The 52,805-nt window shown below is 33.8% G+C and overlaps 2 protein-coding genes across 4 annotated transcripts; both read right to left on the bottom strand.

Annotated features, from left to right (window-relative positions):
• Window positions 1-7,747: 7,747 nt before the first annotated feature.
• Window positions 7,748-26,148, bottom strand: LOC128675857 (organic cation transporter protein-like). 2 transcript variants are annotated; one of them, XR_010370082.1, is made up of 7 exons: window positions 25,968-26,118; window positions 19,298-19,521; window positions 18,277-18,493; window positions 16,860-17,115; window positions 15,121-15,741; window positions 11,166-11,361; window positions 7,748-9,734 (listed from the first exon to the last, which is right to left on the bottom strand). XR_010370082.1 is itself a non-coding variant. In XM_053755567.2 (7 exons), the coding sequence occupies exons 2-7, from the start codon at window positions 19,459-19,461 to the stop codon at window positions 9,561-9,563; spliced, it is 1,611 nt and encodes a 536-aa protein (XP_053611542.1). In that variant the 5' UTR covers window positions 19,462-19,521; window positions 25,968-26,148; the 3' UTR covers window positions 7,748-9,560. The 2 variants fall into 2 exon arrangements, 1 of the variants encoding a protein (XP_053611542.1); XM_053755567.2 differs by having other exon boundaries at window positions 11,166-11,344; window positions 25,968-26,148.
• A 7,216-nt stretch (window positions 26,149-33,364) lies between these two features.
• Window positions 33,365-50,052, bottom strand: LOC128675960 (organic cation transporter protein-like). Of its 2 annotated transcripts, none has more exons than XM_053755814.1 (6): window positions 49,638-50,052; window positions 43,705-43,930; window positions 37,975-38,230; window positions 36,746-37,408; window positions 35,124-35,315; window positions 33,365-34,739 (listed from the first exon to the last, which is right to left on the bottom strand). In XM_053755814.1, exons 1-6 carry the CDS (start codon window positions 49,799-49,801, stop codon window positions 34,552-34,554), a joined length of 1,689 nt encoding a protein of 562 aa, XP_053611789.1. In that variant the 5' UTR covers window positions 49,802-50,052; the 3' UTR covers window positions 33,365-34,551. The 2 variants fall into 2 exon arrangements, with proteins under 2 accessions (XP_053611789.1, XP_053611790.1); XM_053755815.2 differs by having other exon boundaries at window positions 35,140-35,315; window positions 49,638-50,051.
• Between the last annotated feature and the right edge of the window lie 2,753 nt (window positions 50,053-52,805).

Genomic DNA, 52,805 nt, shown 5'->3' with positions numbered 1-52,805 from the left:
ATGCGAAAGTTTGTTTGAGGATAAATGTGTTTGTTACTGTTTTCACAAATCTACTGGACGGGGCGCTGCTAGTGTAGATATAAATAACAATAATATTATTTAAATAACATGTTTGGTGTTTTTGCAAATAATTTTCATCTTTTTCTTTATTTCTAATGCATACACTGTAGGACTAGACTTAACGCTTGGAGATAACACTCGCTCAATGTGAAAAGTCTGACTCTGGTACATAAAAGAGTATCGACTTGGTAGGAAGGGCAAACCGGATTTATATATGAACATAAGAGATTCTATATCGAATCTTTCTTTGTTTTTTTAAATAAAGGTCATTTACATTGTAAAATACATCGATACGGATAAATATGAATTTGGGGGTGTGGTCAATCTATTCCCTTGGGAATTCGAGTTAACTTAAAGGCTTTATGAATTTCTGACTGCCTACGAATTATTATTTTACATTCAACAGTTTAAATATTTTTATTTTATTCGTATTTGAAGGGCAGACCCTACCGGTGAAACGGATTCACCTCATCATCAGCCTACCCTTATCCCCCTTTATGTGGGGTCGGTACAGCATGTCAGTCTCCTCCACTTCTCCCTGTCCCTCCCTCCCTGTATCACCACTTTCTAATATAATATCTTATTGTAATATGCAAGATAAATCTGCCTGATTAGATTGGCCGCTATCTGTATGTTATATGTCGATATGTTACATATGTCAGATACTTTATCAGGAAGCTGTGTGAACAGATCGTTAATCTGTAAAGACTTGAATCTTTAAATTTTAATTAGTTAACGACACTTATAAATATGACATGAATCTAAATTACTATATATAATTAAAAATAAGTTATTTAAAAATGTTGTGGTGAATGAAATGAATAGAATATATACTGCTATTTTTATTTTTGAAAGTTGAATTTTGTTATAAAGTTTGAAAAAATTCCATTCTCATAAATGCGAAAGTCTGTCACGCATTTAAATCGATTTTCATATAAAATTTGGAATAGATATAGGTTCGGGCAACAGTTTTAATAGTTTCATCGACTTAGTCACATCCCTACACGATTTAGAGAAATGCGATATTTTGGAGCTCTCCCGACATGACACTAACACAAAAGATTCAGAAGTGTAGTCGGGTTGTATTGTTGATGAACAAGTCAATGACAATAAAAACTGAACAAGCGAACAGACATGCGACCTACCTGATGGGAAGCGGTCACCGCAGCCTGTTGACTCCTGTGATCTCAGTAAAACGCGCGTTGCCTGTGTCTGAAAAAAACTTTTAATAGATTAACAATGGTGTTCAAGAACAAAAGATTTTACAGTTAAAATATTAGGCCGCATGCTTGAGCAAGCATGCGGCCTAATATTTTAACTGTATTTCAACTGAGCAGTTGATTTAAAAAAAAACATTTTGTTCAGCTGCAACGTCATTGTCGCTATAAAATACCTAGTCTAAGTGGGTACCGGGCTCCGACGCGACACGTTACGGCTGAGGAAGAAACTGCGAAAACAGATGACAGAGAACATTAGTAGTCTCACCATAACATAGATTTATATTGTTAGAAGTTGTAGGTTGGTTGTTCTCACATAGGTACTAGTAATATTGAGAAGTCAAAACATTTTTTTTTACTTTAAAATCCATTAATCATTCCGTATTTAACTCACCTTGATTTAAGACCACCTAACATCCTAATACAGGTATAAATCTGCGTATAAAACACAACTAAACAAAACAAAACCAAACGAAGAGGTATTTTTGTTATAAATACTAACACGTGAACGAACACTTGGGTTTTTTATTAAATCAATATGTGATTGACTTTTGAGGTTTTCCTCCGACTTTTTGCACGATATTAGGTTGTATATATGTACTTATACAAAACATGTGACTTGTTTTTAGATAAAGTTTAAGAATATTTTTTAGAATTAATTATTTTAAATCTGGTTTATCAATAAATTCTTGTAGTGGCACAATGCGTGTGGCGATTAAATTCGATGACCGGGTTGGACTCCTTTATACATCGAAATAGTGAATCGTTAATGTCCTTATCGAACAAAGACAAAGATTATTATTTGCAAAAACATGAGTTTACATTTTTTGACAATGTGGTGTTAAATGAAAAACTTAATCCTACATGTTTCACCGTCCACGGGTGTGCGCATTAAATATAAATATATATTAGGACAAATCACACAGATTGAGCTAGCCCCAAAGTAAGTTCGAGACTTGTGTTATGGGATACTAACTCAACGATACTATATTTTATAACAAATACATATATAAATAAACATCCAAGACCTGGGCCAATTGGCTAAGTGGCAAGAACCTTACCACTGCGCCGCCGAGGTCGTCAATTTACAGCTAAGAGGAAAAGGTGGCCAGGCCAGACCTAAAACCAAAGCTGAATGTTAATGTTACTTTTTTAAAGACGCGAAGATGTAAAATATTTACCTGTAATTCATGAAAAAGTTAGCAAGCATAATTTATGCGTTCGCCGTTGTTTATTTTTAAGAATAACAGAGTATGTTTGTAACGCGATAACTTTCGAACTGTTGGTCAGATTTTGATGAAATTTCAAAGGTATGTAGGATCTGTTAATAGATTAAGTTCGTGGGGGCAACGAAATCGGTTAAGTCATCTTTGCAATATTCGCAACTTGGTAAAAACTCATCAAACATTGTGTTCGTGAGGTCTAAGTTCGCGGCGAACAGCTAGTAGTAATACTAAATTATCATGAAGGGTAGACAATTTCGGAACCTTCGCGTGACCAGATAAGATAACTATTCTTTAAAAAAAAAACAATAATCAATAGTTTTAGTGATTTATTGTCCTTAATAATTATAATTTATTGGCGTAAAAGCATCGGATGTTACCGTTATTAACTTAAATTAATTTTGTGACTTGTCTCTGGTATTTTGCAGTGATTTATATAATTGTCCCTGTTTTTTAGACAAGTTTCCTCAAGATATAATTAGGAGGTAATATTACATTGAGTATTTCCAAGGTAATTTATTCTTTATAACAACCAAAGTCTTATGTCACCATCTGTCGTGTTTAAAGTCCCCACTGTTGGAGCGCTGACCTTCTTTATGGACGGATAAAGAGGATGGGTCTTAACCCGATGTGTCTTTTTTTTACTAGCCTGTAGTGTCCCACTGCTGGGCAAAGGCCTCCTATCTACTTCGCCATCCATCCCTGTCCGTTGCGTAACTCCTCCAGTTCTTATCCGTCACACGTTACGCCTAAGACAAGTCGTTACGGATAAGATACGTACGTCATCATAAATGTGTCGTAAAGGACAAAATTGTACATAGTTACTTTATTAGCTAAGAAATAAAAGTCACATCCGAAATTGAATCGTATCAAATTTGAAAGAGAGCGAGAGAGAAGATGTTTGTAGGGTAGTAAGTAATATTTGTGTATGAGAAAATAATGTTTTCTTAAATTACTACTAAATATAATGTATTGTTCAAATAATACTTACTCTTATCTTAGTTAACAGTGAGATTTAATGAACAAATCTAAAAAAAGAAATAAAACAAAACACCCACCGCAAATGGTAGTTTTCCAGAATCCATTCCTCAAACAATTCCGTAACACGTTGACAGTCCCCATAGCAAAAGTAAGTACTTTTCTTACAAGTTCAGTTTTCCGAGAGCGAGGGAACACTTTGCGTTGCGCCAACTTCTGTGGCCAATATCGGGGGTTTGCTTGAGATTTCTCTAGGCGGAGAAATTCTTTAAACTATGATTCCACAGCAGCGACTATAATGGCATTCTGCGTGTATTAATTAACAGATGGGCCACTAACAAAATATGTGCGAAATAAAGATTTATAATTATTATAACCTGGCTAGCATTATTGTACAATGTAATTAAAAATGTAAGAAACCGACGATCGACTCGTCGGAGTCGGTCGTCGGTTGCTGGCATTCTCTCATCCGCTAAAACAGAGCTATCGGTTGCCTATATGTGTAATCTTACGACCTCCGTGGTCACCACGACCGCATCCTATCTGGAGGCCCTGGGTTCGATTCCCAGCGCGGTACTATGTATATTGCATCTGTGATCATAAATATTTGTCTGCGGTTCCGGGTGTATTGTGCCCGTTTCTGTTTATGTCTATTGGACCCGCGATATTACATTAGTGCTTAGTGTAGGTCGTTGAGTGTTATCTATTTATTTATTATAGCGCGATCTTGTGTTGTCTAAGGCTCCGACCCAATTGCTTCGTCGTGCTCTGTTGCGTCGACGTATCAACGCAGATCAAAGCAAAAATTGTGTGGAGTTTAGATGTTTACCTACGTCGACGAACATCAATGATAAAGTAAACAGGAAACAACGGAGCAGCAACGTGCTATATCGACGCAACGGAGCAATTGATCCTGGGCCATAAGCTTTTTTTTTACAAGTATGGATAGGGTGGCAAACGAGAACCCAATTACCAGATGGTAATTGGTCACCACTGTATAAGAACAACCGTAATACCAGGGACATCAATGGAGTGTTGCCTTTCTTCCTTAAAGGTCGTCGACTAGTTTCCTAATGGTTGCAGTGTCGTATCGGATTTGGGTATTAAAAATAAATAAAAATAATTTATTTCAAGTAATAAAAAAAAAAAATCACAGATTTAGTAAAACTCTTAGAAGCCATGTTAGTTATATAATTAGTTACAAAAACAACACATGAAATCAATTGCCATGTCACATCCGCGAATACCTGCTAGATTCTCCTATTGTATGAAGGATACCATTTGGCCGTGCACCTTTAGTATTTTTCAGCAACTGTGGATTGCTCCCTTAAAAGTTGTTTGCAAGTTGGACTTCGTTTTTTGAGATAAATAGAATACGCGGTATTTTATTCGAGAAAAGTTATGTACTCTATTTATGGCCTCGGCTGTCGGCTTCGTTTGCTGTGTTGTTGGGTTTCTTGAGATTTCAAATTTGATACACTTAATGTAGAACTTAAGTAATAAGGTAAAGTAATATGGAAATGCTGGCCCTTATAAGTAGGTATATCCGAAGATTACACGCTTTAAGCTCTTGTCTAGATCCTAATTCTAACTAATATTATAAATGCGAAAATAGTTAGTTCGTTACCTCTTCACGCTCTATCTAGGTACTCAACCAACCTTCTTGAAATTTTGCATATTTTAGTTTGAAGTATGGAGGAGGACATAGGGGTATCTTTTATCCCGGAAAAATAACTGTCTCCGTGGGAAATTTACGCGGGCGAAGCCGCGGACGAAAGCTAGTACAACATAAAATCTCAAAATGTGGTTAAATATTTTGACTGATGATCAGTGAATGTGTGAATAAACGCTATACGAATAAATATAACGAAAATGCTGCAATACAAATGTTCAGAAAAACAAGTTGATATTCTAAAAATGAATATGACGTGACTTTTCCCATAGACGTTAAAATTATCGTTAAATATATAAAGTGCTACTTTTGTCTTAAAATTGCGTTGCTCTAAAACCTGTTTCTGAAATTTTACCAGACAAAGAAAAGTAGACATTGGGAGATTTTGATTCGAACTTTCTAATTTTCAAAGACAGTATAATATATTACACTTTAATTTTTAAAGGTTATTAAAGGTATATTCAAATGTTATTTGACAAAATACAATTTGTAAAAGCATTATCAACTTTTGGGTGACCCAAAAGATGATAATGCTTTTATTCTATAAGTAAATAGTATAAAGCATAGTCGCTTCCCACTGTCCGTATATTTATTAATCTTTAAAACTACTGAACAGATTTTGATGAGGTTTTTAGCAGTTAGTGTGATTCTTGGGTTTAAGTGTATATTTTTAATGGTTTTATTTGAACGAAGTCGGGAAGGATCACTAACAGACATACACCTATCTAAACATCGGGTTGTTATCTAAATGCATCTTAACGTAAGTGTTATCTTGGTAACAGGGCGCCGCACCTGACCAACTTACGTTTAGCTAAATATTTAAGCACTTCTAAGTAATTACTTGCAAGTTGGCTTTAGCTTTATAGTTCAGTTTAGCGGGATCATTGTTATTTATTACGAGAGTTGCTATATAAACAGTTTAAACCAAACTATCCCATACATATTTTATCCTATTTCCTGTTGTAATGATAAATAGCGTGTGTATGAGGCGAGTAAGGGACACTAACTGGTGGCTATAGGTAAGGTCTGGTTGTAAGTGGAATGAAATAAATGTTAAACCATAAAATTAAACGGGCCTTGAATGAAATGAAATTCGTTTAGTAGTTTTAGTACTTTGCGATATCAAAACTCTCATCGGAGCGTTTTCCAGATTTCTTCTTAGAGTATTTATCTTATATGTACCCACTGTTTCAAGTATAAAGCGCACGGTAGCCAATTCTTACTTCTCTAGATAGGTTTTATAGTTTTGGGTGTTAGGATTCGTTACCACTTGATGTGAGTATAAAATGGTTTTCTTTTTATTTTTATAACTTTAAGTTTATGTATTTCACATTAATTTGTAACACTTCTGCTTAGTGTCATTGCTGATATTATATATTTTTCTACATATGAAGATTTGTTATTGGCATTTATAGATTTCTGTAACGCTGTTAATCTTTTAATAAAATAATAATTTATTTATTATATTTTAGTACTTCATTGTAACAACATTTTCTCAATCCGTACTGCAACTAAAAATGTTTCGTTTGAATAGAATGTGAGAAATTTCTAATTAAAGCAAGCATAGAAGAGAGAAGACTAGAAAGCTGTCTTAATAAGCGCGCTCGTTGCAAAGGCAGGCATCTCTATCCGTCTTCGGGGAACTTGATGAATTCTAAAATTTACTACAATCCACTTAGATAACTGAGGCGGTGGTGGTCCATTGGTTAATACGACGTCCCAGGTTCGAATCCTATTCGTGCCTTACAAGTTTGTATACCAATCTGACTCTTGTATAGTAGTTTTCATCGACCACCACATGCTTGAAGGAAAACATCGTGAGGAAACCTCTGGTTGATTTGTGTGAAATGGAGAAGGCAATGGAAAATAGAAAGTCTTTGTGTGTATTTCATTTAATGATCACGACCCTCAGTCATAGTAAAGTAAAAGTAAAAACGTGTTTATCTCAATAAGGCGCAAACAATAGTTAGTACAAGAAATTCAAATTGGTTGAGACATGGCTTTTGTAGAAAGCTAAGCCTGTGCAACAGTAAGCCAGCACTCGCACAACTGAATGTACTCGTAGTAAGAAGCAACACGATATGAATGTTTGCTATAAGGAATGAGAATATAGAGAATGGCTATTGAAGTGAATTTGAAAACATATTAAATACTATGCTGGGTACTGAGGCATCACTACTTAGATACAGTTTACTCTTGCCGCAATTTTTGGTTTTTAACCCCTGACGCAAAAAGAGGGGGTTATAAGTTTAACGTGTCTGTCTGTGTCATCGTAGCCCCCAAACGGATGAACCGATTTTCGTTTAGTTTTTTTTTTATGTTGTAGATAATTTTATCCTGAGTGTTCTTAGCTATGTTTCATGAAAATCGGTTCAGTATTTCAATTAATACATTAATATTGAAAGTCGGGGTTTTTTTTTGTTTGAAAAATAAACTTGAATTCTACGAATATAATTTATTTGGTACTTTTTGCGATATTGGAAACTCTCTCGTGAGCGTTTTGCAGATTTCTTTAGCTCCTAAGCGGCAGAGCCCATGGTCATCGGACCATGATATAAAATAGGCTTAAATAATTAAGGAGAATTGAAAGTCTTATAATTTTAATAATACTTTATTTCCAAATAACGTATTCAAGTGTTTGTACTAAAACAAATGTTATAATAGATAACATAAAATGCATGTAAAAATCTTTATGACATTAGGTATAAACGAGTGTCGTAAGGGCTAACCTTAAATTCGGAATTTTAAATAACAAAATTGAACGTTTCGATAGTCATTCGTAAAAATGCTTTTTAAAATGTTTCCATATTTCCTTCAAAAGGTTCAAGTAAATACGCTCTTTTGTTTGAGATTGTTTTAGAAAAGTTATTTTTCTTTTTAAAGAGCATTCTCTTTCTTTTTCTTAAATAATACGATTCAAATATTGAAAAAGAAATGCAATTTTTTCCTGTTTTTTTTCTCTTCTAGTTTCACGACACTTTGTTCTGTCTGCCCCGTAAAAGATAGAAATGTGATGATATATCTAAATAATTTATAAAACCTCCGGCGGAACGAAGTTCGAATTTGTTTGTGTGTATGTACGTACAGTCAGCCGCAAATTAACCATGAAATTGCTAGTGTCAATTGGCTATATTCTTGCTCAGACCTTCAGAAAAAAAAATGCACACTATAAATGCAATTTTTTGCACACACAGAAAACATATTTTTATCTTTACAACACCGCCGTAGATATATAAGTCGGATTAATATTGTATTGATATCATTATGTGGTCGTACAGAAAAACAATTGTATTTTAATCCTAAAATCAAAACAAAATGATTGCAGATATTTTTTTTGTTAAATTACAAAAAGTATTTTCAAATCAGATTATCTTAAACGCAATTTTTTATTTTATTCATCATTAGTTATCAATTTAAATACCTAAGTACATAGCATTTTGGTTCACACTTTCAAAATTTTATTGGTCCCATTTTGGCGTTAAGCACAATAGATAAACATTATCACTTTAATATAAAATACTGCTTATATAATGATACCTATTATAGGTATGTAGTCAATTATATAATTTGCTTATATAAAAAATGTAAGAAGGAAAATAATATTATTAAATAAAAAGTTGTAAAAATTGTAATATACTTAAGTATATAAGTACCTAACGGGTTAAGTGTCATATAAAAAACTTGAAAATAATGTAAATTGACATCTAATAAATATATTATGTTGAGAAACAATACTGTTCTACTTAATTAACATATTCATTTTCTTAGAATTACAATTAATTTTAGGTTGCGCACAGCGCTCCTAATGGACATTTTGTATAATATTGTAAATTTATCAGACCTAAATAATTCGCAGCACTTTATAGGTAAAAAAATCCCCATAAGCAAGAATCCATTCAAAACGTTAGTGCACTAAGAATAATAATAATTTATTTATTTTGAAAAAAAGCTTATAAATATGTAACGTGTATAAAAGTTAAGTCTAAGATGTCTTTTGGAATAGTTCTATAAATATAGGTATTAATTGAATATCAGATCCAAATGGTTCATCAAGTATTATATATACAAATATTTTTGATTGACATGCAACTAATAATGCGTTGAAGTTGATGGTCAAATTGTTTATTCGATTTTTTGTTTGACATAAAATAGTCAGTGATTACGAACCACCTTTAAAAAAAAAAAACAAAAAATGGTGCGATATTTTTAGTGTAAGTTATAAAGTATGTCCAGAAAAATATTACTTCAGAATCATAGATGTTTTACATCCAGTATTTATTCAGTTTATTCCACACTAATAATTGGAAAAAAATATGAGAAAATACAGGGCGTAAACTCGGATCTAATTCCCCTTAGTTACTACGAAATATGCAAAGAAAAGGCGCATGGCAAAACATCGGCAAATATAAATCACGACACGTCCTCTGTTCGTTTCACTTTGCTTTTCCCGCACAACTGCTCTGCTTCCTCGATGGTGTCTGGAAGTCTCATGTTCCTGGTCTCAGGGAGGAAGAACACCAGGATGCAGGACAATGCGGCCATCACGCTGAAAATCACCGTTGGCATGGATCTGTGGTACTGGGACTGGAAAGAGAAAAAAATAATAACTTGAATTTGCCTTACAATGTGCTAGCAGACTGGGTACACTTTTGCGTGACATTTTTTATTCATAGTTTTTATTATAACCTCAATTTTATTCTACAATATCTCGATTTCCATACTCATTGCAAATTTTCAACAAGTTTTCACTAAAGAATTGATAGTATGTGTTTAAATTATTAAAACAACATTTATTTATGTAATACTCCGGCCAATGGATGTGTGATGAAAATATGTTTTTTGTATAAGTTACATTGTAATTAGGGTTATAGGATTAACTTAGATTTATTACTTATTTCGTGGCCTTTGCCTGGTCGAGGCTGGCATTAAGACACATAAACGGGCTTTAAAAAAAGTAGTAGAAATATGTACATAAATTTACGTAAATAAATTATGAAGTGTAATTGTTGATGCCGATATTGTTTCATCGTAAGAAACCTGAAGGAAGCCCAAGCGTTATTCAGAACCAAAGAACACAAATGGATGGATTTTGTAAACAAGTATTCGGAGTAAATTCTACGTTCGTTGTAGAATAGAGTGGCCAAGTAAGTACACTGTCTCTAATAGTCTTATTATTTGTTATGAACAGTGTTGTTATTATTGCTAAATAACAATTCTAATATGTCACTATAATTAAGACTGGAACGAACTAAGCTAAAAACAGGTGCATTTTGTCTGTCATACAATATCCTCACATTATCATATTACAGTATCCAATAGGAAAAACGTAAAACAAATATAATTGATAATTGATTAAAATTAAAAAAAGACAATAATTATACATCGTAACTTGATTTATTAGTCACTTAGATGACTTTCAAACGACACAAATGTTTTTACACTTATGCACCGGAAAGTCGTGACTTTAGTTTTAAAATTACTTTTTGTTTGCAGTTGTAGACTGTTACCAACAGAACATAAATTATATTTCTATTAATTTAAATTATTTCTTAAGATTTTAATGCTAATTAGAAAATAACTGAAGTATCCCAAAAAGATTATTTTTCACTTTGCTCTGACCGGCGATCGAACCTTTCATATCTAATCATATATATCTTTATCAGAGATTATAGAACAGAACAAATAATAAAAACGCACAGATGTTTTAATTGCCCGGAAACAGGTGTTGTTGTTGAAACTCTGGTACTACCTGAGCCTCGTCGTCATTGTTGCTTATGATTGGTTACGAGAGCTGCTTTTTTAAATTGAAAGAGAGTAAAAGAAATGGTAACCGACTTAGAAGCCAAAGACGGATTTTATAGTTGTAATCCTTCCGGCAGTAGTACAGATGCTAATAAGGGTCTGCCTGATGTTAATCGGGAAAATCTAGATATAGATGGAGCTGTAGACCAGGGCTATAATTTTAAAGAACTTGAAAAATGAAAAAGGTGTTGTAAAAAGAATCATAGGTCTTACCAACAATGGCGTCACAGGCGCAAGTAGCGATCCAATCCTTCCAGCAGTAGAACAGACGCTGATGAGGGTCTGCCTCATGTTAGTCGGGAAGACCTCAGATACGTAGATGTAGACGGAGCTGTAGGCCAGGGTCACGCTCCACTTGCCGATGAGGTACAGAGGCAGCGACCAGAGATCCGCTGAGACCAAACGGAATCTGTTTGAGAAATGGCTGAATTGTACGCCAGATCGGCAGTAACACAAAAAGGTTGGGATATTTTTGGTTATTTTATATACCTTAGATGTAGACTATATATATATATATATTTATTTGGAATATTGGAAATACATATCTTATTAAAAAGAAAGGAATTTTTAAAACATATATCATATAAAATACTTATATTAAAGCCGAAAGATATGCGATTGCGCATGTATGCGCTTTAGGAAGTCTCAAAAGGTAATCTCAGCAAGTTTTTATTAACGGGGTGCATGAGTAAAACACTGATTTTCAGACAGACGTTCTATAGGGGTATATGCAAAAAACTTAAAAGATTTGGTACCTATGGTAGTAGACGAGTGGGCAGTAACATGAAAAGATGAAGGAACTTTTCGTATTATCTGTTCTTTTCAGATGCATTGCATTATATCTAACAAATTGTATAGCATGCCACAAGGAAGTTTATAGTCTTAAATCCAATAATAATTAATTTGTACCAATAGATGTAATAAAGTTAACTGATTGATGAATATTCTAGAGTAACGAAATCCTCAATATTCTTTTCTAAGTATCGATGGAATAAGTGAAGTGAATGAAAATTTTAGGGGATTTTAAAATCAGTTTCATCAAAACCACATGACAATTCAGTGATATTTTTGTACTTTGATCATTTGCTTGTACATTTCTAATTTTGGGATTAACTACATCAATTACGCTTTAGATTTGGGATCATAAACAATTAAGATTAAAATGATATATATACAGATTATAAAGCAGATAAGCTGCATTGTTTACTCTATGATCGCAATAAAATTTATTACGTGGGATAATGACATGCATCATATGCCATTATGTGAGAATCGTAAAAAACACACATCTGAATAATTATAGTTAATCTATTCATTTGTGTTCAACCATCAACTTTTATTATAAGCAAAGTAATAACAAAGCAAAGCCATTTTTGTATGGAGCTAGAAATAAAGCTATTAATGTCAATGGTCTGATAACTAGGGACGCCGAAGACCGTGCGACTGGGCGCATACGCTCAACGGCTGAGGAAGAAACTGGGAAAACGCTCAGGTGAGAGACTGAGAGAAATAAAGCTAGTATAATTTTTGACCTCTTCGTGAAATCTACAAGTACACATGACGCCTAAGAATTTTTTTGTGTAGAAATTAAATCACGTTTATTAATAAAATTAGCATTGTTAAAAATGCTAGATAATCTTTATTAGAGAATCGTTAAAAATACATATTTGAATAATTATAGTTCATCTATTAATTTGTGTTCAACCATCAACTTTTATTACAAGCAAAGTAATAATCGGTACCTAATTGTAGTAATATTTGGTTGAAAAGCAAAATCATTTTTTAATGGTGCTAGGAATAAAGCTATTACTACACAGGTATAGCTACGACAGTAATAGCTATATTACAACAATTACCGATTATTACTTTGCTTATAATAAAAGTTGATGGTTGAACACAAATGAATAGATTAACTATAATTATTCAAATATGTATTTTTGATGCCGACGACCGTACAAAGTGGACACGAAAATATAGGAAAGTGGACCCTGGACTCCGACGCTCAACGGCTGAGGAAGAAACTGGGAAAACGCTCATATGAGAGAAAGAGAGAGAAAGAGAAATAAAGCTACTACAATTTTTGTCGTTTTCGTGACAGTTACAAGTACAAATGACGCCTAAGATTTTTTTTTTGTGTAGAAATTAAGTCACGTTTATTATTAAAATGAGCATGGTTAAAAATGCTAGATAATCTTGTTTGTAAAGTTTGTTTCGCTTGCATTTACACATAAGCAATCTATGATATTGACTTCAATGTTTAAATGCATAATGAAGATACTTTTGAAATACTTTGTTTTACGACAGAGATTTTGTAGGCCAAGGTGGAACATAACGTCACTCTACAAACTACCAGACTAACATACATTCAAGCAGAAACTACGCTTTAATTTATGTATTATAATAGATTTTTCACCTATATCTATAAATTTGTATTGTCATTTGTTAGGAATGTCACGGCATTTTATTCTTTTAAATTTAACAAAAGTGGCATAAAAGGCGAACTTACGAGTAAATCTTTTTCTACCAGTCAGCCAACAGGTGATGTAAATAATAATAAAATAAATAAATATATTGGGACAAATCACACAGATTGAGTTGGCCCCAAAGTAAGTTTAAAATACTAATTCAACGATACTATATTATATTCTATAATATATACATATATATATATAGGTAAACATCCAAGACCCAGGTCAATCTGAAAATTGAATGAAAATGATCATTTTTAAATCTTGACCTGACTGGGGATCGAACCCTGGCCTTCCAGTGTAGCAGTCTGGCATGATGGCCATGATGATGGATGATTTTATTCAGTCATGTGTGTTTGTTTCTACAGTATCGTTTAGAATCTTGTTAACCGTGAAAACGTAGCAAAACTAATCGCAGTCGTATTTTTTAACTATGATATTGTCGTAAATGCCAGTTTAATCAGATTAATCAAATCAGTCAAGTCGATATGTCGCGAGTTGGCCGATTTAATTTTTAAAGTAAATTTTTAACGTCAACGTACTCATAATGTCTTTCATCCTAAGTTGAAAACAGATTTAAAACCACTTTTAAGCTTGCAATTTCTTGAATATTCTATTTGAAATAATAATTTAATAATTTACTTAAGGTTGGAAACTCTCCTTCATTGTATTAAAATGGCAAACCCACACGGGCAATCGTTGAAAATAACTTCAAGCGGAAATCTATTGTGGTTCAGTAAAATTACCGAGTTCTATGCAATTGTCACCATTATTCGTTCGTCATATTTATTATATGCGAGAATTACTGTAATAACACAAGCTTACGGAACTATGCTGTCTGATTATCTTTTGTGAGATAACTCAGTAATTCTGCTTCACGTTTCATGATTTTACTATACATAGTAAACTTTTACAAGCTTTTATATGACTATTTGCTTGGTGTCTGTCTGTAATTGCATAATTGTAAGATTGGTGTAGTGTTAAAATACTTATTTACTTAAATATGGTGATAATGAAGTAATGCCAAGAATTTTATTGACCTATCTTCACATCGGCGTGAAGGCCGGGAAATATATCTCATCTTAACACTGGTGTTAAGGCTCAATGTGAATGTGGGTAAGATGAAAAATTATGCATAAAAATAGCCTTCAGGATTAACATAAGCTACCTACTATACAATATGGACCAACGAGCGGCGGCTAGTCAATCACTATAGAAGTCGGTAACTTTTTAAAAGAAATAGTAATGATTGATTTGGCGCAACAAATTACAATTTCTTTGGGCGAAACTTGTCATGTACTTTCCTCTAGAATTTATAAACTGGTGAACAAAATGGTTGACTATTCTAACCCACAGGCATCACGATATCAATAGCCATATATTAATAAGAATAATAGGTAATAAGAATAAAAAGAATAATAGGTTAGGCTGGTTCGGGCATATTTTAAGAAGAGATGAAAATCACGTCACTCAAAGAGCATTAAAGATGGAAGTAAAGGGTTCCAGGAATAGAGGAAGACCTAAGAAGAAATGGATGGAGTGTGTCAAGGATAGTATGAACAGGAAAGGAGTATCAATGGATATGGCAAATGACAGAACAAAATGGAAGGAACTTACATACTGTGCCGACCCCACATGAGTGGGATAAGGTCAAGAAGAAGAAGATATTAATAAGAATAATAAATTAAAGTCATACTTACATCTCGGCAAGAACGCGAACAGGAAACTGGTCACAGAGCATATGATAAATGTAGTAATTAATGTCTTTTTCCTCCCGTACTTGTCCAGCACGATCACCACAACCACATAAGCTGGTATTTCTACCAACACCACTAGCATAAAGCTCAAATACCTATTACTACTCAACGACACTGAGTTTATTGATAATCCGTAATACACTAAAGAACAAGTCAGCCACATGAACGAACAAATTAGTAGCCTCTTCCATATAATCGCCGATCTTATTGCTTTATACATTTGTGACTTTTTGTCATCAGTCTGATTCTGTGGTTGCAGCAGAGGATTTGCTAGACTGTCTAATTCTAATTTTCTAGGATCTAATCGGTTAATTTTGGCCGCTCGTTTCAAAACTTTGATAGCTTCGTCTCTTTTGCCTTTGCTGAGAAGCCATCTGGCACTCTCGTTGGTGAACCACATGTAGATGATGACGGGAATGGCCGGGCTGTAAAGGATGATGACGTAGGTCCTCCAGTCGTCGACGACCCATGCGAGGAGGGCAATAAGGACCACTCCTATGACGAAGACCATGTTGCACATAGCGGAAACTATGACACGTTGTTTCTTTCCAACCAATTCAATTACTGAAAGGGAAATGTAAAATAAATTAAATGTTTTTATAGCAGTACAAAACAAGTCTAACTTGATTCGATAGGCGTTAAGTTTAAATAAAATATAACCGTCTCAAAAATCACATGCCACATTTCTTGATCTACATAGATGTTATAATATACACATATTAGGTGTAACTAAAAACGTGAAAAAATGGTAACCAAAAGTATTACAGTCAATGACATGTTTCGTTGTCCAGTCTGCACTTTTATGCAGTGGTGATAGATGCTAATTTGCATCGGACGCATTACGTAGACCCGAAACGCGACTGACAGTAACTGATATGATAGAAATGACATACTTTAGATATGAACGGAAGCCAGAATGCTAATCAAGCTTTGACTAAACATCCTAGCACGTGTCTGAATTCTTGTCACGTATGTACTATACTGTAGTAGGTGAACTACTTTATAATGAATTGACCTCAAAACAATAAGAAAATGACGTAATGATCTTTTTTTTCAAAAGAAGTATGATCGTCGTTTGTCAACATCACTGACACACATACCACAATACCAATTGGTCCAATTTTGCGGATATGAACAGAATAATAAATCAAGAATGCTGTTATATGCAAAATGAATCGTAAACTACTCTAAATGCAGTCTCGTCCGCGAGCCGTGACCATGAAAGCATTGTTTAATTCAGAATCGCGCAGCACGTGTAAAGTTCGACGCAGAACGCCATTATAATGTTACCCATAAAAAGGATGGAGTATCTAAAATTCTCACTGATGGAGATTATATGCATTCGTGTGTAAGTTAATATATCTAAAAAATATATAATAACGATTAAAATATTGTTGCGCTAAGCTCTTCAAGTCATCCAATTTGAAAATGTAAGAGCCTCTTATATAACTATTAAGAATCTGTGGAAAACTATTATATATCAGATTCATATTGATAACAATCGAGAACAGTTTCCAACATGTTTGCCAGAACTTTGTTCGTATAAGACAATATAATAATGAGAATTGCCGAGTCACTAACAAAATATCAGGCATAATACACGATCATACGTGATAGGTTGGCTTGAACAAAACATAATATTTGTAATTTTAAATTATTTCAAATCTCATCTAAATACTCACTGAAAACATAAGCTGAGGCATACAATCCGCCTCCCGTGCTGGCTTCCAAGAAATGCATGATCACGAACATGATATAGCTCGGCGTGAAGGCTCTGGACAGACCAAAGATCAGGCTTCCTAGGGAGGCAAAGCCAACAGCCACTCGTCTTCCAAATCTGTCCGAAATAGCGCCAGTAAACAGCATTGACATGAACATGCCTGAGTTATGGATGGTTCCGACCAGTGCACGCTTCCACTCTTGACATCCTAAATTAAACTGAAACATGGGAGAAGAAGGATTTTATTAAATATATAAAGTATTTTAAAAAATATGAACAAATGATATAACGTGGACGAGAATACAAAAAGAGATGCTTGTGCTAGCTCTGACGCGAAGTTTAACGCTGATGAAGATAAAACCTGTTGCACGAGACAATTTCATTTGTCATACGCATATGCGCTGTTTATAGCAAAGTGATATTAATTATAGAAAATATTTTGATGAGCGACTTCTAATCATGATACTGAACAAGTTTTCCAAATAACATTATTATAGTTAAACTGATTATTTACAGTTTTTATTTGTGTTTCTGTAAGTATGTACTTTAGGGAAAAATGGAATACTTTGTATAAAATGGCGAGGTAACTAGCAATGTTACGAAAGTCATGAAATTTAATTATAATTAGACATTATTTAATGGTTCTTTAATAGGCGACCTCTTACTTGTTAATATCAAGAGGAAAACTCTATCAATGTTATAGAAATTAATGAGTACAAGATATAGAAGTTATTATAATATTCAGTGCTAATTGTATATTAAATCATTTTTAAGAATTTAATTTAATTAATTAGGATCATTCTCATAACACCGTGGGTACTAGAAGTTGTTGTGAAGGAAGAGATGGTGCGATGGTCTTGATGTCTTCCAGCAAAATCGATCCATTGTCGCTTTGGAAATTTATAAATGTATGTAATGAGAGAGAATTTTGCCCTACAGTGGGAAAGAACGCACCCTTTACAGGGTATCATACGTAGCCATACGAAACTTGATGGCCACGTCTAAGTAAATAGCCTGGCGTGTAGGTGGCATTGAGAATTTGAATAAGTCGCAATTTGTCATCTGAAGGATGATATACTCATATCATCCTATGAGTATTGGCACTCGCCAATGGTCTATCAACTAAGGATACCGAAGAACGTGCGAAGTCTCGGAGAAAAAGTAGATAAGAAGATGTCGATGCATTATGGTAAAGAAGAAACTGAGAAAACGCTCAGATGAGAGAAAAATAGTTCTTCTATGTCAGATTTTAAATCTTTTTTACATTTGATTAAGATTTATAATCTATACGGGGGAGGAAGCTACTATGTCTTAATTACGTTGCTAGATAAGTATATAAAGCAAGAACAGTATACGAGTAGCTTAAATAAAAAAGAAACCTCTTTAACAAACGAGTGTCCATCTTCGTAGACGAAGCTCTCGCACGGCACGGTGTTGTTGGTGAACTCTTCCTTGAGACACTGGAGATCAGTGTCGTTGGATAGTGGTTGGTATCTGAGACACTTCTCCGGCTTCAAGGTCTCTGGGTGAATTGGGATCGTGTAGTTGAACCAGGAGGTGTCGTTGAATCGCTCCTCACAGCCCTTGACTTCGCATCTGGTGAGACAATAATTGATATTAGTGTGAGAGGTGCCCTAATTCGATTTATTCCTAGAAGATATCTAATTTGAAAAAAACTTAAAACGTTATTATATGATAAGAAAAAAATAAATCGTTTTCAGCTTTTCAGCATTAGATAAAATTTAAACTTAAAAGATGCTTTTATTTTGCAATATATACACAGGTCGCTTGATCATCGTTTCAACCCTGTTTTTTGGGGACCTGTAGCACTATTTTTATAAAGGCTTGTTCTAGCGCAGAGATATTAGAACATATTTTGACTATTCTATTACTATGTACAGTAAAGTATTTTTATGGTACCTAGTGTTAATCATCTCGTTCTCATATAGGTCTTTAAAAAACATGTGTCTATCAGCCTGTCCGTGATAATCGCTTTAAACAGAGATGACATTGCAGCATTATATCAGATAATAGATTGTAAAACAGCTAATATCACTTATCTGACTAACGATAGAAAGTTGTGGCAATAAAAACGCACATACACATAGATAAGTATTTGCTGATAATTTCTTTATATCAGAACTAAATTTATTTTTACTTTCAAGGACACCTTCGTTCTTCGGTTAAACAGTCACCAGGATCAACAGCTTTAAAGATTTCTTAGACATTTTGATTTTTGAAATATATTTTGTGTAAAGCTTGGAAGGAGTCTTTTACCCAATCGATTTTTTTTAACCTTAATTGTCCCATTGCTGGGCTAAGCATTCCTCTATTACTTTGTTGGGTAACTACTGCGTTTTATAAATCTATAATTAAATAACAATGTCAAAAACGACTCACCTATAATACTGCTCCTGGGCTTCAAATATAAAGCCGCACTCAAAGAAGCTGCTCAGAAGGACCGGGTATAATAGAAGCACGAAATTCAACAAATTGTATCTTCCATAAGGCCCAAGACTGTCCAATATGGAATCTAAATTGATTTCTTTCACCCCCTCTTCCATGGCTCTTCTGGGTAAATCGAATTTGTAACTGAGAAATTTAAATTTGCTATGTAACGGCTTCTGAAAAAAAAAATTAGAAAATTTGTAATTTTAGTCGACGTTACACACGTTGATTGAACATTATTTATAATCGAAAATTAAAATAAATGATTACGTTTTCGTATCAAAGTTTTAGTTACATTATATAACATTCAAATTAGTAATGAGATGAAAAAAATCTACAATCGAGCGGGTATCGAACCCACGCCCCTCTATCCGTGCTAATGCTCTTCAATCCCTGGTCTATTCCAATTTTTTTTCATCTTAATCTTATTTTCAAAATTAATTTAAAAGCACGTGTGACACGTATAACAAATCCATTTAAATATACATATATATTCGTTATTTTTGTTTTTAGCCTTTGACGACTTAAAATGCCATGAAGTATTTATTCATGAGCTGATCGAGCTGACCGCAGAGTGCAAAAGTAATGAAGGATAAAGTACAATTGAGTTTGCTGGAGGAGGCTTCTTTTGAATAAAATTTGTTTTTATCATTATTTTTATTTATTTTAAACATTATAATGAAAATTGAACTAAAGCTATCGTTTTCCGGTACAACTATGTGATAATCATGTTATTACGAGCACTATGTGTGTGAGGGAGGACCCGTTGGTCATAATATATTCTGATCACTGAGAAATCTCTAAAGAACACAGAGCACTGTAGGTAGTAGATAAAACTTAGTATACACTATACATAATATTAAACAATTTCGCACAAAAATGGAAATAGTTGAATTTCTAACACGACTAATGAGCTTGGAGCTAAATCAAATAAATATTGACAGACAGATATAAGATTTATTTTATGAATTGTTCTCAAAATTTCAAATATTATCTGTATTCTCTAATGATAAAACGGAGCACTCTTCTACTGGACCAAGTTAAATTTAACCTACAACTGCGTTTAGCGTCAGTCAATAACTTAACTTTGAAAGCGATTAAAAAAGGTGCATTGTATGGAGTACCTACACGTTACACGTCTCGACCTTTTTTATTTCGTGTTGTAGGAAAATGACTGTCTGTACAGGGTTTTATAATGTTTTACAAACGGAGCACGATTGACATATGAAATAGATGCGTGGGCGCCGAAGCTTTGTTTATTAGTTAATTGTATACCTATAATTGTCCCCTTTATTAGATACTAACTGTGCTCTAGAAACAGTTTTCTCCTGCCATATTTTTACCGCATTTATGTATTATAGTGTTCTTCTTCTTCTTTTTCGTGTCGTCTCACTCCAACAATATCCGTGTTATAAAATTTACTATTTATAATAAAATTATTACACCAGTCAGTTGGGTTTCTATAGAGTTACTACAAATATTAGTATTGCACATATTTTTCTTTGTGTCACTATTATCTACAATTTTCTTACACTATATATGCATCGCAGCACAATATTAACGTTGATTTATTCTTTACAAATCGTACAATACAATGTTATCAGTTTTTACGCGTATTAAAATAACCATAGTAGAATACAAATGAACAAATAAGCTTAGGCAGCATGCCCATTCTGTCCTGGAAAATCTTTAATTTATCATCTGTGACAGATGAAGACAGCAGAGGGTGAAGTGCGGCTTTGTATTTTCACTTTTCACCATCGAAATGATTCGATGTGTGACGCAGTGAACCAATGCCATTGCAGTGTGGTTGTCGTTGCGTCACAATGGCGCAATGTGATTGGTTCGCTGTGTCTCATTTCGAATCGATTCGATGGTGAGACGTGAAATGCTAAATGCTCTGGGCTTGCACCAACTCGTACTATACTTGTGACGTCATTTCGCACCACTTAAACTGACAACTATTATTTATTTATATTATTATATTATAGTGTGAGGTTTTGCGAGACAGAATAAAAAAATGGATCTATTAATTGTCCATAAATACCATAATTGTTGATACGATTGCCTTTTCGCAAACATTAGTGCTAGGTCCTCTGTATATATGGGATACAGCGATTTCCCTTCAGCAATTACACATTCTATTAAGTGAATTACACCAGTTAATCCTTAATTGACTTCTCGACCTTATGATTAGAGCAATTTATTACAATTCTTGACCGCAGCGCTTGATCAATTTTAACTGGGAATAGTATTTGATCATCGTTTCCCGTCAATGCTTTCAGGTTATTTAATGATTTATAATCTGATTCGTTATTGCATAATATATAAAACATAATAATTGGGTTGGACTATTTATTATTTGTTACAGATTGCATTAGGATTATTCTGTCAAAAACAATACAAAATATGAAACACTTAGATAATAAGTTATTGAAAGTTATGAAGCTAGTTTTAATTTTATAACGTTTCTGATGAGTGAGATATTAAGACAGAGAACTCAATAGAGTAATTGTTCTTTTTATTTTGACCATGTGTTAAAAGGTTAGCTTGGGCTGATCTTGACCTTGACTCGCTGGAAGTCACGTTGCAAGTTCGTGGCCAACCTATTATGATACATGTGTAAGACAATTAAAAAAATTTAGTTATATCGTATGTTTAGTTATCCTCTCATGTCTTCGGGGTAGATTTCAAAGAGGCCAACAATGAGATAGAAAACTAAATACAATGATCGATATGCATTGTGAAACTAAGCACACGATGTGGGATAAAAGGTATTAGTAATCTATTCCATTCCTTTTCTTTTATTTCTAATACGTTTCTTTTTATGAGCGAAATGAATTACGCATTTTAAAAGCTGCCTAGCCTATGTGTCCCTTAGATAGAAAAATGTATATTTTCTATGTCCACTGCGGCCAAAATATGTTCTTCTGCATAGTGTGTCGACTCGGCAAAACTTATGATGACAGATACAGCATTCTCTGTGGCGTCATACAGGTTTTACAGTGTGCAGGTGATAGGGCGCGCAGTGCAGAATATGAGAATAGGAAGTGTGCCATTGATTTGGGATATAAGCACTATATTGAGTCAAGTCACTCAGTAGTCTCCCACAGCAGGCCAGTGGGCCTCTTCAGCTGCTTATATCTAGAAATAGTGTCTGCCGTTTCATCCTTTATCTGCTTCTACTACTACAGATGTTAGTTATGTTTCTGAATAGTATACTTCAGATGTTAGTTATGTTTCTGAATAGTATACTTATCCGAAATTTCGAAGGCCTAATATTTAAGGATTTATATTACCGCGCCATGAAAGAAGTCCATCAAACACGGTGCTGCAGTCATTGCCAACCACAAAGTAGTCGATTGTTCCATTGCTTTCATGCACGCTTTTGCGTCAAAATAGACACAATTGTACGACTATATATGTATACATATTTTGTACAACACACCTTTACTGTCGCACAAATGAGCCTCGCTTCCTCCATCTGTTGTGGTCTAATCGAAGGTCGTATCGAATGACGGCCGCAATCGTACAATTGTTCATTATATGTACAGATATATGAGTCCCGCTGATTTATAAGTCTTGATCTCGACAAAAAACTTATGCAAATACCTTTGAAAAAAATCTGGTAAGGTTTGAGTCGTCTACGTTTCTGGTTTTAGGTGATTCTTTGTTACCAGATCCATGATTATAATTTTCGTAGTTTCCATCATTTTTCGATGACGACACAAATCGCGATATTGACAAACGGTTTTGATGGATAAATGAAACAGCGGGGTGAACACGGAACACAGAAAACAATTGTTTTCTGTATTTCGTGAGGGCGAAGCAATGCAAAAAATAAACGCGATCCAGCCAGGTATATTAGGATTCAAAAAATAACAATACAAATTACAATACTAGCACAAAATAAAAGAGAAAAAAGTTAGTCCCAGTGATTCTAACAATACTTTTCGGGCTCCCAATTTCTCGCACGCTGTACCCAATTTTTGTCTAACAAAAGACTCGTATTGTGACTGTACAAAGTAAACGCTCGTGAGAAAGGTCGCAGAACAATGGCGATGCGATGTGACATGCCAATTATTATTTGTTGTGTGAATTCAAGGAATCGTGTGACGAAACGTGTTGCTACCTAGGTATGATTTGAATCAAACAATGAATTCATTAGACCCAGGTCCGGGTGAGTCTGAAACACATTTAAAAAAAGAATCATGTTACCAATTTGTAGTTGGTACAACAAACTTATTAAATTTGTGAGCGTCGCTGCTGTCGAATAAATTTGATAAGAAAGAGACAATTCAAAATAGTTCCAAAAAAAAAAGATATCTGTGGTTTAAAAAGGATAGACCACCTCTTATTTCCACACTCAACCTAAACATGCAAACTAATTGAGGATGATCAGCCAGTGGGAGAATTGGCGAAGGCGGATGTCAAAACGCCAAATCAAAGTGGTTGCGTGTTTCATCGCATGTAACGAAACGACACCTACAAGAGCTCTTACTATGTTTCATTTTGTACATTACTTAATATCAAAAAATGTTAATTTAAAAAATTCCCATAATAAATTAACGTTCGCAGGTAGGCATTCGACACAATCGAAATAGAAATCTTTCGATTGTGTCATTGATGGACATGTGAACTTCTGAACAGATTTACATTTTTAATTTTAGATAATTAAGTATGTATAACTAGTGGCCAGTCATGGCTTCGCGTGGGTAACAACAATGAATTATACACTTAAATTTTTCTTAGGAATCACACTATCTATCGGTGAAAACTGCATGAATATCTGTGCTGTAGTTTTTGAGTTTGTCGTGAATAGACAGAGGCGGCAGAGGACATTGTTTTATAATATGTAAGGAAGGATGTAAACAGTTGCTATTATTATTATTCTGCAAAGACACAGATAAATTTAGTAAATGGCCCGCCACTAAGTATGGAAGTGGCTAAAATGGTCTCAGATTGAATGGACTCATCACTCATCGAATGCTTGGCATCATCAAGGAGAAAATAATCAGACTTAACAATATAATTAAGTTGGTGTTCAGGATAATTTAATGTCAGAAAAATAATCTTGGCCGTGCGACATCGTGGCGAATACGATACAATTAGAAGTCATTGGTCTTACTTTGGATACATTAACAAGAATGTGGTTACCGTTACAAATATACCTACTTCACCCTACAGTGCGGAAGCTTTTTTTAAAGAGGTTGGAGTCATCGAACCAGTAATAACCAGCTGTCTACTCAGTATTTAATTTTGTTGGAGATTAGGGAAAGCCGAAAGGGATTTCCTAGAATTAAGTAGTATTAGTATGATTTATTTAGGAAAACTTAAATTTAACGACAACGTGTAATATATGAAACAAGAACAGCGCATATCGTATATGTACGCAATAAAATTAATTTTCCATATAAATTTCGATAATTTCTTTACGTTCTCGCAAAAACAAGAAGTCTCAAGACTCCTCAAGAATCACACTATCTATTGGTGAAAACTGTACAAAAATCCGTTCGGTAGTTTTTGAGTTCATACAGACAGACGCGACAGGGGACTTCTTTTTGTAGTATGTAAGGATTTAACGTTCACGTCCTCGACTCATGATTTTTTGTGGGACGTTTTTGTATCACCGTGGGAACCTGCCACATTCCTTACCTCCAGGATGGTATTGTTCAGAATAACAATATTGATTCATTTTTAATTAACTGCTGAGCCAATCTTAATCTTGTGAGAAATTAGGAATATTGATTATTCAATGTTTATCGTATGTGAATATTTATACATCGATAAATCGGCACAATATTTTTTTTACTTTGTATAATAAATTTATTACAATACCTGTGATTTGACGAAAATGAAAGACATTTAACAATAATAAGAGTTATCATGCCGCTAACATTTTTGATTGTAATCGAAAAGACAGATTTAGCTAACGTAGCGTTATGAGTTTTGTAGCATAAGCAAAAATCGCGATGTTTGAAAGAGTCTGTTTTGTTATATATATATATATATATATATATATATTAAAATAATAGGTAATGTAAAAACTGCTTGGCTGTCTGTAAATTTTATTTCGGAATAAGAAAATATCTCTTGTGTTAGTAAAGATCGACTCAATACGTGTAAATTTACCAAATTTCATACATTCAATTTTGTTAGATTTTGCGTGAAATAGCAAAGACAAACTAGTATCGATACTCACATGCTGAAGCATTAGTTTTACATATATGCAAAAAATAAGTACTGCTATTGATAAAATTTCATAAATTTACACAAATGTGTCATTCATGAATTGTAACGGATGTTTCTATTGTGATTCTTGCAGGTAAAAGGTAAAATCTTCAAGGTATTATTAGATTCAACAGTTCAACAGCCGTAAAAGATTAAAAATATCTAACTAAGCTAATTATAAAACCGATTCATGCAACTCATTGAACACAAAAAATAAATTGTGCTCTTCCAATCATTCTTGTCTGTAATCTAATTAAATTCACGCATGCGTATTGATCTTAACAGCACTGTAAAAAATAATAACACAAATATTTCTCAAAAGTATTGTCGTATCTACTAAATGTTAATAAGGTTAGAATCAATAAGTATAAATAAATTGCGGAATACTTACATTATTATTCACCGAATTACTACACGAATATCACTCATATAACCTCAAACTTCACGTGTCCACAATTATCCGAGTATGCTTTGGAATTTTGATTTTTTAATTTAAATTTCGCTTGAGTCGTGTTACCGGTTCAGATGCAAGCCGAAGTCTCGCCGGCTACGTTGCACGACGGTCGACAACTGGCGTGTAGACGTCATTTTTATCGCACGACTCGGCACGACGCATACGCTGCTTTCCAAACAAAATGAGGTTACCAATAACACCATCTACACTCCTCCTTCTACACCCAATCGGATCTCGTCACGCCATACTTACGCGGCAATGGAATATCTGACGTTTAATTTATTTATACATAGATGACATGGTAGTATGTATTATGAATGTCGTTTGCATTTTGTTTGATCTAACTTGACGGATAGGAGTGTTAAAAATATAATGTCTCCCAAGCAAAGCCAATGACCGAAGTGATGAGTTAAGTGATGAATTAATTGTAATATTTATTGATGTCGATGATGACTCGATTTAATGAAGTCATTGACGGCAAGTTATCTGTTTTACGATTTTCGATAAAAGATTGCATGTAATTTGCCTTAGAAACGGATGTTTATATAATAATTTAAAATCAAATACCTCAAAGATATGATTGTACAAATAAATAACTATTTTACTAGGTGGTGGTGTCCGTGCGTAATTCTGTTTTTGTTGCTTTTTATTTTTAGTGGGTTTGACCTCAATCTAGACTGAAAGAAAATATGAGAACTAGGAAGTTACACGCAAGTTCGAACAATGCATATTTGTTCTTGCCTTGAAGATCCTTAAATTGTAGAATTCGGGAAATATCGACACGATTATGGAAATCATCTTTCAAATTTTTTGACTTCATATATTATACTCACTTGTTTTGCCTTGCCTTTCCTCAAATACATAACTCGTCATTATTTCCGGATATTTTTTGTATAGTTTTTGCAAAAACTACTGCGCGAGTTTTGAGATGAAATATTCTCGGTTAGAATAAAACCTAAATTTTCATATAGTATAGGTACATTTCATCCCGAAATTTCCGAGGATGAACACACTTTTTGCTGCTAGTTGCAATTATGTAGTAATTAATGATTTTGTTTGAGCTAAATTATCTACAGTTGCAGTCTCAAATAATATTATCGCTAAGGGTTACTGCAGTTGCAAACGATAACAAAAAATATGTAAAAATACGATAGAGAGTGTTTTATTTGTATAACACTAGACTTTGCCCGCGGTATCGCCGTATTTTCTTTAGTTCAATTTTCTGTTTCCCGCTGCGTGTCTCGTCCCGCAAACTAGTCCAAACCCGCTTCCTGCTATGTAATGTAAAGTAGATATCCCGTACCGTTTCCTACATAATGTGCCATCATGTTTTTTGCAATATGTCCCGTCTTGTTTCCCACTTCGTGTCTCCTTCCCATTTCCCGCTCCTAGTCCCACTACCGCTTTCTGCAACGCGTGCCGTCCCATTTTCCATGACGTTTTACGTCCCGGTTTTTTATTAACCACAAACGTAAATTAAACATTATTTTGTATTTACTATTACTATTATTTACTACAAAAAGTAAGTAATTTAGCTTTTTATCTTGAAAATTGTATTAAGTCCCATACAATCTTTCACCCCCCTTTTAAAGGGTTAATTTTCAGAAAAATCTGAAATACGTATTCATAACTTTGTTGTAAACAACCAAAATCCAAATTTTCAAGTAACTAACTTCAATATAGAACTTTCATATTTACAGATTTTTACCCCTTTGGAGTAGAATTTCCAAAAATCCTCTTTTAGTGCTCACCTACACTCACCTACATGCCAAATTTCAGCTTCCCGCCCAGCAGTTTCGGGTGTACGTTGTCTGTCAATCAGTCAGTCACTCAGTAACGGAAGAGTTATAGATACATACTGCGCCCATTATATCTATATCAGACTTTAATCGATAAAAATAATTTGTTTATATTCTGTTTATACCTTTCTATAAAATTTTAAAGTAAATCGGCTCGTGGATTGTTATTTTAATTTTCCTACAGGACCCCCTCATTTTTCGGGATTTTTGATTCATAATTAGTTCGTATCGTATTCGGACCCTCCTCATTTTCCGGGATGAAATGTCTATAAGATGTTAACTCGGGATTCTGAGGCATTGTTTATTCATAATTAGTTTTTCAATTATCCTACGGGAACCTGACCCTTTACCGAGATGAAATATATCTAAGATGTTAACCCGGTATATAAGGTACCTACATACCAAATTTCAAGCAAATCGGTACAGTAGATTTCGAGTGATGCGCGTTCAGAAAGACAGACAGACAGACAGACAGACAGACAGACAGACTGACAGACAGACAAAAATTTCCAAAACTATATTTTCGTCATCTATATCAGTAACTAAGTATATTCCATGAAGAATTTAAAAAAAATATCCAATGTACAAATTTGGCCTTTCTTCAATTTTATTATATGTATTGATGTAAAGATTATAGTTAATTAAAATATACTTAATGAATGAACCTCTCACATTTAGGTTTGGAGTCGTCATAACCTCAATCAATTTTACGATGCCATATATCAACTTAATAAGAAAGAATCTTTGTCTTAGACAGACAGACATACACGCAAACGATTCCTGATTGCAATTATACAGTATAATATTCTTTAATGATTCATTTTCACTTGAAATTGAAATAATAAGCATATTATTTCTTATTTTGTAAAAAAAATGAGCAAACTTGGAAATTTCATACAAACTAGGTATTCCCGGCTTCGCTCGTGTAAAATACATAACTGTCAGATAATAATTGCATATAATAATAATAAGCTGTCAAACAATATTCTTTTAGTCTTTTTATATAAAATGTGTGTTAAAGCAATGCCCGTCGGTGGCCGGCCTCATTAAATTTTATTAAAAACTGTAGGAACTAAATTTATGTTTATCTGTTTTGTTACATGATAGGTGGTTAAATATAGTTTGATAACAAATAGTTAGGTTATCAATTTATTTATAACTAGCGTTTACAAGCTTAACCCGCGTTCATTCCACTTGTAGCGTATTTATTGTCAATATATCGGGTTCTGAGCAAAGTGTCGCACTGAAACCTATACCAGATTGTTAGACTATCCGCTATACAACTGCGAAAACTGCACCAGTACTTTTCGCGTGATGCGCGAGCAAACATACAAAAAGACAGACAAAAACCTAAAAAGAAATGTTTTGGCTTCTATTAGACCCATAAACACCGGGCTAAATTGTTTTTATTTAATCAATTCTTTAATGTACTCGTATAGATATAGCCCACTTAATAAAAAGTATATTGATTGAAACTCTCAAAATATAGACCTTTTCCATACTATGTAGGTCTACACAGTTTTTGTGTAGACGATAGATAGATAGATAGATTCTTTTCTACACGGGCTTTTACTCATTCATGCCTTATCACTCCATCCTGGAAGATACCTAATGCTTTTAATACGTCCTTACTACTTACTACATAATACGAACAAAAAGAAAATATTTTCCGGTCATTTTAACAAAATGTGCATATATATAGGTGACTAATTATTTCTATTCAAAATGCTGTAAACTGTAAAAATCGTAACATATTTATTGTGATGCACGCACAAACTAATTAAAAAACTATAAATTGTTATTTTTATCGTATAATAATAAAGTGCATTCAAAGTTGTGTTCTAATACGTCTTAATAATATCGAAATTTGTAAGACAAATACAACAGAAGTTATGTTCGCTGACCATATAGGCTGTATTTAATTATACCTCGATGTCTCAACATCGGAATCATTATAACTTGGATACTTATGTGTCTGTGTGTTTGTAATCTTAAGGACTAAAATGTCAATGTACTTTTACCTCTACATAGTAATTGTCTAGTAAAATTAGAATGTTTTTTACTAGTTTATTAGGTTATTGTAGATTTTATTTAGATACTAGCTTTTGCCCGCGGCTTCGCCCGCGTGAATTTCATAGCAAAATCTTAGTAATTTTATCGCGTACCTACTCTGTAAGACTGGTAAACATATATGATTCAAATTCGCATTTTTCCTCATCTTTAGTTCAATTTTCTGTTTCCCGCTGCGTGTCTCGTCCCGCAAACTTGTCCAATGTTTTTTGCAATGTGTCCCGTCCTGTTGAAAAATCTGAAACACGTATTCATTACTTTGTTGTAAACAACCAAAATCAAAATTTTCAAGCCACTAACTTCAACGGTGTAGAACTTTCATATTTACAGATTTCAGCCCTTTCGGAGTAGAATTTCCAAAAATCCTCTCTTAGTGCTCACCTACACTCATATGCCAAATTTCAGCCCAGCAGTATCGGGTGTATGTTGTCTGTCAGTCAGTCAGTCAGTCAGCCAGTCAGTAACTCAGTAACGAAAGAGTTTTATACAGATATATCGATACATACTGCGCCCATTATATCTATATCAGACTTTAATCGATTAAAACAATTTGTTTATATTCTGTGTTTACACCTTTCTGTAAAAGTTTAAAGTAAATCGGCTCCGTGGATTGTTATTTTAATTTTCCTACAGGACCCTCCTCATTTTCCGGGATGAAATATCTATAAGATGTTAACCAAGGATTCCGAGGAATTTGATTCATAATTAATTATTCAATTATCCTACGGGAAATTGACCATTTCCCGGGATGAAATGTATCTAATTTTCCTACAGGACCCGCCTTATTTTCCGGGACGAAATGTCTATAAAATGTTAACCCGGGATTCTGAGGCATTTTTGATTCATAATTAGTTTTTTAATTATCCTAAGGGAACCTGACCACTTACCGGGATGAAACGTATCTAAGATGTTAACCCGGTATATACTCGTAAGGTACCTACACATACCAAATTTCAAGCAAATCGGTCCAGTAGATTTCGATTAAATGTGCGTTCAGACAGACAGACATACAGACAGGCAGACACACAGACAGACAGACAGGCAGACACACAGACAGACAGACAGACAAAAATTTCCAAAACTATATTTTCGTCATCTATATCTGTAACTAAGTATGTTCCATGAAGAATTAAAAAAAATATCCAATGTACAAATTTTATCTTTCTTCAATTTTATTATATGTATTGTTATATTACATGTATTAATCGCTCGCGTTTGTTACGTACCTCCGCTCATAACTTATTATTGTAAATATCTCGAGTTCTAAGCAACGTATCGCGATGAAACCAATACCAGACTGTAAGTTAGACCATCCGCTATACAACTGTGAAACCGTATAGGTAAAATTGTATTCAGTAGTATTTGCATTAAGCGCGAACCAACATAACGACAGACAAAAAATCTTAAAAAAAATGTGTTGACTTCTATTAGTCCCATAAAGGTCCCCGTAATTATTTTTCATTAATATCTTATTTGTACAGACATTGTGTTACTTACATTTTTATGATATGTACTTATAGCTTGGGAAAGGATTGATCAGAATATGACATTTCTTTGATCATCAAGATTGAAAGAAATGCATTATATTGTATATAATGTATTTTTTAAATTTTATAATTTTAAAAATTTCATTCTTCGCAACAATCTTATATACGAGTTGACTTTTTTAACAGTTATTTTTATTTCAAAGATCAAATCTGACCTCTTTATAAAGTTAAAGATAAGACTTTACTAGGATCAAATGACTTTCAGACAAACTGACATACATACGACTGAGTCATATCGCTTCTTATCAGACATTATCAGTGGCCAAGCCCGAACCCAAAATGTCGCTGTCACATGTTGTAATCAGGAAATGATAAAAAACATCCGGTCTATTGTAAAAAAAAAAAAAACAATTATTTTTCCTAATGCAGCTGTAAAATATGTTTTGAATTCAAAATGTTGTCAAATTAAAAAAAAAATATTCAGAAACTAGACCTTCACAGGGGCTTTTGCGCGTCAAATTATGTATATATAATATTTCTCAAAAAGTCACTATACTCTATTCATCTTGGACTGAGACAAAACGTAAACAAACCTTGAACAAAAAATCATTATTTCTCGTTATTTCTTTGTTAATTTTGTTCTTACTTTCTGTTAATGTTAAATTTTTTGTTGTTATTGTTTTATGGAGTCATGTCGCTTACTTAAATGTTTGGCTTTTGTTAATTTCACGTTTCTTTTTTGTTTACCTTTTGTCTGAGTCCAAGATGAATAGGGTATAGCTACTTGCAGTTTGTCGTAGTCGCACTTACATAAAGGAATATAGTAGACGATTTAAAATTTAAAGGTATTTTTTCCCATTTTCACTTAAATAATCCATTAGTTTCCCCATATAAACGTGACCCAAACGTTTACTGTCATAAATCACGCCCCTCGACATTTGAAAATAAGTCGAATTTTTGTGTTTCCCGTAACATGCACTATCTGTACACAAGCTACGTATTCCGGGGCACGCGAGCTTTCTACACGTAACGCTATCGCCTCCGCTATCATCGCGATATCGTTGAAATATTTATGGTTTCCTGAACAGCGGCCAACTTTTAATCGTAAAATTGGAAACATCGAAAAAGTACGGATTAATAGTATGACTGTAGCATGGTATTTAGCTTTAAACTTTGGCAATTGAACAAAGGCTAACTAAACATGTCTACCTATTAGGTATCTATTTATATTTAAAATTTATATTGTTTTATTGCTTGTTTTTTTTTAATTGAAATAAACCACCTAATTCTATAAAGGCATTGTTGTGTTTTTGCAACTTTGCTTGTTTAAAGTTAGAAGGAGTTTACTCGTTCATGGTTGCTATCACAGATTCCTATTTACAAAGGATAACTGAAAATAGTAAATTATAATTACTACTGGCATATTTTTTTAAATTCTTGATGGTTACTGATGTACATTTTAAGAAAAAAGTTTTTTCAAATTCATTATACAGTAAGTAGTGACACCTCCTCTATACAAATGAATGTTTACCTTCGATCGGTCCGTGAAGCAATTTTTTCATTCAAATCAATACGATTGTTTACAATCTTCTGTTTGGGTTCGTGTGATTGATTTGCCATTGATTAGAGTGCTGGGTGTTTGTCTTTCAAATCGCAAGTAGAAATCACAAATTACTATTGAAGTGTGTAGGTACTATGTTTGCAATAATTATATACTTGAGTCTATGATAGAAAATATTTATACCTCGTAGTGTTTCAAAATATTATTTAAAGGTTTCTCTCTCTTTCATCTAATGCTAAAATCTATTTTATCGTAATTTGTACTGTTTATTGTATACTTCTAGGAAAATAACTAGGCAATGTTGTATTCTTAAAGTAGAATGGCAATGCTTTTGTTCTGAAAATGTCAGTTGATCTCGACCAGAGACATATAGAAAAAGACGAAGAAATATGTATGGCAAATAAATGAAAGTCAATCTTCGATTTTATAATTTAGCATAAAGTATCATCTAAGTATGTTTATTTCACGATACCAAAATATCCGTTCTTGATTTATTACTTACACAAAGAAATAAAAAATTACATAGACAACAAACAAGCTTTGGCATGACTTATACAATAGAGAAATATGATAACAATATCATTTTTCTTAATATAAATACATAAAAGACGTTACATGACTAATATAGTCCAAACTAGATCAAATATGGTAAATAAGAAAAAACGTATAATTTATCAAAAAGCATGAAGGCATTTGAGTCTTACAAAATAATATCTCTGCTTTATGTAATGGATACACTATGCTCATTTATCTCACCGTTTATACATTATATTTTATATTTTATATATACCCTGCAATAACCATATGACATATCTGTTCTGACATAAAGGTATCATAAGCAAATTCCTTTGTCTGTTGAATGCGTAAATCTCGCAAGTACTGGCTTACTATCATCCAATCTAGGACCTACATTGATGTGCATCGCACATTCGTTCCATCAAGAAATTCAACCTTCGAATTTCACAAATTTCGGCTTCTTCTTTGTTGTCGATGGAAAATCAAGTAGGGAAGGAAGCTTCCACGAGTGATGATTAGTCGACGTCTCCGGCACACCTGGATAGCTAGAGTTTTATAACATAGAGTCTAGTGAACCAATCCCTGTGGCAAATCCAATTCCAAATTTTCGGCTGTGTCTAGGCCGTAAGGGATACAGACGCGATATTATATCTGTAAATTATGTGCTCATCGTCAACGCCTCTTCTTCACTTGAGCTATGAAAGCCTGTATTTAAATTAATCAATCAATGTTAGGTACATCATGTGTATTGCTCGAAAAGCTGAAACTATAAATGAAATTGGAATGTATTTTATAATAAAATTATTGTAGTATACCTATAACGAATACAATATGTTGAACGTTAAATTAAGTTTGTTATACCTATATATACTCACTGGTTATTTGTACTGTTTTCAGTGTAACGGATCAATTTGTACCACAATTCATTCCATGGTCAAATTCCTTTTCTATCGATAAACTTAGGTCAGTATAACATAAAATCGAATACCGAGGAATAAGATCTTGAATTTTATTAGTTATGCTACTTCCATGTCCTGTCTGAGCGCTTTCTCTGTTTCTTCCTCAGAAATACGTTGGAGCCCAAAGTACTAACTTCTTCTTCTCTTTAAGCTACTTCTTTCTGTTTCTCCGGTTCTCTTCTCGAGAGTTGCTCTGCTTCTTCGACAGTGTCTGGAAGTTGGACGTTGATGGTTTCTGGTAAAGTGAACACAAGAGCAGCAGCAGCCAGCGCCATGCTGCCGAAGAATATCACTGGCAACTGCTTGTAGTACTTGGCCTGAGAAAGAAGAGGTGGTCAATGAATTCCATTTTTGAAATGTACAGACATAGTACCTAGATAGACGTAGCCAGTACTTTTTGCTGGCTTGAGATCAAGGATGATATGCGTGCCAATGGTTTCACAATTAAGGATGCCGAAAACCGCGTGAAGTGGAGAAAAAGGAGGATAACATATCCTGGGCGGTGGTAAAATCATAGCTAAATGGTTAATTTTTTACTCGGGTCTTTTGCTTTGGGACCTCACAGTTCCAAATTTAACTGGAAACTTACAAGAAGAGATACTTACAAAAAGAGCGACTTCCAAGAAGAGAGACTTACAAGAAGAGAGACTTACAAGAAGAGAGACTTACAAGAAGAGATACTTACAAGAAGAGAGACTTACAAGAAGAGATACTTACAAGAAGAGGAGTGATAGGAGCCAATGTGGAGCCAATCCTGCCAGTAGTGGAGCAGACAGCGAGCAGCGACTGCCGGACGCTGGTGGGGAACACCTCCGACACGTAGATGTAGACGGAGCTGTAAGCCACTGTGATATTGAACTTGCCGAGGAGGTAGACCGTTAGCGACCAGCCACCTGGTGGGAAAAAGAGACGTGAAATATCTTAGAATAAAATACACATATACCGAGTTGTCTGTTTTCTAAAAATCTTGCTTAAGAGATTAACCGTTTAGGACCACCCTCGTGGTAGGGAAAATAAATAAAAAAACCTGAGAACAAAACATACCTATTCCAAATTAACTATTTGGTAAAAATCTAAACCATGAATCTTATTACGAAATATCAGAATTTTATAATGATAACTTAATTTTGATTGTCCTTCAAGATTAAGGAGGCCTAAGTGAAGAAGAAGAATGTAGCTCTCTTCATCTCTTCATCAATGTTATTGAAGTTCACTACATATATATATAGATTTGTCTACTACTTTGCGTATAGCAAATCATATAAAATCAGAAGTGCATTGTAAAATTTAATTTGGAGGTAAAGTGATAACTGGCTGCTCTCACGTTTGTTGTACCTTTGCAAGGCTTAACTTGTTGTTATATTTTATCTATATAAAAACTTCAAACTTGTAATTTGCAATAAATAAATTTGAACCTGATATCGTAGTTTTTGGACGCTAAATCTGGTATAAATATGGAACCTCTATTGTATGCGACGATATTACTTTTTTATAATTATAAACATTTAAGATTATAGTTCAAACACCACTTCTTATTTGTTAAAAATATTTAGTTTATTTTTAACATCAAATATGTAACACCTTTCTGATTTTTATCTTGCAGCATTATATCGTCGATACAACGTTAGAACTGTGAACATAGCGATGGCTTTAAGCTACAAATTCTGAAATCCAAACTTGCCCGATCTACTGAAACGGTACCACGAAATCAGCTTAACTTAAATATTCCATTCAGACTTGCAAACAGTGATCGCTAAATAAGCGGCTGTCTCGTCGACAAGTCAGCAAATTGATTTCAGATTACCAGGCGGCCTTTTGTTCACGTCAAATTGTGTTTGGATGTGAAGTTTGTACTCCTACTTCGAGTTTCACTTCATTAATCTTGGAGATGTCGTTAAGCTAAATTGCTACTTATTTTGAACGTGAAGGTGATAGCTTTTAGCGATTTATTTTATGAGATCTAGAGTTTCTTTAAATGAAACAACCTTTTATTTTTGATTAGAAGATAAATAATATCTCTAGATTAATTCAATGATTGTTATAAATACATTACACTACATACAGCTTTACATATTAAAACAAAATAATAACTAGAATTCATTACTAACTGAAATTGATCGAGTTGAAATATCATAATTATTAACATCCGAAAAAGAGCACCAAGAGTGGAATGTTGTGATGATTTTAGACGGTATGATAAGAAGTGGAAGGAAAAGACAGAAGACAGAGGCAAGTTAGCGAAGGCTTTACCTAATAGTGGGACACTAACAGCGAAATAAAAAGTATGTTTAGACTAATAATATTATTAATAAGTTAAACTAACCTGGGGGTATCGCCGACAAGCTAATGCACAGTAAAGCACTCAGCACGTACGTTATAATCAAAGGCTTCTTTCTACCAAATCTATCTAGCACCACCAGGCAGACTATATTCCCTGGAATTTCAACCAGAACTACCAACATAAAGTTCACATACTGATTCCCTGCTAAAGACACTGAATTAATTGACAGCCCGTAGTATACTAGAGTGCAAGTTATCCACAAAAATGAGCACACGAACAGTCTTGTCCTGATAATTCTCGATTTAATAACATTAGCAAAGGTTGCAGTCTCTTTAGGTTTAGCTGCTTCAACGGGCTCGTTAAGTTTATCTTTTTCATTATTATGATTAGGAGATACATTGTTTAGTTCGTAAAGTGGAGAAAAAAGTTCTGGGGCAATGTTTACTTTGTTAATTTTAGCAGCCTTTTTGAGAATAGCTACGGCTTCGTGTTGTCGTCCTTTGCTTAAAAGCCATCGGACACTTTCGTTTAAGATCCAGATGTAGGAGACTATGAAGATTGCTGGAGTGTATATGACTCTAAGCAGATGTCGCCAGTTTTGTAGCTGCCACGCAAGACCAGCCATGGTCACAGCTCCGCACACGTAGACTATGTTTATAAGGGTGTTTCCAAATACCCTGCCCTTTGGCCCAACGAGTTCCATAGCTGAAAGAAAGTTAAAATTGAATTGGTTTTGAGAGACCAAGGTTTAAAATGTTATTTTACACTAGTCTTTTCTTATTAAATGTCCCAATTTGCTGCTGATTTTATACAACTCCGATTAAAATACGGAAATTTACTTTAGCTATATCGCATAAGAAAAGAAACACCTATGAAAATCGATTTCTTGGTAGGTATGAAATCATTAGCGAATGAGGTGGAGCATGTAAGCGTACATTTTTACATAGCTATATACTTGATGAATCTAAGTAAAACTATACATTGTTACTTATAGTGGTCATAAATACAAATAGAATTACAATGAAAGTCTATGGAAATCTAGAAGCTTGTGTTGATTTTATTGATAATTTTATTAAAGGATTTTCTATCTAAAATTAAACTGCAGTTAAACATAAATATTATTATAAATAATAACATAAATTTGCTTTTGCATATTTGTATGGTTAGGTATAGGTACAAGATAGGTCGTTTTTTTACATATTTCTTAAATTTCATAGACCGTGTCATTGCTATCACTGGTGTTAGAATTAGTTCAATTTATATATTATTACCTAAAACAAATGCTGTAGTATACGCGCCAGCACCAAAAGCCGTTTCCAGAAATTCAAACGAGACGAACATTACGTAGTTGACAGAAAACGACCTGAGAATCCCAAATATCCCGTTGAACAGCGAAGATATGGCTAGAGCCAGCTTGCGGCCGTATCTGTCTGATATGAATCCAGTTAGGGGCAGTGCCACGAAGAAACCAGCGTTGTGCATTGACCCTACCAGGGTACGCTTCAGTTGTTCGCAGCCTAGGTCGAACTGGAACAAAATATAATGTCAGGCAGGCTGTGTAGACTTTGTGTTGCATCAGTCAACTTTGGCGTTAACTTTAACCTGCGTACAACAATGCAGGCCATTTTATCTAATCAGCTGCGCGCAGGTTTAAGTTAACTTCAATTGACAGTTAACGGGTGCAACTGAGCCTTAGCTAAGCAGTTCTTGATACATTTTGAACGTTGATATTATTGATGTGTTGCCTCGAATGTGGAAATAAAGAATATTTAATACAGATACCTATTAATGATATAAAAGAATATATATTTATTTTTGTTAGTTATATGGATAACTAACAAAAATAAATGTATCGACAAAAAAATAAAACAAATCTTTGTATATGTGTTATGTATGTATACATACCACCACCGAGAATATGGCTGTAATAGATATTCTTTTATATCATTAAACATGAATATAAACAACTATTACGAATGAATAAGTTTTTCAATCAAACGAAGTACCTAACTATCCTATAATCTTTGTTGTAATAGTTAAATAAACCCTCTCCTCTAAGTATACCTAATTCCTATAATACCCTGGTCTCAGAGATAGTATTGGGTATCACAGAAATGAATATTCATTTCGTAATTCCCTTTCAGTTGCTGAGATATTGACCACTCCTGGAACTATACAGTTGGGGAAAGTCAATACTTGACTACTTATGTTAAAACCTATTGTGTTGCCAGTAGTAATTAACTAACAATATTTGTTATACGGCTTATATAGCTTGGAATAAATTAACGTGGAATCCCTCTTTGTAATTGCCTATTTCGACTAGCGTGTGTCCTGTCCCTATTTTGAATCAAAATCAAATCATTCAGAAATTAGGCCTTCGCAGGCACTTTTTCACGTCATATTCTAAATTGAATGATATTTACCATTTATTTTGAGCTATTTTCATAAAGTTTGATTTGTATTCAGATATTCTTGGAAAGTTGCAAAGAGCCATACAAGCATATCGATAAAATACATCAAGAATTGAAGGGCTTCGAGGATATAGTGGAAACCTTGAAGAAGTCTTGCGCACTGTTCGACATTCAGCCTCCAGACGAGAAGAATCTCAAGCAGTGCCGTAGGGAACTGAAGTTAGCTAAGGTTAGTAAGATGTAAGAATTATAGATAAACAACTTGTAGCAATATCTTAATAACCACTTAGCCCAATCTTCAGGCACCTTAGGTGCTAGTCAATGACCATTTAGTCCTACCTAATATACCATACCTTAGTATGTTGATACTAAGTGGTCATATAAGTTATTAATTATTTGTGTAGCAACTGTGGGATTATTACTACTTGGTAATGGGAACGATCGAGTTCTGGAAGAAATCACCATGGAAGAAGATTGATGCAGACGGAATGGACCAGGAATGCAAGCGGTTTACCAAGGATCTCAGGCAATTGGACAAGGAATTGCGGACTTGGTGAGATTCGTTGAAATGAATTTGGAAAATCCAATTTCACATTTATACTTAATTAATTTGCCATCAAAATGTCCCTGCTGGGCTCTCATCCCTCGATTATATTATATCTATATTCTAATTGACAAATTAGTAGAATGTCAAGATCTAAAAATGTCAAAGTGACGTTGATTGGTGATGATCACCAAATGTTCATATTTTTTGAAGAAATATTTAAGGAAGAGCAAGTCCAGGGAGACAAGAAGATGAATAAAGATGGATCGTATTGCATTTTTTGTGTTGTATTATAACTTGACTTAAAAGTAAAGTTGCGGGTTGTTGGCTCTTGAGAGAGAATTTTGCAAATAATTTTCTCCGCGCTCCTATCACGGCGATGCAAAGACTAGAGGATTAGCTTTATATTAATCATTAATCATTATTTTTTAATGATTTTTACGCGGCGATGTTAAAAATAATGTCACGAATCCCTATTTCCTGATAACAGCGTGCACCTGGTTTGTGACGGACAGGTAATTACAGAATCTGGGTCAATACGCTTACATGTTATGAGGTGCATAATAAATCAGGAGGGGGTGTTTCGACTGTTAACATTTGTAAATTAATAGCTTTCTAACGAGGTGGTGTTTCAATGATTCAATAAGGCAATAGCAGTGATTAAGCATACAATACGCATAGGCGGCTATCTTGTAACCATTGTAGTCTTTGTCTACACTAAAAATAATGTGAAACGGATGTTGGGATTGGTATATATCGTGGTATTGCTAGCAAAATTAACATCACATCACAACAGACATCTATCCAATGACTGCCCGTTGTTAGAGTGACTGTCACTGGCCGAGCGCCCTCACTGCAGCAGCACCATTGAGCTCGATAAATGGAAAATTAATAGTTCCTTTTACGAACCTATGACTGACATACATCACGTACAAACACACACATTAAACAACACAATTATTTAATACATTTTAAGTTTAAATAATCTCTAAACATATTTTTCTAGTTTTAATATATTTTCTGGATTTTATTAACTAAATTAAGGTTTTAGCACATCACCTAAGTAAATATATACATAAATTTAGTGAAACCAGTCAATAATTGGTGCATGTAAACAAGACAAGCCGTCGACACACATATCCCACGCAACTTAGAATGTATCACTCTGTCTATATAGAGCGCACCGCGCGCCGGGATAGTTTGTTCAAATAATGAGGCGAATGTAAACTTATGTAGATTAGATTGCGGTAGATAACAAAATAGTTTCACGTCGATATATTTTACGGATAGTTTCACGTCGATATATTTTACGGATTACGTATTTTATGTGTTACCGTATTTTAGCTCTTCATTAATTATATTATTACTATTGTATCAGTGGTGTCTTATTGGTTCGCCGAGTCGACACGCTAAGAAGAAGAAGTAAAGAATTATTCAAAATTAATATTGAGGCACTATGATAATTTTAGACTATTATTAAATACTTATTCCTCTTTCATTAAAATCTAAAAACATTGAAAATAAAAGTACCTAATAAAATTTAATTTTAAAAAAATATTAAGTTTGATTGAAATAACAAGAACTCAAACTCACGTGGCGTAGGATAAAAGCACATTTTGTACCAAACAAACATGATTCAGGTTTTTTTTATTCTGAAGTCATATAAATCTGACTCTTTTATAGTCATATTTAAATGTTATATTATATTTATATTCAGATTTTCTATGCTCGAAAATGAAACGCTTAGGTACGCGCGCTCTACAACTAATGATAATCACTCTGTGCTAAGTCACGCGATAAATATCACGCGATGTGTAGCCACTCGCCAGACATATCGTTATGTGAGGTGAGCACTGTATGATTCACTAGCTAGCCGCTAATAAACGTGGCAAGAATTTTGTATATTACGAACGTCATCGGAAGAACGTCTTTCACACGTAATTCGTAACTTACCAACAGATATATTTTTTGTACAGATTTTTTTTACATATTATTAATAATTAATTATGTATGTACACAACAGTTTAAACATTAAATTTACAGATAGGAAAGTTACTTCTCTTCTTTTTCTTCTTATGAGTTATTATGGCCAATACTTATTTCCATAGAAATTCTTCATAAATACTAATATTATAAATGCGTAAGTTTGTTGAGGATGTATGTATGTTTGTATATGTTTGTGATACTTTCACGCATGATCTACAGGACCGATTGTTATGAAATTTGGTACACCGGTAGAATATAACCTGGAATATCACATACTTTTTATTCCGCAATTCTCACGGGAGCGAAGCCCCGGGACGCAGCTAGTATGGATTATATGGCATGCATTTTCATGCATGTAACTTATAATAGAACCACCCCATAGTTTACCGTGGGTGCCGTACGAGGCGATTAAGGGCACATACAAAATTATCCATTCTATTGAGTAGGAGTAAGATGGGTATAAATAATACAAACAATTTTAAAATAAATCGTCTATGTTATGGTGCACACGTAACAGAAATACTTATAGTAAGTATTTAATAGTTTTCCGTAACAACTTGAAGTTTGTTCATTAATCAATCACAATTTGACACCAATTACACACACGACAAGTTCGGAATGAGTGAAAACTTTGTTGAATGCTGCGTCTGAAGGCAAGTGTGAAGTAGCTAGTGGTGAGAATTGTCGATAGAAATATTGTCGATATAGTATTAACGAAATATTATGTAAACTTTTCTATAAAGGGTGATTCTTTATACATTGGCATTATTTTGTCTACATGCTCAGTCGATGGTACTAAACAACTTTTCTAACATTTTTTTTTACTAGTATATTAAAAAATGCAATTTGTGATAATGTTTAAATTTGTATTTCACGCAAATCATTTCATGGGATACTAAAAAGCCAAAAATACTATAAAATGGGAATTTTGCGATAAAAAGTACCCTATTTATTATTCCAGATTATATTCTATCTGTGTATCAAATTTCATAACAACCCGTCCAGTAGATATTGCGTAAAAGAGTAACAAACATAAACACATACATCCACAAAAACTTTAGCATTTCTAATATTAGTTGGATACATAATATGTTCGTTCAAAACTGACTAACATCACTACTTTGAAGTGGAGAGACAAGTAAGACTAAGCTAAAGACTGTTGGCACTGATTTCAGCTCAGAGAGTTAACTCGAAAACTTATGAGGGTACCTACATTTGCTAGATATGAAATTTATGTACTAATAAGTATATAGAAGTACTATAAACTTCAGTTATTTTATGCATTTTGTGAAAGTGTATGTAAATAAGAGGCGTGTGGTTCCTTTATTATAATTGTAATTAATATTTGCCGCAGTGATACAAATTCAAATTAAAAAATCTTTATTAAATTTAGGATGATATACATCACTTATTGACGTCAAGCGGTGGTGGTGTAAAGGTTAAGACGCCCGCCTGTGGATCGAAATGTCCCAGGTTCGAATCCTACTAGTATCACATGAGTTTGTATACCAATCTGACTTATGTAGTTTTCATAAGTAGATCACCACTTGCTTCCGGTGAAGGAAAACATCGTTAGGAAACCTGCACACTGATTGATTATTATTAACTTGTGTGTGAAATGGAGAACGCAATGGCAAACCACTCCATTAATAATGCCAAGAAAGTTGTTGTGTGTGTTTCATTCCACATAATGACCACGACCCTCAGCCATGAGGAATACTACTAAGAATAATTGACGCCAAATAAATGACTTAATTGACGGCTTTGGAGAAAAGGCTGCGGTAAAGTTTGTTGCGCCGCTTCTTCTTCATCTGCGCTTTGAAAGTCGGCAGTAACAGTTTAAATTTTATTATATGTATAAGACCTACATTTGTAGGTCTTATAAGATTTTTATTTTTATTTGTAGGTATGTATAAGACCTACAAATGTAGGTCTTATACATATATTAAATTTTAAAATCAATTAGAGACTTAGATATAAACAAATTAGAAACAACTCAGGGAAAACACTGTATTAAGAAGAGCAAACACTGTATTTCAGTAAATCAAGTAAATACTTACGTCCTTTACAGCCGAATCCTCATCACTATACACATAAGACGAGCAGTCTGTTAGTTTTGTTGTATCGAAATCCTTGGCTAGACACGTAGCATTATCTATATTATCTAAATGACTATTTAAAGAGGGGTATTTGCGACATTTCATAAAACTTCCGTCTTTTTTTGGTATGGCGTATTCAAGCCACTTAGAATCGTTGTACAGATTTTCACATTCGTCGATTCGACATCTGAAACAATAGAAATACATTAAATACTATTTATCTATTTGTACCAAATATTATGATGTTTGCCGAAATGTATGATTGTAGGGTATTCTGCCACTACTGAACAAATTTAGATGAAATTTGGTATGAACGTGAATAAAACTTGGGATGACATGAATGAACTGTTCTTTTAATCTTAAAATACATAGAAAAATATATCGGAGAAATAATTTTAAATAAAATAAAAAAATTGGGATGACATAAAGTGTTTTTTTCTCTAAATATATTTTAAAAAAATCCGCCAAAATACTTTTTAGATAAAAGGTTTGGGATTACTATAAGCGTTCTTTTAATATCGAAATATATAAAAATATCCCAAAAAAATAAAATATTTAAATAAAAGCTATTGACGAGACTGACATAGGAACCAGATGTAATTGGCAGAACATTGTCCTACACTCCATACGGCTCCAATATCCAATGTATCTATACACGACATTGATAGTCAACAGCATAGCTTTAACAAACCGACACTTTCCGCTCTGCCTCGATCGTAGATATCGTCTAGTTCTCTGTATCCAAATACCACATATGATATTCGATAGTCTAGTCGAAAACAAATAAAAATATTCAGTATAATCTGGCTACCTAAATTTCTAAATTCTCCGGTATTATGTACAGCTTAATTAGTTCGCACGTTTACGTAATTTTATCTAAATTTAATTAACTATATAGATACCAATAGAATACATTATAGATAGGGACCAAAAATTGGAATCTTTTAAGTCTATTTTGAAGTAGATATCTTCAGCCGATTGAGCTGAGAATTTGTACACACGAATTATCATGATAAGCATGACCACATGGTGTACTAAGGAACGGTTCCCGATGAGGGAACTCCTCAATGGTTTACTACATGATTGACATGATGTTATTGTTACGCGTTGTATGCAATAAGATTTATCTGACAATAATAAAAACGCTGGTGTCAAAAATAACATTTTTGTAAAAAAAACTTATCGCCGATTTGGTTACAAGATTCGCTGTGAAAGTTGTTGTATTGACAACATCGCTTCAATGTTGATTCAATAATCTGTCAAACTGTGTTCGCAATACCGAAACGGTAAAAAAATAACACAACGATCGAGGTTCAATTGCGATCCAGCTGAAATTATTAGCGAAAAATTATGATTCCCTAGAATACAGTTTTCCCCAGAAATATTATTAACTAGTAACCTTGACATTGCAAGCTCTTTGCAAGCTTTATAGGTGAACTACTTTTAGAAATCCTTCATAATATTTTTTTGTAAACAGAGAAGCTAAGATAGGTTTGTTGGATGTTATCCAAACTGCACCGCCAGGAAATACCCATTACATTATATGTATAACAGGAAACTATTCCGCTATATTTAGTGAAATTCGGAATATAGATATTATAAATGACCAGATTTCACAGAGTACGAATCGAGTTCAAATATAGGCTATCGTGGACGAAGCTGCGAGTCACAGTTAATTCAAAATAACAAACACAACATACCTACAAACATATACATGAATACAGCTTCAAGTCGGTTGCAAATCATTGCTATGCTAATCCCGGACCCCACGTGACGAGAAGGCAAGCAAACCTCGGTGTCCTAGGTAAGCGAACAACCACGCGGTACGCGTGAGGCAATGCAAGTGTCACTATGTATGCTGGAACATGCGCGATTGAGAAATAATGTAGTTTAAATTTGACGTGAAAAATTGTCTGTAAAGGTCTAATTTCTAAAGAAAGTAATAAGTATAAAAAGAAACAAAAAATAAAAAATATGTTTCGACTTTGACAATACTCTCCACATCAACTAATCACACACTATTTGCTACAAGACCGGACATAATGTCCTTTGTATAGCATAGGAATTAGCAAATATTATTTGTTTGAATTAATATAGAGGTGTAAAATTATGACAGCATAAACCAATATTTCATGCAAACAACAATTACCTATCATTATAGTTTCTTATCACTATAATACTTGTTTCTCTGCATCTTTACACTCGCAACCTATATACAGGGTGACTTTTTATACATTGGCAATATTTTGTCTACATGCTCAGTCCATGATTCTCTGACATTTAGCATGGTAGTAACTCCGAATTCGCGAAACAAAATCAACTGTTCTATACAACATTTAACCTGACTTTTTTTCGCGATTTCAAGGTTGCTTCCATACGAAAAGTTGTTCAGTACCATCGACATAAGAAATTACTCACTCATAATAAATGTATAAGAATGATAGAAAAAGCCATAATATAGTTACATCCCTAGAGATATAATTATATGCCGTACCATCATAGTTATTACGAAGCGATTTATTAATATCCAACTAGGCATTTAATTATTAAATTGATCAAGTTTAGTGATATACGTTATATATACTTAATCTTATTGAAACAAATTAAAAATGATTTATTCAACAGGACGGATAGACAACTAGTTATGGAAGTATGAATTGAATTCTAATCTAAATGATTGGACTTGAACTTGAATAAATGTAAACTAGAATTTCCATTTTTGTAATATTCATAGACTGGTTCCGTCGGTAAAGGATGTTTGGAATTGGAATATATTATATCACTAGCAATGCATCGTGGCCTTGGATTTTTAAGATTTTTGAACAGCCTTTATCAGAAATATGATTTTAAGTAATTATTTTTTTCAAATTGAATAGCGATTTTCAGAGATTACAGAGTAGAAATAAAACAAATCCTTCAGCTTTAGTTTATTATAAGCGGCTGTTGACGGTACCGGCTACGATCGGGTAAAATTACAATAATCTAAACGTTCCTGAGGAATTACGCTATCTATTAGTGAAAAGTGTACAAAAATCGGTACGAGTAAGTTAGTTTTTGAGTTTTTCGTGTTCACATAGACAGGCAGACGCGACAGGGGACTTCTTTGTATAATATGTAAAAAATATATTTTATACTGGTGCCCCGTCCCGGCTTCGCTCGGCTAAAACCATAATAAATTATACACCTAAACGAAGATTAAGATATATAACTTAATATGCTCTTAGCTGGGGAAGTCCAAGAATTACACTGTTAAAAAACCGCATCAAAATCCGTTGCGTAGTTTTAAAGATTTAAGCATACATAGTGACAGACAGACATCGGGAAGCACACATTTATATTAATATACTAGTAGAATACCTCATATAATGTGGCATTCTCACAGAGTGCATTCTAGAAACAGATATTTTTATGGAAGGAACAGTATCTTTGTAAATAATACGGACGGACAAACAATGATATCAATATCTGCGGTCGACTCAAAGGAAATAAAGAAGTTTGGTACAAAAAAGTAGGAATTCTATAGTAAAATAAAGAGATTGGATATAGAAGATAACTTTTGGTGAAAACCGCATGAAAATCCGTGCTGTCGTTTATGAATTTATCGAAAACAGACAGACAAACAGACAGACGCGACAGAGGACTTATAGGACATAGATTAATATAGAGATTATGACATTTAATTAATCATAGTTTGATAGTTGTAATTGTAACATATCTGATGATCTGATCCTTTATATGATGATGAAAATCTTGTATTAAACAAAATAATATGAGTTATGTTAACTAACCTTTTACTGTGTTTCATGCGATATAGTACACCTATCAACATTGTTAGTTATCTACCTAATAATGTGGCCATATTACGAGTATTATTAGATTATACGGATAGGCTCTGTAGTTAGCACACACGTCGCTCTCTAGTTAGTCCAACATCAGCGACATTATTTCATCTATAAATGGCAATTTAGTCTTTTCCAGGCTATTTGTACGTTTGTCAGTTGTTTAAACAATGAAATATTCAATTGTGTTGTTGTGGACATACGGCATACAGGAAAGCATATTAAGATAATCTATGCTAACTAATATTATAAATGCGAAAGTAAGTCTTTTTGTTTGTTACCTCTTCACGATTTGTTTACTCAAACAATCTTCTCGAAATATTACTAGTAATTTTAAGTACGGAGAAGGACATAGGGTAACTTTCATTACTGTTCCCGTGGGAAATTCACGCGGGCGGAGCCGCGGGCAAAAGTTATCGGACAAGCCTTAGCCGTCCGTCCATACATACACTTTCGTGTATAAGGAAGGAACCGTTATTAATATCCTGTCCCTATTAATAATACAGTTACACGATTGTAAATAGTACTATGGCAGTAGAGGAAATAAAATGTTGATGTTACTAAGTAATAACATAAACATTTTATTTCCTCTATATAAAATTAACCTCAGTTAACTTTCCTTAATAGGTAGATAGATTCCGATCCGATATGAAGCCGCCAAGGATGATAATATTCGTGCCAATGGTCTAACAACTACGAATGCCGACGACAAGAAGAAAAAATAAGGAAAGCGGACCTTGAGTTCCGATGCTCAATGGCTGCGGATGGAACCAAAAAAACTCTCAAATGAGAAAGATTTCAATCCGATACGAAATTCGGGAATCTTCACGATCTACGACTTTTTGAAAGTCTGTCAACGCTTCTGTGATCACATGCTTTTAGCGTCGCAATAGTTGACAAATTTTTGGTGTTGATTGGTTGGTGTTGACTATTCGAAGGCCCTTATATTGATAGAAACACCAGTAAAAAAAAGATAAAATCAAGACAAAATAAAAACACACATTTTTGGACTCATTCAAATGCTCCGAACTCCGAACTCAAACGACATGAACAAGTGACCTCACAACATGCTAAGATGTTCGCCAATAAAGTTAATCGTGTTTGTTCCTCAGCCACATTAAATATTAGGTTTATGGTAATCATTTCTTAATAAAAGATGTTACAAAATTTTAGTTTTTTATGATTATAATGTGCGTTTGTTTTTATAATATCATACTTTTTTATAGTTGACTTTACAACCAAGTTTAAATCTTGCTCAACTGCATTGATAATAACCTCCTCTAATTACAATCATCAATTATCATTATAATCCTAAATATATTTATTGTATCTAGATTATACATATTTTTTTACAATTTGTCTGACCTTGTCAATTACCCTATTGTCTTTGCGCGGCAATGAACCATCACTCAACAAGTGAATCGTATGACCCTACTTCATAGAACTATTTTATTTTCTATATTTGTAACAAAAATAAATAATAATTTGAATAATAAAATGAGAAAAAGTATTATCTAGTTTAATGTATTATATAATTCTACTTGACGATTTCATTTGACAAAAATAGTTAGTTTTTTAAATAGAAATAAATAATTATAGTCTACTGAATTTTGTTTTTAAAAATTACTAATAATTATACAACAACCAACATAATCGATCGAAACGTTAATAATTCTATAATTCGTTTACGTAATGTTTTATAATAAAAAAGTAAATTTAAATGCAAATGTATTCCTATTTTATTGCATAAAAAGTATCAAGGATTTGATTATTCCATGACTATATACCAACTTGTTTTATAATACAAGAGTTTGTTCTTTTAGACTACAAAGGGGAACCGGTCCTAAAACGCGCCCTTGTAGTCTACCAGTTTTTAGCAAGAAGGGTAACGATTTGTACACGCGGAAGAAATTTCACGCATGCGCTTTCTTTACAAAAGTGGCGTGATATTGCCGAAACATAACCTAAAACTAAACTTGAAACCATATGAACACCCAAAGAAAAATTTAAAATATTATATTCTGTATCAAAAGCTTGGCATAAATTTGTACACACCTGTAATTAATGTCGGGAGCTTCGAAAATGTACACAGATCCAAACATTCCCGCCAACAGCACTGGCAATAGAAGAATCGTGTAATTTATCACATTATATTTCCCAAATGCACCTAACTCCGCCAAAATTGCGTCCAAGCCCATCGCCGGCGTTACTCCACTCATTTTCAAATATTTTAATTCAATATCAGTCTTTTCATAAATTAATTCTAACACTACGAAAAGTTCATCACAATATCACTTGTTTCGAGGTATATTTGGACAGGACCACACGACTTCTGCAATTTTGACAGTACCGTTGCGCATGCCCACTAGTGAATTTATGACACGAGTAAAATTAAATACGATTATTATTTTTTCGTCACAAACGTGTGGTCTGCTCTAGTTCGCGTACAAAAATAAACGCACAAAATCCGGCTAAACAGCATTCAAAAGATACCATGCCGACATGTGGCGTTTTAAAGCAGGACAGAACTATGCGCGTTAAAGTATGAGCGAAGAGAACAAAAATAACTGGCGTGATTTTACGCATGTTAATGAAGCTACTACTCGTGCTTTGATAAGACTGTTGCATTTATACATTTAATTAATGATACAAAAGAGTAGTAGGATGCTATTTATAAAATAATATAGAATTCAGAAATAGGTAGTATTGTAGTGTATTTTTAGGATACTTCGTAAAACTAGGTCAAGCGGACAGCAAGGAAGTTTAATTTTAGACTTTATAGATACATTTCTTATTGAGTGTAATGCAGGTAGATAATTATGTGATTAATATAAAAAAAAAACATTATTATCACAAAGAAAGCAAAGCTTACCGTTGTCAACTTAAATCTTTTAAATTACGCAACATATTTTGATAGAAAATATGAAAAAAAATGAGAAAATATGAAAAATATTTATTTGCTTTAGCAAAAAGGTACAGTATGTTTCAGTATTTGTGACCTTCTATTAAGTGAGTACACCTGTGTCAGAAGGCCACGCTCTTCCATAACAGTTGTAATTACAGTAAGTACCAATATTCTTAAGTCTACTTAACAATGTCATTAACATAGATAGAGAGTTACGAGGAAGGTTTATATATATATAACATGCACAATATTATACCTGTGCAACGCCGGGGCGGGTATTAAGTATGTGATTTGCAATTAAACGTTTAAAACTTTTTATAAGTTGTAGGTCGACAAAATATGAATAGGTAAATAACTCATGCTTTATATTGTAAGAATAATGTATTTAACTCAGTCGATCACTTAAAAAAGAGGTCTTATATTTATTTATTAAGCCCTTATCCATATTTTCCTGTCCATGTTATCCAACGATTCCATACTAATATTGTAGATGTGAAAGTGTGTGAATATCAACACTTACAAATTTTAATCTTTATTTAACTTTACAAACTCAAATCTAATATTAAAAACATTTTTTTAAACTCAAATCTAATATTTAAAACACAATTTACACATTTTTCAATCTCTTGCCAACAATCAATGGCAGTCTAACGACGAGCGTAGTGTTACACACTTTATTTACAGTGACAATAAACAACATTACGATAAAGCCGTATTATAATATAAACCTTTTCAAATATTTATATTAATTTAGATATAAATATTATACGAAAGTCACCTTTAAGACTAGGTTAGTAACTGTGATATTGCGGCATGCATATCTTCATTGACGACATGTCAATGAAGATATGCATGTCGCAATGATCTGCCAACTAAGGATGCTGAAGATCGTGCGACTGTGAAGTGGAGGAGAAAGAGTAGGAGCGAAACTTAGACTCTTACGAGGCTGGAGAAACCAGGAAAACACTGAGATTACATAGAGAGTAACTCTGATACTTTTTTTATAGCCTGTATTATGTGTCTCAATGCTGAAGCGGTGGTGGTAATGGTTAAGACGCCCGCTTGTGAATCAAAGGTCTCAGGTTCGTATCCTACTCGTGCTATATGAGTTTGAATACCAATCTGACTCATATAATATTAGGTCCTTAAATATGAAATTTCCGTTTTGTTGTACTGGCCAATTTAATCACAAATTTCTCCTATTTGGTTAGGAATTGCAAATTCAAATTTATACAGCTATTTACACATGTATTTGTGTTTCGTTAACTGTCATTCATTTGTTTTTTTCTTCTGATTTTTCTGTTTGCGTCACTTAGTTTACAAAATGGAATACTTGAAATATCGCGTTATTTACGAGTTCGTTCCACCGTGGCACCAGTGCTGCGGAAACGGTTAGAAGTGTTAATGATGTGTATGGCGGTCATGTCGCAAAAGAAAACACAGTGCGATTACAACGTTTTCGTTCTGGAAATTTCGACCTGCAGAACAAGCCCCGTGGACGGCCGGAGACCCTAGTTGATAATGAAGAATTGAAGGCTATTGTGGAAGCGGATCCATCGCAAACCACGTCCGAGTTAGCTTCAAGCTTCGATATTAGTGATAAAACTATTTTAATCCACTTGAAGCTAATTGGGAAGATTAAGAAACTTGAAAGGTGTCGACTGCTGCGTTACATTACTTAACCGGCATAATAATGAAGGGATTTTAAATAAAATCATTACCTGTAATGAAAAGTGGATTTTCTACGATAATCGGTTATCGCAATGGCTGGACCCTGGCCAGCCAGCCAAATCCTACCCCAAGCGAAAATTGATCCAAAAAAAGTTACTTGTAAGCGTTTGGTGGACTAGTGCCGGTGTAGATTAATACAGTTTTCTCAAATCTGGCCAGACGATTACGGCAGACATCTATTATCAGCAATTGCAAACTATGATGGAAAAGCTAGCTGCTAGCTAGCAACCGAGGCTGGTCAATCGCTCCACGCCACTGCTGCTTCACGACAACGCTAAAACACACACTGCACAACAGACGGCTACCAAATTAGAGGAGCTTCAATTAGAATGTCTAAGACATCCACCGTACTCCCCGGACCTTGCTCCAACATATTACCATTTTTTACGAAATTTGGATAACCGAGGGAAAAAATTCAACTCCGATAGGGCAGTCCAAACCTGCATTCGGCGAACATGCTCCGCCCAATTCCATTTGCGCCTTGCAATCTTGGCGCCCACGTCAATCAACTCTGATGATGTAGCAAATAATTTTAAACTAAATTATGATACCCACATAGGCCGTTGTTTCGCCACAGATCTTTATTA

Source organism: Plodia interpunctella, chromosome 15 (genome assembly GCF_027563975.2).
Source record: "Plodia interpunctella isolate USDA-ARS_2022_Savannah chromosome 15, ilPloInte3.2, whole genome shotgun sequence".
NCBI lineage: Eukaryota > Metazoa > Arthropoda > Insecta > Lepidoptera > Pyralidae > Plodia > Plodia interpunctella.
The sequence above is the reverse complement of the archived record's forward strand: the minus strand, read 5'-3'. Positions and strand labels throughout refer to the sequence as shown.

Bases quoted from the DNA above. Each gene is read 5' to 3' on its own strand.
- LOC128675857 (XM_053755567.2), bottom strand. From the start codon at position 19,461: ATGGAAGAGGGGGTGAAAGAAATCAATTTAGATTCCATATTGGACAGT. The intron at 18,494-19,297 runs GTGAGTCGTTTT...TTGTCTCACCAG, and splicing joins GCCCAGGAGCAGTATTATAG to ATGCGAAGTCAAGGGCTGTG. The intron at 17,116-18,276 runs GTTTCTTTTTTA...CCCATGTTTCAG, and splicing joins GACACTCGTTTGTTAAAGAG to TTTAATTTAGGATGTCAAGA.
- LOC128675960 (XM_053755814.1), bottom strand. From the start codon at position 49,801: ATGAGTGGAGTAACGCCGGCGATGGGCTTGGACGCAATTTTGGCGGAG. The intron at 43,931-49,637 runs GTGTGTACAAAT...CTATTGTTTCAG, and splicing joins GCTCCCGACATTAATTACAG to ATGTCGAATCGACGAATGTG. The intron at 35,316-36,745 runs GTTAGTTTAACT...TTTTCCCACCAG, and splicing joins CTTGTCGGCGATACCCCCAG to GTGGCTGGTCGCTAACGGTC.